General features: G+C 42.4%; 1 long non-coding RNA gene across 1 annotated transcript; it reads right to left on the reverse strand.

The window, feature by feature from the left end:
• Positions 1–8,098: 8,098 nt before the first annotated feature.
• Positions 8,099–44,472, reverse strand: LOC120927099. Its single transcript, XR_005747031.1, has 4 exons — positions 43,733–44,472; positions 40,177–40,227; positions 26,927–27,012; positions 8,099–8,350 (listed from the first exon to the last, which is right to left on the reverse strand). It is a non-coding gene; the product is annotated as an uncharacterized LOC120927099 (long non-coding RNA).
• Positions 44,473–72,089: the final 27,617 nt, after the last annotated feature.

Below are 72,089 nucleotides of genomic sequence, written 5' to 3' on the forward strand. Positions count from 1 at the left end.
GGGCGAATGGTACGACGTCACCCCCTTTCCCGATTTCTAACGGGACCAGGCAGGGATGTCCGCTGTCGCCTCTGCTCTTTGCCTTGACTCTTGAACCCTTCCTACGACATGTCAGACTGAATCCCGGCATTACGGGAGTAGCTATAGGCAACGGTCAATACAAAGTCTCAGCCTACGCTGACGACATGATGTTCTCCCTGACAAACCCAACAACCTCATTACCAAACCTTATGCGGGAGTTCGATTTGTATGGTAGACTCTCGAAACTGAAGATTAATATGACCAAATCGGAAGCGATGGGGGTGGGAATCCCTCAGAATGGGTTGCAGACCCTAAAACAAAATTTTAAACTGAAATGGACAAGCACGGCCCTGACATATCTTGGGACCCGTATACCGCCAAGAATCTCAGATATCTTTAAGCTTAACTTCCCTCCATTGCTCCAAACGGTACAGAAACTACTGGATCAATGGACCACAGGTCTACACTCGTGGTTTGGGAGATGTAGCATCCTTAAGATGACTGTCCTACCCAAATTCACATACCTTTTGCAGGCACTACCCATACGTATTCCGACAGCTTACTTTGGACGGGTGCAGTCGATGTTCGGGACATTCTTGTGGGCAAGCAAACACCCCAGACTCAGTAGATCGATACTCTCCTTGCCTAAAAACTGCGGGGGCCTCGCGGCACCCAATGTGAAGATGTATTACTACGCGGCGCAGTTGAACCGATTGGTGGACTGGTGCCGCCATGGACGGACTAAACTGTGGCCACAGATAGAGCAGGCACAGTGTGACGTACTGTTAAGGGCCGCCCCTTGGAGCCAAACAATGAGACCAAAAGACGTAAAGAATCACCCCCTAATTGGTAACACCATAGAGGTATGCACAAAACTACTCTCGTGGTTCCGCTTGGCATCAGCAGCCTCTCCCTTGCGCCCGATTTTGGGCAACCCATCCTTTACGCCGGGCCTTACAGATGCCAGGTTCTGCGCACTGCGGGACTCAGGTATATTTCAGGCCTCACATTTTGGCGACGCTGGTAGATGGAGAACGGCGACTGAGCTGATGGACCCATTGGGTCAATACGGCCTTGATTTCATGAGAACCAATCAGCTGAGACATTTTTTGAGAACACTCGACCCCCCCTCCGGAGTGGGGCGAAGCTCACGACTTTGGAGGAGGTGTGTATGGAGTCGGAGCCACTGCCGCATGCCCTGTCATTGATGCACACAGTTTTGATCACACCACCGGAAGACTACCAGATCCCAGGCCTAGGTAAATGGGAGAGGGATCTGGAATGTCATTTCACGCCCGCTCAGACAAGACATATACTTAGATTCACGCACAGGTCATCGATTTGTGCAAAGATACAGGAGACTAACTTTAAGCTACTAACGAGATGGTACAGGACCCCGGACCTACTACACCGACTGTTCCCGTCGCTGTCAGACCTCTGCTGGAGATGCCAGGCAGACAGGGGCACACTACTACATATATTCTGGTCCTGCCCACGCCTACAGACATACTGGGGGGAAATCAGGCGCATAACGCAAATGTTTTCGGACCGTACAGTCCGTACAGTCCCGAATAACCCGGCATATTTCCTTCTACACGTAAACGCCACCCCAGCGCGAATATACAAGAAGTCGGTCGTGCGCCACCTGCTGGACGCAGCAAAGGCCTGTGTGCCGCAGTGCTGGAGATCCCCAAACCCACCGACAGTAGCCATGTGGCTGCAGAAAGTGGACGACATCAATGCAATGGAAGACCTGATTCTGACAAAACACGACAGGACCGAACTTTATACCAAGACATGGAGGTTGTGGAACCAATTTAAGTATTCGATGGAGGGTCAGGCCCTCAGGGGTAACCCCTGAATAGTGACAAACAGACACGGTTATCAATGACACCAGGGCGCGGACTACAGGTGAGATCTCCTGGAGTGGATCACCAATACCCGGCTGTTGCCCGAGCTCGCGAACTCCAAGCCCGCGACTTTTTTTTTCTGTTTCCTCTCTATCTGCTAACACTTAGAAAAAAGGAAAATGGAAGGAACTGTGTCCACTGTCCCTCATTGATTTGTTGCACCTCATTAGCCCCGAACCCTAGACAAGAGCCGAGAGGGGATTGTACTGCTGAGGGCGAGGAGCTGGGGCGTTGAAGGGATACACCTTGATATACCTGCTTCCTTATTTGTGACAAATAATGTCCTCGAAATGATGTCTTCCCCTGAATGCATGTTTTTGACGATGTAATCAGTATAATGTACATGTCATGGTTCATGTGGACCGGTTTCTTGCTGTGTATAAATAAACATTTAAAAAAAAAAAAAAAAAAAGTCTAATCCGTGAAGAAATATATGGCAAAGGTGATAAAAGCACAGCACCTTTGCACTATAAAAACTTTTATTGTTATGCTTTGTCATTTGTTATAGCAGACATGGTTGATTATATGGTAGATATTGTAGACTTTTTTTTATGATTCTATATATTTTACTGAGCACAGACAGCACAGGAACTTCCCATACTAATTCTTAGGCCGGGTACTAACGAGCAAACATGTACGGTGAAACCGGTCCGTCGGACCGTTTTCACCGTACATGCCTGCCAGAGGGCTTCTGTACGATGGTTGTACTAACCATCGTACAGAAGTCCGCGCGTAAACATTATGCGGGGCGTGTCCGCGTCGTCGCCGCGATGATGACGCGGCGATGACGCGGCGACGTGGGCGGGCCTGCCATTTAAAGGCTTCCACGCATGCGTCGAAGTCATTCGACGCATGCGAGGGACGGCGGGCGCTCGGACATGTACGGTAGGTCTGTACTGACGACCGTACATGTCCGAGCGGGCAGGATTCCAGCGGACGGTTTTAAAACACGTCCAGGAATATTTGTCTGCTGGGAAAAGGCCCGGCGGGCAAATGTTTGCTGGAATTCGGCCCGCTCGCGCCTACACATTGACCGAACATGTATGCTGAAACTGGACCAGTTTCAGCATACATGTTTGGTCGTGTGTACGGGGCCTAAGTGGAGAAAACTGCTTTTGCAGCTTCTCCAAGTTTAGGTATACCTGGATGGGGCTCTGTAGTTTGGAGATTCCATAGTGCAGGGGTGCCCAACCTTTTGAAGAGCGAGGGCCACTTAAGCGACTTGGTAATCGGTCGGAGCCCACTCTACTCTTTTTTTTTTTTTTACGGATCGGATTGGAGGTAGGTATTTGTTAATGAGCACAAGCCCATTTCCATTTGCTACTCCTTAGAGGTGAATGGAGGGTCCAATTGGGTCGGACTGACTGTGTGAAAGGGGCCTAAGGCTGCTTTTACACTGATGCACTGTCGTTTTTCAGCACCGTGGGTGCAGCACAGTTCACCTGTGGCTTTCCTGCAGGTTAGCTGCACTTTGCCATAGACTTCTATTATATCCTGTATATGTAGTGAACTTTCAGAAAGTGCACCAAACTCGCAGGTAATAGAAGCCTATGGCTCAGTTCAGCTAACCCGCACTGCTCTGCACCTGCGGATCAGTTTGAAAGCCCAGTAACCACTGCAGAACAGAAATGCCCATATATACACTGTAATTTTAGTAATAAACTTACCTTTAATAAGAGTATTCTATTCCATTCCATCCTAGAGCAGGAGGTTGTGGGCCACAACAGAGGGCTCCGTGGGCCACATGTGGCCCCCGGGCTACTGGTTGGGCACCCCTGCCATATGTCTTGTGTAGGACAGGATCTCCAACCTTGTGTCCGGGTTTTGTGCAGGACCAGCAGGGTGTGTGCTCAGGTGTACACAGCCCTTATAATGAAGGTTTAGGAATACTTCAGGGCTCAAAGTTATAGATGGCTCCAACCAAGAGAGACAGGAGGTCTCCAGGAGTCAGAGAGGCTGCAGGAGGCAGTCAGAACATGTTTGTCAGCAAGAAACATTAAACAGGCCTGAGGACTGGGGCTGTGTACTCTGCGTGAAACTCTCTGCTTTGAATAGCCTATTGTCTGTGTGACCAGTGGAAAGAGCAGAGGTACTCCTAAAGAGAGTAGCCAGGTGGGCTAGCATTTTCGTGTGTATTTTTACTGGAGAAGAACCCCTGTGTGGGAAGCATTATGTTATGAACTTTCCATGTGACTTTTAATAAAAGTGGGCTGCCATGCCCTAAAATTGAAGTGCTGATTGACGTGAATCACTTGAAAATGCATCTATCACTGAGCTAATGATCCTCCATGTTACAATAGGTTATAGCACCTAGTGCATAAGCAGTCACTGTCACACTGAACCTGTTATAGAATAAAGCACACATTAAGCTGCTGGCAATCACTGACCTGCACACAAGGCAGGCTGCTGCTCCATACATTCTGAAGAAAAAAAAAACAATTGTATGGATCCTGGGAGTGTTGTGAAAATTTGCCTATACCCAATTAAATGAGGGGAGGTGCTTCCAAAATATACATGCCAAAAAAAAAAAAAAAAACACCAAAGGAAAAAACGCTACCGATTTCAAAACAAAATTGTATTTATTGTACACACATGTAACAAGCAACCATGGCAAAGATGGCAAACCCCTTCCACATATACCCCTCCTCCATGGGTGTCCGCTCCATAGGGCAAGGGGGGGCAATTGACCCCCCCTCGAAAATTGAGAAGGTGTTGAAGAGTCTCGCAGCCTCGGGCTGTCTGAGCAGTCCCGGGCCGGATGCCACACAGGCACCGCGAGCAGAGTGAAGCCGCCTCCCCCTCCAGTGTTTATGTGTACACAGCGGAGGAGAGGGAACCTGCTGCCTGTGCTGTGCTGATGGCTGATCTGAGGTACTGAATGGGATGGGGGAGGGGGGGCCTGTTTGTGCTGAAGGGGGTCTGTACTGAAGGGGGGGTATGTGCTGAAGGGGGGTCTGTGCTTAAAGGGGGTCCGTCTGTGCTGAAGGGGGAGTCTGTACTGAAGGGGGGGTATGTGCTGAAGGGGGGTCTGTGCTTAAAGCGGGTCCATCTGTGCTGAAGGGGGTCTGTGCTTAAAGGGGATCCATCTGTGCTGAATGGGGGGGTCTGTGCAGAATGGGGGGTTGAGGCAGGTAAGGGGGTTATTTGTTTAGGGTGGCGAGGCGGGAGGGGGGTTATTTGTTTAGAGTGGAGAGGCAGGGAGGGGAAATGCAGGAGGGGAAGGAGGGGCGTACTTGGAAACCCTACAGCTGCCAATCACTGCCCTGCACTACAACACCCAGCAGACATACCCTCCCCCCTTTAAAAAGTCATGCAGCAGCTGGTGACTAGGAGTCGAACACCCCCCCCAGTTCGGTTTTGCAGCAGAACACGCGAACAGGAAAACAATTTGTTCGAACACGCGAACACCGTTAAAGTCTATGGAGCACGAACATGAAAAATCAAATATGCTAATTTTAAAGGTTAATATGCAAGTTATTGTCAGAAAAAGTGTTTGGGGACCCGGGTGCTGCCCCAGAGGACATGTATCAATGCAATAAAAAGTAACAAATAATGCTTAAAGTGAAACAATAAAAGTGAAATATTCCTTTAAATTTCCTGTAAAGTAGTGCATATTTCCCATGCTTAGAAAAGTCCCTGCACAAAATGACATTTCTAAAGGAAACCCACCCTCGGTTATAAGGCTTCATTTCCACTGGCGTTTTTACAGCCACTTTTCTGAGCGTTTTTTACAGCTTAAAAACGCCTGTCCATGTTATTCTATGGCATCATACCCACATAGGCGTTTTTGAGCTGCAAATGGCATAGGCGTTTTTGAGCTGTAAAAAAACGCAGGGCCAGGGCGTTCTGAAGCTCCAGAGTAGAGCTGTAAAAACGCCAGACGTTAAAAGACACTCAAAAACACTCAAAATCGCGCGAAAACGCTCAAAAACGCTACCGCGGCATTTTTAAAGCTGCAGCTCACAAAAAAAAAAATTTTTTTTCTTTACAAAATAAACATGGACAGGCGTTTTTAAGCTGTAAAAAAGGCTAACAACAGTGGCTGTTAAAACGCCAGTGGAAATGAAGCCTAAAAGAACTGTAAAACAGCTTACGCGTCATTAAGCCGGGTGCCTCCGGTGCGGGAGGATCGTGCGTTGTTTCTTACTGGAGCGAAAAGCATCGCTGGAGAATGGATCATCACTGGGCATCGAGAATGGATTACAACGCTGGACAGACTGGATTACATCGCTGGAATGGTTTATTTTTTTATTTTTTATTTTTTTTAATAAAGGACTTGTCCCAAGTCGTCTCCTGTCATTTTATTTACATTTTCACACTTTTTCTTTGTGAAATGGAAGGGGTTACCAATTCACATGGGGGGACCGGGATCTGGGAGTCCCCTTTGTTAAAGGGGGCTTCCAGATTCCGAAAAGCCCCCCGCCCGCAGACCCCCACAACCACCGGGCAAGGGTTGTGGGGATGAGGCCCTTGTCCCCATCAACATGGGAACATCCACCCCATGTTGAGGGCATGCGGCCTGGTACAGTTGCGTGCTCCGATAAGGGTCTGGTATGGATTTTTGGTGGGGAACCCCACGCCATTTTTTTTTTATTTTGGTGTGGGCTTCCCCTTAAAATCCATACCAGACCTGAAGGGTCTGGTATGGATTTTTGGGGTGAACCCCACGCCATTTTTTTAAATGGCGCAGGGTTCCTTTTAATATCCATACCAGACCTGATATGGAATTTTGAGGGGACCCCCACGCTTTTTTTTATTTTGGTTCGGGGTTCCGTTTAATATTCATACCAGACCCAAAGGGCCTGGTAATGGGCTAAGGGGGAACCCATGCTGTTTTTTTCAATGACTTTGATCTGTATTGCCAGGACCAGACAATTCATTATAGCCGCGAGTAGTTTTAAATGACTTTTTTTCCTTTTAGAAATATCATTTTGTGCAGGCACTGTTATAAACACAGAAAACATGCGCTAGTTTACAGGCATTACTATAGACACCTCCCAGGTACGAAATTTAAAGGAATACTTCACTTTTATCGTTTCACTTTAAGCATTATTAAAATCACTGCTTCCGAAAAAACAGCAGTTTTTAAAACTTTTTTGCATTGATACATGTCCCTTGGGGCAGGACCCAGGTCCCCAAACACTTTTTATGACAATAACTTGCATATTAACCATTCAAATTAGCACTTTAGATTTCTTCCATAGACTTTTAAAGGGTGTTCCGTGGCTTTTCGAATTTCCCGCGAACACCCCAAATTGTTCGCTGTTCGGCGAACAGGCAATGTTCAAGTCGAACTCATGTTCGACACGAACATATAGCCCATCCCTACTGGTGACACCTAGGAAAAGTCATTATAGGTGGGGGGGGGGGTCTGGCTCAGGGCAGGACATACTACTCACCAGACAGAGCAGTCACCCAGTAGCCATCCGCAGTGGAGCCTGGGGAGAGGAAGCACATCCAAGTGAGCTAAGAGGGAGGGTCGGTGGCAGCGTGGGAGGGGATGGGGCCAGTTGAGGGGAGACAGTATGCGGTACCTGGGACACTTAACCTGTGACACAGCTGTAGCAAATGATATGTATCAACCCTGGATGCAGTGTATGTCAGAGCACAGTCCCCCCCCCCCCCCCTTTGGCGCCCATGTTCAGTGAACACGTTGCACCCATGGATGATACGCCACTGCCATTGTGTCCCTATAGAAAAACATAACACCAGTGCAGCACCCATGTGAATGAGCTCTTAATATCTAACAAGCATTTGCTCATCTGTTTTAAAATGTGTACTATCATGGTGCTGCTCTGCCTTTTTTCAATTCAAATTTGATTTGAAAGGTTTCAAGTTAAAATCAATTAAACAAGTTGTTATAAAAATGCAATTGGCTTAGACTCCAGGGATGGAACCACAAAGGTCTTTATTTTTGAAAAGTTTTACAATTGTATTCATGCTTACATATGGGTGACAATTTGCTGCATGTAAATAAAATGATATTTATAGGAGTGCATAGGTAAAAAAGATACTATCTTCCAAACCAAGAATAACGTTTTTTGTTTATATATTTACTGTATTTATTAGTGTATAACACTCACCTTTTTACCCTGAAAATAGAGGGTAAACTGTGCATGTGTGTTATACGCAGGGGGCTGTGGAAAGTTTTTTTCTTGAAACTTCTCTCTTAAAGTTAGGGTGCGTGTTATACGCCTGTGCGTGATATACACCGATAAATACGGTATATATTATTTTTTGTATACTTGCCATCAGGTTTTTTGCTGTGCTTCTAAAAGATGTGGGTCTTACTCCTAAAACACTGATTTCAAATGGTGCTAGATACATTCATTATTAAATCTAAGTCACCACAAGAAACCAGCTTCTGGGAATAGACTTAATTCTCAGCTTTTCTGATGAGACTGAAGAATTCTGTAAGCCTGTATGAAAAAGAAGGATACATCGTTAGGAATCAGCTATACTTGTATAGTATGTTGGCTTGAAAAAACGATTTTACTTTACAATACTTAGACCATGACAAACAATGCATGAACTTGAATTATCCTTACATTACAAATCATGAAACATACATTTTTTAAAGCAGAACCCCAGGAACTGCAGCACTATTTTAAAACATGCTGGCTTATAAGGAGTTAAAGCTGCACTGCGAGAATACAGCCACCTTCTAATATGTTCTGGTTTACTATGGGTTAAGATCAACCAGGTTCATGCTACCTTGTGGACTTATCGCTTTTATTTACAATTGAACTAACAGTTTTACTGAGAGCTGGGTGTACAGCTATCATTATACTGCAAGTGGTCTGACAGGAGAGACGCTGCTTTCTTACACACCCCTCCTTGTCCATTCACATAAGGTTTTATATTTTGTAAATGGGTTCACATAATACAAAGGGCTCTGCTAAATAGGAACAATTAAACAAAGTCAGGACTAAGCAAACTTTTTGTGATCAAAGAAAATATAAAAATGCAGCGTTATAAAAAAGTATATAAGATATCAATGTGTAAAGTTCATAAATTAGATTTCATAATTCCTAAACTGTGCCAAATCTTCAAACTTTTCAAATAGCTGACCCACTTACCTAAAGTCTGAGCTGCCCAATGAATTGACCATGCATGTAAAACTCCCTTAAATGTATCAGATCTCCTCTGGATAACTGGAACTCTGGGTATAACAGGAAAGAAAGAAGACCATATAGTGTGATATCTGCAATGAGTACCACGCCCATGTGTACAATGCCACACTCCAAGTGAAAAGCATGAAAACCATGACCACCAAAGCCCCAGCCTCCACCCACATGTAATGCGCACTCTCCTCCGCATATGCTGCCAGGTGACTGTGCAGCAACAGAGCTTGTGTGGATAGAAATCAATGATGTCCTTCTAAAATCCTCCAGGGGGCAACACTCGAGTTTAAAGTCCGTCACATAAACAATAAACAGAAAGGTTCCATTAGGTGTAGTATTTATTGTAAAACAAAGGTGCACGGATAAAACAAGAACATCATTTAAAAGCATGAATAAAACAAACCGCCAGCACTCCATTTAACCCCGCCACTGGGACCTCCAATATGGCAGCTTGACGTCATGCGTCTAGCTCCACCCAATTAATTTTGCACTAGAGTGCAAACTTGTGGGTCTCTAGTGACTGGGCTAGTGAGCATGGTTATGTAGCCTACCACTGACAAAATGGCGTCAGTGTAATTTTCGATCCTGCACCATTTTGTTGGCGACACCTTATGCCTTCCTGTCTAACGCCATTTTGTTGGTGACTGGATGACCAAATGTAAATAATAGACGTCACGGCTGTATAAGGGCCAGAAATACAAAAGAACAGTGTTCATCTACAAATATTCTGCCATTCACAACTTCACATGCGTGATGCAAGGGACGCCAACGGCCTCCATTAAGTTGTAGCCTGTGAGCAGAAGTTTATACAGTGGATATATCTAATAATAAAAAAAACATTAGTAATATGGATTATAAAAATAAAAATTTGAAAATAAAGTATGATCTAAATCAAAAATCAAGGCACCAACAAAATAAAGATAAATCTAACGTAAGGACGCAATGACAAATCAGTGGTAAGCTGAAAAACCTTTACAGATAATGCATCGTATAAATTAACCATATATAATACAAGTATATCTGTCCCCCTAAAGGTTAACTATTAACTCACATGTAAAGTGCATTATGTAAAGTTAAAAAGTTAAAGTTATAAAATATTTAAAAAAAAAATGTACATAGTTACCCCCTAGAAAGAATATTACAAAATAAAATTGAATTAAAAAAACCCTATATGTACAGGATACATAGAGGGAAACAAGATATATACAGTATATGCTTGTATAAAAAAGAAGAATATTGATATTGATGAAAAGAATACGATAGCTAGTTGGTGTCAATGAAACAATTGACATCCCAGTCAATGCTATGACCATATGGGGAATATGATTTCAATTAATATAGCCAATACATTTCTATTTGAGAAATTTCTCTGGTGGGATTGCACCCTCTCCAGTGTGGAGGTAATTTGGCTATGCCTGTAAATTTAAAACAGCTTGGATCTCGGTTGTGGAATTTATGGAAATGCATAGAGAGGCTATGTTTGGTGTATCCTATTCTGATATTGTACAAATGTTCCTTGAGACGGTCATGCAGTCTTCTGGTTGTCCAGCCCATATATTGCATTTGGCACGAACATTACAGAAGATAAATTACGTGTTTCGTCTCACAAGAAAAACAACAATTAATTGGGTATTCCTTTCCTGTTTTTTGTGATGAGAAAGACTGAATCTTCCTTAAATGTTGTCTACCAACCTTGCAGTTACAGCAGTTACAAGGGTAAAAATCTTTTATATTATCAAAAAAAGTGGCACGTAGGCGGGGATTAATTACATTTGGTGCCAAACGGTCATGTAAATTGGAAGTTTTTCTAAAAATAATTTCAGGATTTTCTGGTAATGATTTATTAAGGACTGGATCTGCTCTCAGTATATCCCATCTATTTTTAATAATTTGTTTGACATGGCAAAATTGTGAGGAAAAATAAGTAATAAAAGGGCAAAACTTTTTCTTCTCATCAGTTAAACTCTTTGAAGCCAATAGCAACTTTCTGTCCAGTTTCCTTACAAGTTCAATCGTATTATCGATAATAGGCTGTCAGGTCTGGGCTTTCAGCCCTTCATTTTCTGTGCTCATGTTGTTCAGCTGTTGGTTAATTGCCAGTACTCATCGTTCCATATTGGCTCACCTGTTTATTATATCCTGCTCATCAGTCAGGCCCACAGCCAGCCCTTTCTGCCTATTTAAACTGCCTGGTTCTATTCTTCAATGCCTTCACCTTGGTCAACATATCTAGAGAATTTCTGCTGTGTTCCTGTTCTGGTTCCTGATCCTGTCTGCTGCCTCTGACTATGCTGATCTTTGGCTTCCTGATTTTCTGGCTTGTTCTGATTACCCGATTTGGCTACCGAACTCTGGCTATGTTTTGACTACGTTTACTAGTTGTACCATATTTACCATTTTATTAAAAGGTGTGATTTTTACTGCATTTTCTGTCTCTGTCTGTTTCATTGTTCCTGACATCTACATTTTAGGACTATTGATTGTTCCATGTAATCTACCTCTGTGTTGCAATTCTGCTTCATCCTTGGCCTTTTAGAATATTATTAAACCATGCGGGATGGTGGCAACTAGTAAATGGAATATAACTATTCCTATCAGTGGGCTTGAAATAGGCTTTATAAAAAATGTGCCTGTCTTAAACCATCAATGTTGTATCTGATATGTTTACTTCCATTTTACATAAAGGTTAGTTGTATATTTTGATCATTCAAATTGATTATAGACATGAATTCTCTGTTTTATCCCCCTTCCATATAAACAGAATATAGTCTATACAGCGCTTATAAAACGCCAAATTGTCTCACCGATTACCGTATATAACTTTCAATTCCCATCTGAAAGACCCTGCATGTCTCCTCTGTATTTCACTGAATGTTTTGCATTGCAGATCGCATTGCAAAACATCTTACACTGGAAAATCGAGCCAGGGACACCGAGAACGTGACCAGGGTCACTGCAAGGAGGGGAGGAGAGCAGATGTGTATCCGCTCTTCTCCTTCCCCCTACAAACCGGCACCTGCCATGACTGTTTCCCGGGCCCACAGATGGGCAAGCGGAGCCTGGTAAGAATGGCGGGAGTGGATTTAAAAAAAAAAAAAAGTAGAGGAGGTTGGGAGTATAAATACACAAGATAATTCAGTAATAGAAAAAAATAAAGTTTTATTTGACTGCCTTAGGCAGTATTATCTAAAATTACAAAACTATTTAAAACAAAGTACAGTTTCTTATTTTAAAGTCGGGGTTGCCTACGCATTTCGCAGACAATTACGCTTTGTCAGGGCCTTAAGGATAGCACAAGAAAACATCATATAGCATTATTAATAATAAGATTTAAATTGATTTAAATCTTATTATTTATAATGCTATATGATGTTTTTTTGTGTTATCCTTAAGGTCCCTGACAAAGCGGAATTGCACACCCCGAAGTTAAAATAAGAAACTGTCCTCTATTTTTAATTGTTTTGTAATTTTAGATAGTACTGCCTAAGGCAGTCAAACATTATTTGTTTTCTATTTTTCTATTACTGTAGTATCTTGTGTATTTATAGTCCACTGAGGCACAATCAAAGTCCCACCCTACCCTTTTTTTTAAATCCACTTACATATCTTTTGGGGATGGTGCCTCTGTAGGAGTTCAATTATTTCACGCTCACCCCAAACCCTACACACAAGCATGGCGGGAGTGCACGAGCGGAAGGTGCCAGTACCAGGGGTAAGCCACCTGAATGCTCTCACCTGACAGGCAGGAGTCTGTCAGTTGTTTCATTGACACCAGCTAGATGTATTATTTCATCAATATACTTCTTTGTCAAACAAACATATATATCTTGTTTTCCTCTAGGTATCCTGTACATATAGAGAGTTTTTAATGAAATTTTATTACATTTCTTATTTTTCTTTCCGGGGGGGGGGGGGGGGGGGGGGGGGTTAAGTACATGATAAGATTTTTTTGTAATATTTTATAACATCATTTTTTCCTTTATATAATGCACTTTACATGTGAGGTCATAGCTTGCCCTTAGGGGAGAGAGAGATACTTGTATCATATATGGTCAATTTATACGATGCATTATATATAAAGGTTTTGCAGCTCACCACTGAGTTATCATTGTGTCCTTACATTCGATTTATCTTAATTTTTGGCGCCTTGATTGTTGATTCAGATCATACCTTTTTATTTTATAATTTTTATTTTTATAATCCATATTACTAATGGGTTATTTATTATTACATATATTCGCTGTATAAAGTTCTCTTCATAGGCTTCAACTTAATCCCTTGCATCATGAAGTGAACGCCAGAATATTTGTAGACGAACACTGTGTTTTGTATTTCTGGCCCTTATACATACAGCCATGATGTCTATTATATACTTTTGGTCATCCAGTAACCAACATAAAGGCACTGGACTGGAAGTCATAAGGTGTCGCTACATAACCATGATCACTAGAGGTCCCTGAGGATGCACTCTAGGGCAAATCGTGTTGGGTTGAGCAAGTGCTGGCAGTTTGTTTTGTATTCATGATTTTAAATGATGCTCTGGTTTTATCCGTGCACCTTTGCTTTACAATATATAATATACTATATGCATCTTTTAAGTTTTTTGTTTATGGTGTGAGATGAACTTTAAACTTGAGTGTTGCTCCCTGGAGGATCTTAGAAGGACATCATTGATACCTGCATTTCTAGCCACACAGGCTCTATTGCTGCACAGTCACCTGGCAGCATATACAGCGATAAGTGTGCATTAAATGTTGGGTGGAGGCTGGTGCTTTGGTGGTCATGGTTTTCACACTTTTTACTTGGAGTGGCATTGTACACACAGCTGTGGTACTCATTGCAGATTTGTAGAAATGTCACACTATATGAGTGTAGCTTTTGGTTAGGATTAGGTAAATTTGGGCAGGCATGGCTAGTCGCCAGGCCTGTTTGCTTTGATTGGGTCTGGGCTAGGAGTGGCTCAGAGTAGCAGCTGGCGATTTACAGGCAGCATCACTGAGACCTCCCACTTCTTTCCGGTCTGGGGGGTGATCTTGGGCCGGGGGTCGGGTGCAGTTGGGACTATTTCCAAGAACACATGGAGAGGACCTGGACCGGAAGCACAAGAGAGAGAAAGGAGAGGACAGCGGGAGAGAGCACTTTGTGCTAACTGTGCCCGGAAAATTAGAGAGGAAGCAATGTGCTGAAGGAGAAAGACCTGCAGATTAGAGAGGAAGCAATGTGCAGGAGGAGAAATGGAGTGTATATACTGGAGTGTATATAGTCGTCCCAAGCAAGTTCTAACAATTATCCTGGGCATCCCATATTTTCTTACCCCATTCAAGTTCAATCAGGGTGACAGACTATCCAACATTTCAGCAGCCTCTACAGTTATTCCAGATCTGATGCACTTAAGTGAGCAGCCCGGCGACTGAGTTATTCTTCTTTTTATAGCGCTGCAAGTGGGAGCTGATACCAGAAGGTCCAGCATCAGAACTTTAGCAATAGCTGTATTCCTGGCTCGCAATAAAAATGTTATTGTAAACTTAGGAGATAAGTCCACAAGGTGCCAACCACATCCTAGGACTTAACATACAGTAATCCAGCACATTTTAGAAAGTGTCTTAAATCAGGGAGTTCAGTGTATGTCACTATTGATGAGTCGAACACCCCCTGATTCGGTTCGCATCCAGAACATGCGAACAGACCGAAAGTTTGCGCGAACATTCGAACACCGTTAAAGTCTATGGGACTCGAATGTGAGAAATCAAAAGTGCAAATTTTAAAGGCTAATATGCAAGTTATTGTCCTAAAAAGAGTTTGAGGCCCCCGGGTCCTGCCTCAGGGGACATGTATCAATGCAAAAAAAAATAAAAATTTAGTTTTTCGGGAGCAGTGATGCTTAAAGTGAAAAAATAAAAGTGAAATATTTCTTTAAATATCGTACCTGGGGGTGTCTATAGTATGCCTGTAAAGTGGCGCGTGTTTCCTGTGTTTAGAACAGTCCCTGCACAAAATTACATTTCTAAAGGAATAAAAGTCATTTAAAACTACTTGCAGCAATAATGTCGGGTCCTGGCAATATGGATGAAAACAACGGCATGGGTAACCCCCCAACCCATTACCAGGCCCTTTGAGTCTTGTGTGGATATTAGGCCTCATGCACACTGGACGTTTTTAGACGTTTTTACAGCAGCTGTTTTTGGCAGTAGACGTTTTTTTCTACAGTCAATAAACTCTCCATCATGTTATCTTATGTGTCCATGCACACATAGGCTGTTATTAGCAGTTTTGGGAAGTGGCGTTTTTGAGCAGTAAAAAAAAAAACTAGTGGGTAAAAACGCTCAAACGCTGAAAAACGCTATTGAAAAAACATTTAAAAAAGCTGAAAAACTCACTGCAAAGCTACTGGTGTTTTTTATTACGTTATTTTAATGTCCAGTGTGCATGAGGCCTTAAGGTGAGCCCTGCACCCAAATTATAAAAAGAAAAGGCGTGGGGCCCCCAGACCCTATATACTCTGAGCAGCAGTATACAGGCGGTCCAAATAAGACAGGGACTGTAGGTTTGTTCTTAAGAATCTGTTTGTAATTTGAAACAGGTACATTTTGTAAGTGTGGCTCCAGCCGATTTTTAAGCTTTTTGGATAACATAGGGAAGGGTAATCATCACCCCTGTAACATTTGTTTTGCTGTCTGTGACCCTGTTCAGAAGATTTCACCTCACTTTCTGTCCCAATGACAATTGGATTTAGAAAATTTGGGGTTTTTAGGGAAACAGGGATTGGTGATAAAGCATATTAACTCTTACAGTAGAGAATTTCCCTTCCTAGGGGTATATTTCCTCTCACTTCCTGTTGTCTCCCTCCGTTTGTAAGTAGGAATCATTTGTAAGTCGGATGTTTGAAAGTAGGGGACCGCCTGTCCTATATACTCTACAGAAATTTGGGTCTTAGGTGTTGGTGGTACCAGAATACTGTAAGCCCTCACAGTTACTCTTGGTGGGCGCTGGAACGGACCCTTCTGTGAAATATTATATCAAGAATTGTAATTTCATGCCCCTGTTGAACAGGGGTAGAAAAATTGGGCCTTTGGTGGTGGTGCCACAACACTGTAAGACCTCACAGTTACTCTTGGTGGGGCGCAGGAACGAGCCCTGCTGCAAAATATTACAGCAAAAATTGCAATTACTCACCCCTGTTGAACAGTGGCAGAAAAATATATATATATTAAATGCACTGCAGCTCACTGAGTCACCTGCCTGCCTGAAGTATATTAGAAACAGTACACCAGGAACGGTCTGCAGTAAGATCTAGCTAAACTGGATACAGTGTGTATATATATATATATATATATATATATATATATATATATATATATATACACATATATATATATATATATATATATATATATATATATAAATATATATATATATATACACACACACACACACACAAAGCCTGGATGTATATATATATATATATATTTATATATATATATATATATTAAATACACTGCAGCTGAGCTAACTGAATCGCTTGCCTGCTCAAACTAAATGAAACTCTCTCTGTCTCTCTCTCTCAACAACGCCACCAACACACTACACACGGCCAACGTGCAGGCGGCCTTACATGTGGGGTGTGGACTTAACCCCCTGAGCCATAATTGGTTTAAAGGCACCCTGCCTTTGGCCAATTATGGCTCTCTTTGCTGACTACGCTGTGATTGGCCAAAGCATGCAGGTGATAGTGCATGCTTGGACAATCATCAGCCAGCAAGATAGATGCAGATAGATGCAATTAATGAGGGAAACAAACTTAGAAACTGGTGGCCGGTAGAAATGCTGTATCCTGGCCTAGGCCAACAAGGCCCAGGCCTAGGGCAGCACTTTGCAGGGGGGCAGCACAGAAAGTGTCCCCGCTGGCTTGTGCTACACTGTTGGTGTAACGTAAGCTGTTTCTAATTTTGACTGTCCTATCATCCTGGACCACAAACCTTCCTCACTGTGCTATATGTTTTCTGCTGTACAATTGGCATGGTTATATCTTCTTAGTCCTCTCTTTTTTTGGAGAGATTTTCCTTCACTTTCTGCCCCATAGCTAAACAGGAAGTGATAGGAAATCTATGCAAATTAAGGGAATCCATCCCCCCCCCCCCCCCAGGCATTGAGAACTAGTGTCCCCACTCGAAAATGTCAGGGTGGGTTTTAAACAGAAAGGGGTGTAGTTTTGACAGGAAGGGGGTGGGTCATATTTAAATTAGGGGGTGCACGAGTTTAGTCAGGCCAAGGGCACCACAAAACCTAAATACACCACTGGCCGGTAGTTTGGCAGGCTGCCAAACTACTGGCCACCAGTTGCTGAGTTTGTTTTCCTCTTAGGGTGTGGGTACTTTCGGTGTGGGATTTACATCCTTCACTTCAGTTCTGGTTCCTTGCGGCTTCCCACTGGTTTCTATCTCCCCGCGCTTACACCGCTCCCGGGGGGAAGTCTGGTGGCATAGTTGGCACTTTATGCATTTATTCATCTACTTTTATGGACATTCTATTTTGAAGTATCTTTTATAAATTCAGAGTAACATACTCACCTATATATATTTATCTTTTGACTAATTTACAAAAAGTCATCTATACCATGCTAATAGGCCAGGAGTCTTTCATTAATTGCATCTATCTGTGCTTCTCCCGAAATAGCGAGACTCCTCTTGCAAAATGCGTTGAGACCTAGCACAGCTATCCCAGACTACTGACAGTCATTTCTATGACATATCCAGGTCTCATGGAAAGGTTCATTACATGAATGTAAACCAGGCCCCTTTTTGCGATTCGGTACTGCGTCGCTTTAAATGACAATTGCGCGGTCGTGCGACGTGGCTCCCAAACAAAATTGGCGACCTTTTTTTCCCACAAATAGAGCTTTCTTTTGGTGGTATTTGATCACCCCTGCGGTTTTTATTTTTTTGAAAAAAATTATATATTTTTTACTTTTTGCTATAATAAATATCCCCCGAAAATATATAAAAAAAAACTTTTTTTTCCCTCAGTTTAGGCCGATACGTATTCTTCTACCAATTATTGGTAAAAAAAAAATCGCAATAAGCGTTTATCGATTGGTTTGCGCAAAATTTATAGCGTTTACAAAATAGGGGATAGTTTTATTGCATTTTTATTAATCATTTTTTTTTTACTACTAATGGCAGACGATCAGGGAACAGACGATCAATGACACTGCCACAACGAAGAACAGGGAAGTTGTGTTTACACACACCTCTCCCCGTTCTTCAGCTCCGGTGACCGATCGCAGGACACCTGCGGCGATCGGGTCCGCGGGTCCCACGGGCCCGATCACGGATCTTCGGACCGGGTCGCGAGCGCCCACGGCTGGGCTTAAGGAATCACGTATGGGTACGGGTACGGGTACGTGATTGTGCCCAGCCGTGCCATTCTGCCGACGTATATCGACGTGAAGTGGTCCTTAAGTGGTTAAATTAATTATTTATACATTTAACCTGAGGTGTGCTCTTTATTTATACATTTTACCTGAGGTGTGCTCCCATGGGCAATTTTGTTTTTTGTTGTGTGCATACTATTGGGGACTGGGTATCACCTCCACCCATCTCATACCAGCTCTATTCTCTTTGTTCTGTTACACAATAGCCACTCTGACTGCCCCTCCCCCTGCTGTCCAATGACAGAATCCTTTTTATTTTGTAAATGGGTTCACATAATACAAAGCCTTCCATAATTGGGCAAGAGGAGATAAGGAGCAGGCAGCAGTTGCAACTGATTCTGCAGCCGCTGTATCAGAAACACTAAGGTCCAGTGTCAGAGCATGGAAAAAGAGACAAGTTTGCGAAGTGGCACTTCATTGGACTTAACCTCTTATAATGTAAATCAGTAGATAGAATTGCTGCAAATTCCTGGAGTTCTGCTTTAAAGTTGAACCAAAACACACACATCGATGCAGCTCCGTATTCATTTTTTTTAATGCAACCAGTGTTAGTACCTAAATGTGACCTGGTATAAGCCTCTTGACGTCTACAGAATAGCAGTAAGGGTAAGGAAGAAACAGCACAAGAGCCAATTGGGTATTCTGCAGTGCAAGTAGTATGCTAATAGGAGAAGAAAGCATTGTGACACAAACAGGAGCTCATCAGTGGCTGGTAATGCCTGGGTGCGGTGACATCACTCATAGGCTCCTATGGCCCATCAGTTGTGGGCACTCACTCCTCACCCCTGCAGCTGCTGCTGGCTGATGAAAGAGAGCCGGATCACATAACCAGAGCGGAGTGGCCTGAAAATAGGCAAGTATACAAATCTTTCTTACACAGGGTAGTCAGAATAGGTGTCAAGAAGCAGGAGGAAGCATTTTTAAAAGTTCTACATTAAATTCAATTTTGAAATTATTAGCATCTCTTACTTTGCTGAACTTTTTTAAATTGAAACTAAGGCTACATTCACATTAACCTACTGTGTTTGGTTTATTTAAATGTAGGAAATTATTTGAGAAGTATAAACACACGTTTGGACTTACCAGCTCAAAGGAGTTGTTTTTTCGAATTCGGATTTTCAAATTTTCAAATTTCAAATTTTTGAATTTCCGAATTTTCTAACTTTGAATTTTGGAATTTCCGATTTTCATTTTTTGGAATTTCCGAATTCTCGGATTTTGGAATTTCAGAATTTCGAATTTCAGAATTTTTGGATTTTGGTATTTACAATTTTCTAACTTCAAATTTCGGATTTTGGAATTTTCAAATTTTGAATTTTCAAATTTCAGAATTTCAAATTTCTCGGGCCAGGACCCGAGAAGAGGAGGACCTGGGCTGCAGAAGAGGAGGATCCAGGCTGCTCTGCGCAAATCCATTACACAGAGCAGGTAAATATAACATGTTTTTTATTTTTATTGAAAAAAACAAGACTTTACAATCACTTTAAGTTCTCATGCACATGCATTCACATGCATTTACGTGCTCTTGGATGTGTTGAGATGTGTTTAGAGTATATATGTTGTGAACTTCCTTGAAAGCATAGAATATTTTTTTCTTTAAAAACAACTAAACTGAATGGCCCAGATTCACGTAGGGCGGCGTAACTTTAATCGGGCGTAGCGTATCGTATTTACACTACGCCGCCACAACTTAGAGAGGCAAGTGCAGTATTCACAAAGCACTTGCGTCCTAAGTTACGGCGGCGTGGCGTAAATGTGCCGGCGTAAGCGTGCCTAAATCAAATGAGGAAGAGGTGGGCGTGTTTTATGTAAACTAATCATGACCCCGCGTAAATGACGCTTTTTACGAGTGGCGCGTGCGAGCGCATGCTCAGTATCACGTAAAATTTTCAAAGTAGATTGCGCCCGCTCAATGCTTAGTTGACGTGAACGTAACCTACGCCCAGCCCCATTCACGGACGACTTACGCAAACAACGTAAAATACGACGCTGTTCGTACGTTTCCGACGTCCATACCTAACATGACTTACCCCTGCTTTATGAGGGGTAACTTTACGCCGGCGTATGTCTTACGTAAACAACGTATCTTGATACGCCGGGCGCACGTACGTTCGTGAATCGGCGTTCCAAATTCAAAAATTGGAAAAACGTAAATTCAAATTCAAATTTAAAAAACTCAAAATTCGAAAATCCGAAAATTTGGAAATGACAAAATTCGAAAATCGGAAATTCCAAAATTTGTTAGAAAATTCGGAAATTCCAAAATTTGTTAGAAGATTCGGAAATTCAAAAATTTGAAATTCGGAAATTCAAAAATTTGAAATTCGGAAATTCAAAAATTTGAAATTCGGAAATTCCAAAATTTGAAATTCGGAAATTCCAAAATTTGAAATTCAAAAATTCCGAAATTCGAAGTTAGAACATTTGAAATTCCAAAATCCGAAAATTCAGAAATTCGGAAACTCGAACGTACATTCGTGAATCGGCATATCTAGCTAATTTGCATATTCTACGCGAAAATCTATGGAAGCGCCACCTAGCGGCTAGCGTAAATATGCACCCTAAGATACGACGGTATAGGAGACTTACGCCGCTCGTATCTAGGCAACTGTGAGGCGTATCTGATTCTATGAATCAGGCGCCGAGTTGCGACGGCCCGCATTCGGAGTTACGACGGCGTATCTGGAGATACGCCGTCGTAACTCCTTTGTGAATCTGGGCCAATGTGTCTAAATACAGGTAAACACACAATATAAATGATATATTTTAAAATCGATACATGCATTTATATGGATCACATGCACTCATATAAACACATATAAATGCATGTATGTCATTGCCAGGTTGAATGAGGCCTAAGATGAGGTAATTTATACCATGGATTTGCGAGCCTGTATGGGTAGTGTATATTGGTTAAAATAAGTTGACGTGTATTTTTGTTAACCTTGCTAACTATGGGCCAGATCCACAAAGAGCCGCCGTAACTTAAATATTCTGATTTAAGTTACACTGCCGCAAAATTTCTACCTAAGTGCCCGATCCACAAAGCACTTACCTAGAAATTTTCGGCTGTGTAACTTAAATCCGTCCGGCGCAAGGCGTTCCTATTTTCATGGGGTGAGTCCCATTTAAATTAGGCGCGCTCCCGCGCCGGACGTACTGCGCATGCTCACGACGTCATTTTCCCAACGTGCATAGCGCGATTTTACGTTACGCCGAGTTTTGTGAATCGTGCCGGGCAAAAAAAGTTGCGTCGAAAAAAATAAAATACGGAAAAAAAAAAAAAAAAAATAACAGCGTCGCGGGTAAGAAGGGTCTACTTTTACAAGGTGTAAACAGTTTACGCTTTGTAAAAGCAGCCCTAATTTTACACATGCAACTTAATACTTACGGAGAAAAAACGAAGCGTAAAAGCTTTGTGGATCTCCGTAAGTGCTAATTTGCATACCCGAAGCGGCATTTCGACTCGAAATGCCCCCAGCGGCGGATGCGGTACTGCATCCTAAGATCCGGCAGTGTAAGTCCCTTACACATGTCGGATCTTCTGCCTATCTTTTGGAAACTGATTCTGTGGATCAGTTCCAAAGATAGAAACAGGGATACGACGGCGTATCAGTAGATACGCCGGCATATCCCTTTTGAGGATCTGGCCCTATGTCTATCCATAGTTGGCCTTTTCAGCTAGATTGAAAATTCCCTGAAGGGTTCAATGAATGAAGTATACATGTGCAATTCGATTAGTTCCAAATTCCCTTTTTTAATGAATTTTGACAAATTCATTACGAAATTTACAAATTTCGGATTTAGAAATTTTGGAAATTCGAAATTTTGGAAGTTCGAAATTTAGAAAATTCTGAAATTCTAAGTTTCGGGAATTCGTAAATTCCAAAATGGGGAAATTCAAAATTTCGGAAGTTCCAAATTAAAAAATTAGAAAAACGTAAATTCAAATTCAAATTGAAAAAACTCAAAATTCGAAAATCCGAAAATTTGGAATCGACAAAATTCGAAAATCGGAAATTCCAAAATTTGTTAGAAATTTTGGAAATTCAAAAATTTGAAATTCAAAAATTTGAAATTCAAAAATTTGAAATTCAAAAATTTGAAATTCGGAAATTCAAAAATTTGAAATTCGGAAATTCAAAAATTTGAAATTCGGAAATTCAAAGATTTGAAATTCGGAAATTCAAAGATTTGAAATTCGGAAATTCAAAGATTTGAAATTCGGAAATTCAAAGATTTGAAATTCGGAAATTCAAAGATTTGAAATTCGGAAATTCAAAAATTTGAAATTCAAAAATTCCGAAATTCGAAGTTAGAAAATTTGAGATTCCAAAATCCGAAAATTCCGAAATTCGGAAACTCGAAAAATTTGAAGTTAGACAATTTGAAATTCCAAAATCTGAAAATTCCAAAATCAAAAAAACGGAAATGAGAAAATTTGGATATTTGGAAATTCTAAAATCCTTAAGTAAAAATGAAAATCTGAAATAACTAACTAATAATAAGATAACTATTACTAACTATTAATTAATAGGTATTGGAATTTCCTTTCAAATTCGGCTGTGAACATAACGAATAAGAATTTATCCGAAGTTCCGAATTATCCAAAATAACGAATGCCACATCTAAACAAATGGAACGTAACGATATAATAAAAATAATCAATTATAATAATTTAAAAAAATGTATTATTATTATTTATTATTCATTTTTTCCATTCCCATTTGTTCAGATGCGGCATTCATTATTTCAGATAATTGCTAACTTCAGATAAATTTGCATTTGGTACATTCACTAACAGCCAAATTTGAAAGAAAATTCCAATACCTATAATTTCATAGTTATTATTTGTTAGTTATTGTTTCGAATTTTACAGATTTTCTTTCTTTTTGTTCAAATTTTCGAATATATGAAAATTCAAAAATTGGAAATTCGAAAACAGAAATTTGAAAATCGGAAATTCGAAATTCCAAAATCTGAAAATTTGGATTTTCACATTTCCGATTTTCCGAATTTCGAAAAAAAAAAAGAATGAAACGAAAACAAACACATTTTTTGGTATTGCACATGTACAGAATGGAGTAATATAACTGTAGCAATAAGTTGCATAGTTTATAATTTATTTACTTTATTGCCAGTGGACAGCAGAAGCAACAAAGCAAGAACTGCCATGAAAATTCACTGGAGCAGTTCCCATAGTCCCTGGAAAGGTGTGGTAGTAGCCATAAGTAGGATTGCTGGAGTGGCAGGGATGTGAGGATGCCATGTGCCAAGCTTGCTGAAATACTGTGGGGAGTGTGAAAACATACACTTGAGAAGCTGTTGGTGTGTGAGTACATAGGGGCTGCAGTGTGAGTGTTATATCGGGATCCGCTGTTAAAGAGTACTGAAGGAAAACTGAGTACTGAGAGGGTGCTGTGAGGACTGAGGGGCATCACTGGTACTAAGTGAGCACTGTGAGTACTGATGGGGCCCTGTGAATAATGAGAGGGTACTTAGAAACACTGAGGGGGAACTGTAAGTTCTGAGTAGGCACTGTGAGGACTAAGGGGCCACTATGATGACTGAAAGCATTGTGAGTACTAAGGGGGAATTGTGAGTACTTAGGATCACTGTGAGTACTGAGGGGGAATTGTGGGTACTTAGGATCACTATAAGTACTGATGGCACCATGAGTACTGAGAAGCCCTGTGCTTACTGGAGGGGCATTGTGAGTACTGAGGAGTACTGTGAGTACGAAGTGGGAACTGTGAGTACTGAGGAGCACTATGATTACTGGGGGAGCATTATGAGTATGGAGGGAGCCCTATGAGGACTGAGGTAACTGTGAGTACTGAGCAGCACTGTGATTATGGAAGGGGCACTATGAGTAATGAGGACCACTGTGAGGACTGAAGAGTGCTGTGCATACTGAGGGAGCACTGTGAGTAGTAAGAAGCACTGTGATTACTGAAGGGGCACTGTCAGTACTGAGGAGCAAAGTGAGTACTGAGAGAGACATTGTGAATACTGAGAGGGTCACCATGAGTGTTATGAGGGGCACTATGAGTACTGAGGGAGGCACTGTGAGAAATCAAGGGGCACATTCCCAAACATTTTTACAGCAAACATATACACAAAAAATCAAATCAAATACAATAACCTTTTAAAATAAAAACATTTGCTTCACCACATTACATCAGGGTATAATATGTCCTATGGGAGTGTTAAGGTGACCTGATGCACATTCTGTACGTGTTCCTTGAACAACCATTCAAGAGCAAATACTATTGTGTGAGATGTGATCAAGTATTTAGTTTTGATGACCAGATTCTGGACCTAAAGAAGTAGCTGGCAACACTGTGAAGCTTCAACAACCTGGGAAAAAGTTTAAACCTTATCCTTTGCTGGAGCCAGAAAAGAGAAAGGTGGCGTTATGGAGGTGCAGGTGCCAGAGGTGGGTAGCTTTGTTGGAGTCAGAAGACAAGGTAGAGGGAAATGTTTTAAAAAAGCAGGAACAAAGATTGTCTCTGGACAGCCGCACTCTAAAAAAATTGTAGCCTTTATTAAAAAAAGGACAGCACTACAAATCACGGCAACATAAAATAAAACCCGACTGCTGACGCGTTTCGCACTGAAACTAGTGCTTAGTCATAGCTGAGGGAAATGTTTTACAGAGGCTAATCCTCAGTCGACACATCCCAATAAACATACCCCTTTTCATTATGTTGAGGATATCAGTTTACGAGTAGCATTGCTGGAGCAGAATACCTCCCCTAGCTGCAAGGGGGAATGACTACTCCAGTAAGGATGAGGGCAGGGGTATAAGCAAAGATACACCGATAATGGTAATAGGATACTCGATCTTTAGAAAGGCAAATAGGGCAATCTGTCACACAGACCGTGATTGCCGAACAGCATGTTGTTTAATGGGTGCCCAGGCTTTTCACATTGCAGATCAAATTGATAGATTGTTGGGTGGGGCTACGAAAGACCCAATTGTCATGGTACAAATGACTAGTTAGAGGAAGAAGGAGCATCTTTAAAAATGATTTCAGGGACTTAAGTGCCAAGTTAAATTAAGGAGCAGGGGCTTTAAGAGCTAAATAGGTGGTCGAGAAACTGGTGTAAGAAGGGTTTTGTGTTTATGGAGAACTGGTCCTACATTTTGGTTGGTTACCGGCTCTACAACAAAGACAGACTGTACCTAAACAGGGAGCATGCAGCTCTGTTGGGAAGAGGGTGGTCAGAAGGTTGGAGGAACTTTTAGACTAAGATGTGGCGGGGCGGAATCAGCAGGAAATATACCATGCAGTGAACAAGGGCCAAAGTGCACTGAATGGTAAGAAGGCATAGTAGTGAGAAAAAGCTGTCCTTTAGTGCCAATTTATACCAGAGCGTGGTGTGGAAAACCATCTATTTAACCACTTCCCGCCCAGCCTATAGCAGAATGACGGCCAGGCGGTGGTTCAGTTATCCTGACTGGACATGCATCGCAACAATCGGTGGTGCGGTGTGTCAGCCTGATGGAGGCTCTTTACCACGTGATCAGCTGTGTCCAATCATGGCTGATCACGATGTAAACAGGAAGAGCTGTTGATCTGCTTTTCCTCACTCGCGTCTGATAGACGCGAGTAGAGGAGAGCCGATCAGCTGCTCTCCTGATGGGGGGGTCTGTGCTGATTGTTTATCAGCACAGCCCCCCCTCGGATTCCTGCCCAGGACCACCAGGATGTCACCAGGACCACCAGGGATGGGCACCCACACTTGACCACCAGGTATGCCACCCTAGACCACCAGGGATATGCCAATCAGTGCCCAGGCAGCTGCCAATCAATGCCCAAGCAGATGCCAATCTGTGCCTATCCACAATGCTTGCCAATGCCAGTGCCACCAGGGATGCCTATCGGTGCCACGTATCAGTGCCCATCAGTGCCACGTATCAGTGCCCAGCAGTGCCGCATATCAGTGCCCAGAAGTACCGCCTATCAGTGCCACCCATAAGTATCCATCAGTGCAGCCTTTCAGTGCCCATCAGTGTTGCCTATCAATGCCCATCAGTGCCACCCATCAGTGCCGCCTACCAGTGTCGATCAGTGCCCATCGTCAGTGCCACCTCATTGGTGCCACCTTATTAGTGCCTGTCAGTGCCACCTTATCAGTGCCCAACATTTTATAACAGAAAGAAACAAAAGAAAAACTTTTATTTTTTTTTACATTTTCGTTTTTTTTTTTTGTTTAGCAAAAATTAAAAACCACAGAGGTGATCAAATATAACCAAAAGAAAAGCTCTATTTGTGGGGGAAAAATTATAAAAAATTCTGTTTGGGTACAGTTTAGCATGACCGCGTAATTGTCATTTAAACAGCGCCAGCGCTGAAAATTGGCCTGGGCAGGGGTGTAAGTGCCTGGTATTGAAGTGGTTAAGGATATGTGTACAGTATAAATGACATACATACTTGAACCACTGTGACCAATATCTTCACATGCAGACACAATTCTTGATGGTGATGACCTGGAGATTTTTCCTTTTTATTACATGTTCCTAAAAAGAGAAAATCAATAAACAAATGTAGAACAGTTCATTACAGACAGTTGAGTTATAATGGTGAAAATTCACTTTAAAAAAAAAATACTCAATTACATGCAAAGACAACAAAAAAAAATATTTTGCTTGCACATGATTGGATGATGGAAGTCCGCAGAGCATTTTCTCATTCACTAAGCTAAAGGAAAATTCCCTTGCAAGTGAATAGCCTTTTTGTCTTTAGTAAATCTAACCCAGTATCTACATACAAAGTACATACACTATGTCTATTACCAAAAGTTTTGGGACACCTGCCTTTACGCGCACATGAACTTCAATGCTGGAGGAAGAAGTGTTCTGAGGTAAAGTCGGTCAAGCAGTGTGCTGGAGGAAGAAGTGTTCTGAGGTAAAGTCGGTCAAGCAGTGTGCTGGAGGAAGAAGTGTTCTGAGGTAAAGTCGGTCAAGCAGTGTGCTGGAGGAAGAAGTGTTCTGAGGTAAGACTGTCAAGTTTAGGGTCAGTCATTTTGTTCTTTCTGAGAAGTGTGACGCAGTTACTACATTCTTCAAAGTACTAATTTGTTCTATGGGCATCCCATGTCCCTTTCCCCAAACAAGATCAATCCCCTAATAAAATAACAAAAACAAGCAAGAGACTGTTCATTGACTAAAGGAGTGTGTCTAATGGATGTCTGGCAGCAGGGTGGAATGTGTGTATGTTGTCATTTCTAGCAACCAACCTCTACATTTCAAATTATATTGAATATCCTTAATGTTACCAGCTCTAGAATGGATACACTTTTGTTAGTTCAACTAAAGGAAATCTTCTCAGTCCTCATATTTGTTCTGCCCATTATTAGTACTGATTTAATTTTGTGATTACTATTGTGATGTATAGAGGAACATATGGGGATATCAGCTACTTTAAATATACCACTGGTAAAACAAGTGTCCCTGAAAATATTTTTCAAATGTTGCCAACTATGCACAGTAGTAAACTTCTCTAACATTACAATTTTTTTAGAGGTCCTGAGGTTGGTTATGCCATAGTGCATACCTCCCAACCGTCCCGTAAGTAAGTCCCGCAGTCCCGCGATCTGGGCTGAAGTCCCGCAGCCCAGAGCTGGAACAAGTTCCAGCCCTGGGCTCCACTCAGTAGGTTTATCCTCAATGGGTGCAATCAATGTGTGCTCTCACACCCAGCACCAATTGAGGATTTCTGATAGAAAATCTGGCCGCAATTTCTGCTCCCCCCCCCCCCCAATGCAGTCACCAGTTGTTAGGACCGCCGGCGTCCTAGCAACTGATGACATCATTTGCAGGCCTCTCAGCTCCGCCCCATCTCCGGCTCCCGATCCTGCCTATTAGCGGCATGCCAGCAGCCTCCATCGGCTCTCATCGGCCTCGATCCCGGCTCTCAGCGTCTTGTGCAAGGTAAGTGGAATTATGGTGTTGCTATGGGGCAGGGGGTGCAGGTGGCACTGGGTGATGCCATTCCGAGGTCCCGGAGGCAGGGCTTTTTTTTTTCATCCGGCGCTAGCCCTGTGTCTTCCTCTCACTGCTGTCACTTCTAATACAGAAGTTCGGCTTTTGTATTTAGAAGTTACCGCGCAGTTCTCCGGGTAGGACTCATTCACTGAATTCTCCTGGGTTTAGCAGCGCTCCTGTTATGTGAGGGGGGAAGGCCAATGACATTCCTGGTGCCAGGGGCAGGCATCCATCCAGACCCGCTGCTGCCATGTTGACTGCTGCAATAGTGCGATTGCCGGCACCCACAGCATCTTCCCTGCAGCTATCCTATCCACATGGCGATTCCAGAAACAGGTCAGTTTCAAATTGATGACATTGTCTGCAGTGCAGGAACAGATCCCATCCTCCCCAGATCCCCCATACCATTGTCTGCTATCACCAGATAACAACTCCAACCAGTCCAGCTAGCTATTCCCCTCTCTGCCCCCCATGGTGAGCCCTCTGACTTGGATCTGTCCAGACATGACAGATGAGAATGTATTGGAGGGATTTATGCGAGGCGGGGAGATTGGGGGGATTTGTGCTAGATGGGGGGATTTGTGCTAGGAGGGGGGATTGATGCAAGAAGGGGGGATTTGTGCAAGAATGGCTGATTGGGGGATGTCTGCGAGGAGGGGGGATTTGTACTAAATAGGGATTTGTGCAAGGAGGGGGGATTTATGCGAGAAGGGGGGTTTGTGCGAGAAGGGGATTGAAAGAATTTGTGCGAGGAGGGGGGATTGGGTGGATTCGTGCAAGAAGGGAGGGTTTTTGCTATAAGGGGAGATTAGGGGATTTATGCTAGGAGGGGGGATTTGTGCTAGGAAGGAGGATTGGGTGGGATTGATGCGAGAAGAGGGGATTTGTGAAAGAATGACCGATTGGGGGATTTGTGCGAGGAGGAGGGATTGGAAGGATTTGTGCAAGGAGGGGGGATTTGTGCGAGAAGGGGGTTTGTGCAAGGAGGGGGGGATTTGTGCAACGAGGGGGGATTGGGGGGATTTGTGCTTGGAGAGAGGGTTGGGGGGGTTTATGCAAGGAGGGGGGATTTGGGTGATTTATGCAAGGAGAGGAGATTTGTGCTAGGAGAGGGGATTGGCGGGATTTGTGCTAGGAGGGGGGATTTATGCAAGGAGGGAGGATTAATGTGAGGAGGGGGGATTTGTGCTAGGAGAGGGGATTGGGAGGATTTGTGCTAGGAGGGGGGATTTATACAAGGAGGGGGGATTGGTGCTAGAAGGGGGGATTGGGGGATTAATGTGAGGAGGGGGGATTTGTGCAAGAAGGGAGATTATGCCAGGAGAGGGGATTGGGGGGATTTATGCAAGGAGGGGGGATTTGTGCTAGGAGGTGGGATTTATGCAAGGAGGGGAGATTGGGGGATTAATGTGAAGAGGGGGGTTAGTGCAAGAAGGGGGATTGTGCTAGGAGAGGGGATTGGGGGACTTGTGCGAGGAGGGGGGATTTGGGGGATTTGTGCTAGGAGAGGGGATTGGGGGGATTATTGCAAGGAGGGGGGATTTGTGCTAGGAGGGGGGATTGGGGAATTAATGTGAAGAGGGGGGATTTTTGCAAGAAGGGGGATTGTGCTAGGAGAGGGGATTGGGGGACTTGTGCGAGGAGGGGGGATTTTGGGCATTTGTGCTAGGAGGGGGGATTGGGGGGATTAATGCAAGGAGGGGGGATTTATGCAAGGATGGGAGATTGGGGGATTAATGTAAAGAGGGGGGATTTGTGCAAGAAGGGGGATTGTGCTAGGAGAGGGGATTGGGGGATTTATGCGAGGAGGGGGATTTGGAGGGGAATTTGTGCTAGGAGCAGCGACAGGACAACATGGTATCACCCCCCTGGGGGAGGAAGGGTAGACACCATATTTTACCACACAAGGTGACACCAACCCTATTGACGCCACTGAGCGGAACTTCACACAGAAGCACTCCACCTGCTTCTGTGTGTTTGCACCAGGCACCCAGGGGGGACATGCTCACATTTGCTGGTGGGTGCCCTGGGTCCCGGTGCAACAACTGCCCACATTGGGAATGCCGGAGGTGTCTTTCCCGACCTGTCAGGACTGTTAGTAATTAGTAATAGAGGAGGGTGAAATTGGTGGGAGAGCTGGGGGGCATTAGTAATAGAGGAGGGTGGAATTGGGGGGGCATTAGTAATAGAGGAGGGTGGAATTGGTGGGAGAGCTGGGGGGGGCATTTGTAACAGAGGTGGGGATTGGTGAGAGAGCTGGGGGCATTAGTAACAGAGGGGGGATTGGTGAGAGAGCTAGGGGGGATTGGTGAGAGAGCTGGGGGGCATAAGTAACAGAGGGGGGGATTGGTGGGAGAGCTGGGGGGGCATTAGTAAACGGGGGGATTGGTGGGTGAGCATTAGTAACAGAGGGGGGATTGGTGGGAGAGCTGGGGGGGCATAAGTAACAGAGGGGGGATTGGTGGGAGAGCTGGGGGGGCATTAGTAACAGAGGGGGGATTGGTGGGAGAGCTAGGGGGCATTAGTAACAGAGGGGGGATTGGTGAGAGAGCTGGGGGGGATTGGTGAGAGAGTTGGGGGGCATAAGTAACAGAGGGGGGGATTGGTGGGAGAGCTGGGGGGGCATTAGTAAACAGGGGGATTGGTGGGTGAGCTGGGGGGGCATTAGTAACAGAGGGGGGATTGGTGGGAGAGCTGGGGGGCATAAGTAACAGAGGGGAGATTGGTGGGAGAGCTGGGGGGGCATTAGTAACAGAGGGGGGGATTGGTGGGAGAGCTAGGGGGCATTAGTAACAGAGGGGGGGATTGGTGGGAGAGCTGGGGGGGCATTAGTAACAGAGGGGGGGATTGGTGGGAGAGCTGGGGGGGCATTAGTAACAGAGGGGGGGATTGGTGGGAGAGCTAGGGGGCATTAGTAACAGAGGGGGGGATTGGTGGGAGAGCTGGGGGGGCATTAGTAACAGAGGGGGATTTTGTAAGAGAGTCAGGGGAAATTGCTGAGAAAGCTAGGATTGGTGAGAGAGCTGGGTTTTGTTTAATCACACCCGTTAAGACCCTCCATCCATTAAGATTTTGGCAACACCCACATTTTGCTGTTACGCGCGCCGCAGCTCCCTTACTCCCTCATTTGTCCCTCATTCTGAAGTTCAAATGTTGGGAGGTATGCATAGTGTACACATATTGACAGCATATTAGCAAAATAGGGTACATTTACCTGTCAGACTGAGCCCTCCAGCGCTGCGCTGTGATCAATCTGGAGGGTTCTGGGTGCTTCCATCATCATACGGTCTTCCTTCCGGGTTCTGTGCCTTCGGTCACTTGCCTTGGCTGCGCTGCGTTGATGTTACTCCCACGCATGCTCATGTGCATCCTTTCTCTCTCTCATACTCCCTTCCTTACCCCTCAGCCCTCTCTCATCCCCGTTCTCTCTCTCTCTCTCATCCTCCCTCTCTCTATTTCATTACATTTTTTTTTTTAACAAAAAATTGTTTGCATTTTTATGTATTTATTTATAAAAAGCCCCACCAAAATCCTAAGCACCAGGCCCATGATGTTCTTAATCGAGCCTTGGGAGGGGGGGGGGGGGAAGCCTATAAGCAGAAGTTCCACTTTTTTTCTGCCATTTGTAAACTTAGCAGAAAAACTTTTCTCTGCTTTGGCTATGATAGGCAAGCCTGTGATGTGAGTTGAACTTCCTACTTATACTAAAGTGCATTGTTAGCATATTTCTATAGAGAATCTACTTCAGGGCTGATACTACTATATGCACACAAAGGAACAACCTTTACTGGACCCAGAAAATCAATATAATGCAAACCTCTAGCCTACCAAAAATGACTGATATTTCATATATTGGAACGGCAAGCATCTGCATTCTATATATACTGTATATATTTCAAAATGCTTTTTAAAAATCTTTCAAACTAAAAAAAAAGAGAGCGCATACAAAGAAAATCAAGTCAAAGAGGACAACCACCAGCCAAGGTGTCACAGAAAATCACCCAAATATATAAGCAGTGGCAACAGATACATCTCAAAGCATCATCAGCAGATTGACAAAAAGGTGGGTGTGATACAGTAGGTCTCAAAAACAAAAGACATCATAATTTAAAAAAAAACATAAAACAATAGCATAACCATGTTGAATCCCATTTGTGAACAGAGGAAAATGAGATTGTTACATTGACCAACAATCGCATGGTATAATCATCACTCCATGGTACACATATAGAAAAGTAAGTGTGTGCCCAGCCATTTTTTTCTCCTTTTTGAATAAAGGGGGGGGGGGTTACAACCCCTACCAGGTTTTTATTGATATCCAGGGACCTATTAGACAGATTTGCTTTTGTTCCCTTACCTGCTGACAACATTTTACCAGATAGGAAGGTTAGTCTCCAATGGAAAGAGGTGTGAGATGCTGGGAGTAGAAGGAAATCTGAGAACATGTGAGATGGTAGAAGTGGAAAGAGAACTGTGAAATGTGGGAAGGTAATAGTAACAGGAGAGCTGAGGCTCAGAAGATGTGATACAGTGGCAGTGTGGGGAAGAGTACAGATGTGGCTATATGTAGTTCTCCAGATTGGCCACTAGATGCTCCCATAGCTCGAGAGTGAGATTGAGCCTGGGAACTGCTTGGGTTAAACTGCTAGCCCTGCTAGGAGAAGGGCATCCTGGGTAAGGCTATATTAGGAAGGCAAGGAAATGGCTGAGTTAGTTTATCCATGGAGGGAGTAAAGGTTTTCTCTATGGGTGCACAAGCACAGAAAAGCTTGTAGTCTATATTATGTGTACCTTAGGGGAGCAAACAGGGCAAAGCCTTGAGCTGAAGGACTTTATGCATTTCCTAGGACTACTCACCCCCCCTGGTGAATGAGCTACTGGATTTTGGGACACCCCTTCTGTGAGTAACAGGTCTGCCTTCTCATGCCACATCTTTCTGAACTATGCTGGAATGTTTGTAACTTAAAGCACACGTCCTCACACACAAGGGAGAACAGGTTAGTTCCCCTGGGCCGCGTCGTGTTCATGGTACGCTGCTAAGATCATTACCCCAGGGTCTGGGCAAAAACAGGTAAAGAGCACAACAGCAGTACGTAGCAAGAGAGCTGTAACCCTTTCTGTTTTACTGTATTGATTCGTTTCTTATATAATAGACTAGAACTAAGCAGAAAATAAAAAATGAAAAAAATATGATGCAGTCTGTCACTAGTATTAACACAGTATTTTTTTTTTTTTTTTTTTTTGTTCTTCTATAACATAGAATTAACTGTGTGATGTCAGAAGCTTGTCACTTTTGGGTCTTTTTTTAGTAACTCAGCCGAACAGACCGATCGGTATCAGATCGGCTGCATTTGAGGCCAGAGGAGATCTGGGGTTTAATAGACCGCAGAGCTCTCTATAAATAGGACCTGTCATGGCCCATGCTAGAACGAGGGATGTTGTTCATCTCTTGTAATAGCAATAAAAGTTAATTAAAAAACAAAATTAAAAGGTTGTGTTAAAAAATAAATATAAGAATAAAATAAAAATGTATTCCCTGCTCACGTGCAAAAGTTAACGCGCATATGTAAACGCTGATCGCACCACATATGTGCAGTATCGTCGCAAACATCAGAGAAAGAGCAATTTTAGCATCAGACCTCCTGTGTAACTAAACGTGTAACATGTAAAGGCTTTTAAAGCGTTGCCTATAGAGATTTTTAGGTACCGTAATTTGGCACCGTTCCACAGGCGAACACGATTTAAAAAGATGACATGTTGAGTATCTATTTACTCAGCATAACATCACCTTTTATATATTACTATTGGGTATTCTATTGTAGTTTGTGTGCATTAAAATTCAGTAAAGTGTATTCCCTCCAAAAAATGTGTGCTTAAAACCACATTTGCAATGCCCACTACTTTATTTTTTACATGTAGAAAAACAATGCCAGAATTGGCCTAGACTGGAAGTGGTTAAAGGATAAGTTCACCTTTGGGAACATGTTACATGTTCCACCCATTTTTAAGCTGGTTACACACTATTTACAATTTTCTTGTACAACTTTTCTTTAGATTTACCAAAAACATCTTTCAAATTTTATGCAATCAGGCAGGCCCTTGCACTACATAGTTGAAGGTAAATCTAAAGTAAATGAAACAACAAAAATTGTATAATGTGTATCCAGCTGTAACATGTTTCCACTCCTGCATTGTCTCCCCGATCTAGTGACAGCAAGTGGGGGATGTCCCATGCGGCCTTTGCAGCTGTCGGCTTGTAGATCTCATGGAAGTACCAGGATACTATTGAGCACTCTAGGTAGTTCATTGTCTTAGACATTTGTTGTCACATGCTTATTTTCTCTTGATGAGACCCCCTTATCAAATTCTGCCCACCCATATCCAAAACAGAGAGAAAATATTCTACACATCGCTCCTCTATCTCAAGCAGATTCCAGGTATTTGATTTTTTTTGGAGTATTACAGGGTTCCCTCTAGGGCTGCAACTAACGATTATTTTCATAATCGATTAGTTGGCCGATTATTGTTTCGATTAATCGGATAATAGCCTTAAATTTTTTTAAAAATTAGCATTTTTACATTTTTTTGGGCCAATTTGTTGTTGGGCAGATTACAAAACACAAATTGCCGCAAAAACACATTACATGCTTTTCTGCAGCTTCTCCATTGGAGTATATTGAACAAAAAAAAACAAAATAGCACCGTTTTGCGTTAAAAAGTCCTTGCCCTTTCCAAATACGCAGCAGCTGAAAAAAAATCATGGATGTGAACGTGTACTGTGGAAATGACAGTTGCAGTTTGGGAGTTAACCACAAGGGGGCGCTGAAGGGGTTATGTGTCACCTAATGTGTGTTTACAACTGTAGGGGGGTGTGGCTGTAGGTGTGATGTCATCGATTGTGGATTCCTATAAACGAGATCACACGATCGATGACACCGCCACAGTTTTCACGCGGCTCTCCCCGTTCTTCAGCTCCGAGGACCGATCGCGGGACTCCAGCGGCGATTGGGTCCGCACGGAGCTTCGGACCGGGTCGCGGGAGTGCGCCTGCGACCCACGGCTGGGCTAAAAGATCAACGTACATATACATTGATGTGCCCAGCGGTGCCATTCTGCCGACGTATATGTGCAGGAGGCGGTCCTTAAGTGTTTAATAAATATGAGGCAGACAGACTGTGGGAGAGATTTTCTAATACTGTAGCACTCAGAATCTGGTGCAGCTGTGCATGGAGCCAATCACTTTCTAACTTCAGCTTGTTCAATCAAAGGATAAGTTCACCTTCTGTAACATGTTACATCCTTATTCAGGGTGTAACTTGTTAGAAATGTACTTGCCCCCGCACTCTAATTCCCCCATTTTAGCGAGCTGGAGAAGAATATCCCACAATCTAAAGACGCAGCCATGTGGGGCTCTGTCCACCCTGCAATGTCATTCATTCACAGTGTTCTGTGAATGAATAGACTACAACTACTGACAGTCCTGGCGGCTGTCGGCTTGTAGTTCTCAATGAACTACCACGGCGCGGTTGAGCGCTGTGGTTGTTCGTTGATTCTTCCTGTCAGTGTGAAACTGCCTGCCCGTATGATGTAGGGGCAGACAGCTTACACTGGCAGTCTGCATGAGACCTGCATGGCATCAGCAATTTGCTAATCACTGATGCAATGCTTTCCAGGCTCCTAAAAAAAAAAAAAAAAAAAATGTAAATTCACTTTTTTATTTTACCTGCAAATAATGTGCATTTATTATTTTCTTTAAAAGGTGAATTTATCCTTTAACCACTTCCCGATCACCGCGTGCCGATGTACGTCGGCAGAATGGCACGGGTGCACAAAAGGGCGTACCCGTACGTCCCTTTGTAATCCTGGGCTAGCGGGTGCGCTGCAGGAGCGTGCCTGCGGGTCCCGCGGACTCGTTGTCCACCGGTGGCCCACGATTGCAACAAGGAGAGGCAGAACAGAGAAATGCTCTTCCCTGCCAGTGACATTTACACAGTAATCAGTGGCTATTTTTAGCTCTGATAGCTGTTAGGATTGTGCAATTCGTTCCGTAACAAATCGAAATTCGGACGAATTTAGCAACTTTCGGAGGTTCGGAAGCATTTGAATTTTCGAACAAATCAATTACGAATAAAACCGAATCCGAAATATATTATATCGCAAATGGCGAATGCCCGAATACCTTTGTCATAATTCGTTGTTGCGTTAATGCGGCCTAATTCAACAGCAAGTCGACTTGTTGTGATCCCAACCACACATCCAACAATAACACTCTCTGCTCTGCTCTCTGCTCCTCCCTCACCGTGCTGAACTCCCTCTCAAAATGGTGTACAGGGGTGGAGGCTATAGCCGCATGTCAAAAACGAAAGTAAAATACGAGATTTTGAATTGTCACAAATAACCGCAATGTATTTAGAAAAGTTCAAACCCATTCAAAGCACGTTAGGCAGCGCCATTGTAAGAAAGACGCGGAAAATTACGAATCAACGAACCAAAAAAAGTTACGAATCAACGAAAAACAATGTACTCTACCGAAAGTACCAATCAACTAAAAATAAGGCTTACATCAATATGAATCATTCCGATTCAATGAAAATAGACGATTGCGAAAAAACGAATTAGTCCGAACACGAAAAATCACGTTTAGCAAAATTACGAATGATTATGAATCAACAGGACGGAAAAGAAACAAAACTAAACAAATTTTTCCGTTGTGCACAAGTCTAATGGCTGTACAAATGTCATTGGTCCCAAAATAATATCAAAAGTGTCCGATCTGTCGCAATGCCGATAAAAATCGCAGATTACCACCATTACTAAAAAAAATAATAATAATAATGCCATAAATCTATCCCCTATAACTTTTGCGCAAACCAATCAATATACACTTATTGTGATTTATTTACCAAAAATATGTAGAATACATATCGCCCTAAACTGAGAAATACATTTTTATATTTTTTTATATTTTTGGGGTATATTTATTATAGCAAAAAGTAAAAAATATTGCTTTTTATTTCAATATTGTTCGTTTTTTAGTTTATAGCACAAAACATAAAAACCGAAGAAGTGATCAAATACTACCAACATAAATCTCTATTTGTGGGAAAAAAAGGACGTCAATTCTGTTTGGGTACAACGTTGCACGACCGCGCAATTGTCAGTTAAAGCAGCGCAGTACCGAATCGCAAAGCATGCTCAGGTCATTAAGGGGGTAAAATCTTCCGGGGGTGAAGTGGTTAAGCTTTGTCAAGTAAACCTAGAAGCTGATTGGTTTCTGTGCAGAGCTGCACCAGATGTTGTACTCTCCAGTTTTAGTAAATCCCACCCCAACAACCCCCCTCTCCCCTCCCCCCTGTATGTCTGTAACATTCTACTCATGCCTAGATAATATTTTTTGTTATGTTGATATAACAATAATCATACTGTCATCTCCATCCATGTTTGTGACATAACATCTGTGTTTTACACAAATCAAGAATGTACAAAATAAATAAATAAATACACTGTTATTAGTTGCTGTGGTGTGTGTGTGTGTGTGTATATATATTCTGCACAAAAAAAACATACTGTACCTAAGCTTCCATGGTAAAAATAATAATTTCTCAGTAAGGGGACATTTATATATTCAAACAATAAATTAAATCCCTTACTTTTATATACACATAAAAAAATAATAATAAAAAAATGTATAAAAAAAAAAACATAACCACAATACTGAATATTATTATAAAACAATCTCTATTGTAAATGTAACGTATTTTAAACCCTAAAATGTTAGTTAAAAATACCATAAATACTGTATATAAATCATATATACATGACACAGTTGTGGATATAAAAGCATTAGGCAGAAATCATTTTTTGATATAGTATACTGTAGCCATAGTAAATGTAATAGATGCTCGGTAAATCATAACTATATAAAAAAAAGCATCTTGCTGACATATATATTGTAACACACCCCCTGCAGGCAGGCAGTGCAATTGCTGCATCGTAGTGAGCATGAGTCAGCAAAGGAAGTACGCAGCAAGGTTACACAAGCTGAGGTTCATTTTTAAAGCAACATCTCCTGCTAATACAACAGAGGAGAATAGAAATTGCATATTTACATCTTCTTTACAGGAAATATTACCTGGGTAATCACTATCTTGCTTCATTCTATATGTGATGAAAAGTATACTAGTGGACCATGCATTCAACTGTTTCTTTCTATAAAAAGACTCCTTATACATTAGTCTTTAACGATTTAACTAGGTTTCCCATTAGAATGGGGTGAAACCCTTATTACGCTACACATGACCAAGCAACTTTAACTAAACACTATCTAAAAATAATAGTAATCATACCAGGACTTGATCTAAATGACTGATTTCAGTGATTTATATATGAAACTGAAGTTAAAGAACCACTATTAATAAATCATATTCTGATGCTGTATTTACTTACCATTTACTATTCAGAGATTGGATAAAAAAGTTAGTGCAGTACACCTTTGATTAAATAGCATATTTATTTTTATTAGTCTAAAAGTCTATGAGTTAAAAGATGTGACATAAGAAATAGATGTACAGGGGCATTTGGGGCAGTTATCCTCACTAATGCCCCGTACACACGACCGGGTTTTCCAACGGGAAAACTGCGATTTGGGCGGGAATCCTGGCCGTGTGTAAGCTCCCTTGCAGTTATTCCTATGGGAAAACTGCCAAGCCCGCCGGACAAAAAAAAGAGAACCGACTGACTTTTTCCCTGTCAGAAAACCTGGCCGTGTGTAGCAGAAACCGGCCATTTTTGGCAGTTTTCCTGTGGGGGTAAAACTCAGATGGAGCATAAACCTGGTCGGGATTGCCGAGGAAAAGCTCTCACCAAAGTTTTCCCGACGGGAAAACCGATCGTCTGTAGAGGGGAAAAGTAGAGAGCAGGTTCTCGGTTTTCTCCTCAGGATTTCCGACGGACCTTTTCCCGTCGGGAATCCCGGTCGTGTGTACTAGGCATTAGGCAGCCCTTTATAGCCCACCTAACTGCAAAGGCATTTAGTGGAGTATATGATTTGAGTGCATGGTTACCTAATTCCTGATAATTAAACCTAATGTTAAAAACAGCACAACCCATAAAAGAAAATCCAAGAAAATAGGAGGGCGAAAAAAACAATAATCAAAGTAGATTACTGCTATATAAATCGGCTTAGGCCTCGTACACACGACCGAGGAACTCGACAGGCGAAACACATCGTTTTGCTCGTCGAGTTCCTTGTGAGGCTGTCGAGGAACTCGGCAAGCCAATTTTCTCCATTCCTGTCGAGGAAAAAGAGAACATGCTCTTTTTGGCTCGACGAGTTCCTTGACAGTTTCCTCGTCGAAAAATGTACACACGACCGGTTTCCTCGGCAAAAAAAAAAACCCAGCAAGTTTCTTGCTGGTTTTTGCCGAGAAACTCGGTCGTGTGTACGAGGCCTCAGGCTATGAGTTCTTGATGTCATTGTCATTATTCAAACTAAATAAGCTACTTGATTTTAGAAAAATAGTAAGCATTCTTGTATAATGTATCTCTCATCCACGTCACTGTATAATGCAATGCCTGGTCTACCTGAGTCAAAGATTATGACAGAGGCACAGGACCTTGCCAGCAAAATTCCCATGGTCAGCATAGCTGCACTCAAACCAATGCACACAGTTTATATAGACATACATGAACTCTTACCTGCCAAAAGATTTGTCATTCTGCTCAGCCATTTTTTGTAGTACAGGTGCTCTGTAAGACAGAACAGACAGGTGCTGGATCTTTTTTGCAGACTACACTACATCTAAGCAATACAAGCCTTGTCTAATGCCGCGTACACATGACCATTTTTAATGGTCTAGAAAAAACTACGTTTTTTTTCAACTCGATTCTTGTCAAGCCTGCCTTGCCTACACACGATCGTGAAAAAAAAATGCTCTAGCAAAACACAGTGACGTACAATACGTACGACGGCACCATATGGATGGCGCCACCCTTGGAGCTGCTTTCGTGTTAGTAAAAGTTTGAGAGACGATTTGCGCTTTTCAGTCTTCGTGCTTTTCAGTCTGTTACAGCGTGACGAATGTGCTATCTCCATTACGAACGTTAGTTTTACGCTCCCATCTCATAACTTGCTTCTGAGCATGCGTGTTTTTTCCACGTCGTTAAAGCCTACACACGACCGTTTTTCACGACGTGAAAAACGACAATGTGAAAAACGCCGCGAAAAAATAGAGCATGTTCTAAATTTTTAATGCCCATTTTTCACGTCATGAAAAATTATCTGGAGCCCACACACGGTCGTTTTTAATGACATTAAAAAAAAAAATATTTTTCACATCATGAAAAACGGTTGTGTGTACGCGGCATAAGACTTGTCACGAGTGTGCCTGGAGAATGTAGAAGCAGAAGCACATTCTCTTTTGAGATGAAGGTTTTTACATAAAGGAATTACGACTGACCATTGTAAGAACCCCTTTCAGTGTTAAAATATAACAGACTTACTGGCTGGATCACCAGGTGAAAAGAAAAAAGCCTACAAAATACCATTAATGCAGTCACCACATTTAAGGATTAAAAAGCAGCAATATATATATATAAAAAAAAAATCTTTTGGTTTTAGATGTACTTTAAAGAGATAGCAAAGTCTGTTTGGTGAATTGTACCTACAGGTAAGCTTATAATAAAGCTTACCTGTAGATAAAATGAATATCTCATAAATGTTTAAGAGATATTTGCGTGTTTTGCAGCACGTGACATCACTGGCGCATGTGCATTGCACTCTGATTTGAGGGAATGTGTCGTCAATCTGTGCCGCAGCCAAGACTCCTGCATGCATGCGCTGGAGTGATGTAATAACGGCTAAGCCATTCAAAGGGTCGAAACCCACAAACCCGTTTGGAAGACTGGGGTAAAGATAGAAGCCATATCAGCGGTGCCATTACGCCACTGGAGGGCTTTGTCTTACAGGTAGGTCTTTCATAATGTGCTAGTATGCAATGCATTATGCCATTAAGTTGCAGGGGAAACAGATTTTTTTGTGTCATTTTTATTTTTCCAAGTGTTGCAGTTTAAAGTCAAACAGAGAAATTGAAAAAGGCGCATAATCTACATATAGCATATACAATGAAAATTTCTCAATTAAAGTGGATGTAAACCCACTTTCATCCTTTCTAAACTACTGTCATAGTGCTGATCTATAAGGCTATACATGCCTCCTGCATGTATCCTTACCTGTCAAATATCTCCCCTCTGTCTGTTATAAGAACTGAAAAACTGCAGATTCTGTGGGTGAATCTGTTGTCTGGAGCTCTGTGGGTGGAGTTGTGATGTCAGTAGACTCTCCGCCCTCCTCTACACTCCTCTTGTGCATTTTTTCCTCTGTATTCCTTACACTAAATTCTGCTATGATCACTAACATCCAGTCAAAATCCAGAAAAGTAACCACATGACTTCAGAAAAGGAGTGGGGGTGGGAATTGAAAAATAATGTCTGTCTCCAGGCTAGTGCATGTGATTTGTAAATAACCTGTCATTCATAGCAAGGGGGGCGGAACGTACTAAGGTTTTTCCCTGTAAGTCCGTTTTTTTCACTGAACAATAAAATAGGATTGCTCAGAGCTGGATTAACTCTGTATGGCAAGACTGGGCACAGATGATAGGAAGTCGTATACTCTACATTGTGACATAATAAAAAAAAAAATAAGGTTTACATCCACTTTAAGTTTGCACGCTACCCGACCTAGCAAAAACACAGTAGAAATGGTCAGGTAAAACAGATCAAGTATGACGGTGGCCTACAGTTGTTCATACATGTGCAACAAATAAAATAGTGATGTGAGAAACCAAGAGCGAAAAGTCTTATGCCCCGTACACACGACGTTGTTAATGATGAGAAAAATGCAATTTTTTTAATTGGTCGTTAAAAACGGTCTTGTGTAGGCTCCAGAGCATTTTTCTCATTGAGAAAAATGGGCATTAAAAATTTAGAACATGCTCTATTTTTTTTCACGTCGTTTTTATCGTCGTGAAAAACGGTCTTATTAGCAGCAACCTTTATCACTAGGATTCATTTATACAATTTGTTACAAAAGAAAACTTAGTCAGTAACAACTGTTTTTTAGTTTTGGCTTCCACTTCACATGTACTGGACTTTGCAAAATACATATGTAATCTGATGAACCAATACAAGTAGCAGCTTCACTTTTCTTTGCTTACATTTTTGGAAACTGTTCATCTCTGTATGTGATGTAATAGAGACAAGATACAAGCCATATAATGTTTTAAAAGAAAGCAATGTCCAGAAAGCATTACCTTTTTAATGTTGCCACAACAAAAAGTCACAAATCTGGTTAGAAATCTTAATATAATTTATTTGTGTATGAGATACTGTGTGTGTGTGTATATGTGTATGTGTATGTATGTATGTATGTATGTATGTATGTATGTATGTATGTATGTATGTATGTATGTATATATATATATATATATATATATATATATATATATATATATATATATATATATATATATACACACACATATAGTACATACATACACTCGCATCCTTTTTCTATATTTTTTATTACTAGGAAAACTGAAAATTGTTTGTATACATCTTAAACAACAACAACACAAAAAAAAAAACCTAAGTTGAAAAACAGTCACTATCATTACATAGAACAATGTCTTCCACCAGAAACAAATATTTCACCTTCCAGTGTCTCTATCCACCAATAAGATAAGCTGGTGCTGGATACTCACCCCCCATCCAATCCTGTTTTGAGATCGTTCTCTAAACAGAAGCAGAAGCATAGTAAAGGATGTCATATGGAGGCTGTAATATTGTCTAGTGATTTGTAATGGTACAAAAGAAACAGACAGGTAAATATGTTCTCAAGGCTGTATAAATAAAATTTGGTTCATTAATGCTAACCTGTACTGTTTATTTGTCTGCCTTCAAATAACCCATGTGATGCTGCATGGAAACATAAACAACTTATAATACTGTGGAGCTTTAAATGTCCTGAACTTTTTCAGCGACATGCCTTTTATTGACATTGTTAACACAGTTCCCCGCAGGATTCTGGAGCAATTAACTGCTGCTCCGTCATACTTAAAGAAATATAATATAAACTGCAAAAATAAACAGCAATAAAATACAATATAACAAAAGCAGTTATAACAAGAGAATACAAATGAGCAGCAAAGTGTCACAAACCATTCTAGAAAGATAAGATTAATTATATACATCTTACGTGATTTGAGCTTCTCCGGTGTCCGGGATGAGAATAAAACTATGCAGCTTGGCTCTTAAACCGTCTGTATTGCAAAAAAAAAAACAACGTAGTTCACCAGTATGTTCCATAGAAAAAAGTGAAGTTAAGTTTTTAGGGAAAGGATTTACCCTTATAACATCTGCGTCGTCACAGTAGAAGTGACGCAGTTTTCAATACCTCCGAGGTTCTAGTAACACGTCTCTAAAAGCAGCCAGACTCTCTAAATATATCGCTTACCCCCAATCGCTGCTGCGTAGGTTTGGGTAATCGTGTGACCTCCATGTATGGGTGGAAGATTCCAGAATCGTAGTTAACCCATTTCTAAACCCTATTCCCAATTCCGAATATTGACGTTCAATGCCCCCACTCCAAACACATCGCCATGTCGGATAAACATCACCCTGTCGGATAAACAAATTCATGATTTTCCAGCTGATCACAGCTAAAAGCATAGAAATTTGAAGATGAGGTATTGGTTTTTGAAAAGATGCAATGGTTATAGGAAAGCCCAGCCTACGATACTTCCATAGCTCTTTCCTGCTGTAGCAGCAGCAGTAGCTGGTTTTCAGAGACCTGTCGCCAGACAGTTTCTTCTCTATCTGTTCTGTGACGCAGCTGAAAATTCTCAGCTCTGCTCCCAGCGTCTCTTAACGGAACTGCATCTTGGGAGAATTGCTTTCATAACACTGCAACGACAGGATGACGAGGGTTCTGCAAAAATTAAACAGCCTAGATTATTTTCTTGTAGTTACAAGGTATAGAAATCTGTAAATTGACAGAAAACAGCAAAAAAACCAAGCTATTTTTCAAAACACAAATTCAAATCGTCTTTTAGTGCCATAAAGATGTATTTTAAATATCATAACTTTATCTAAACACAAGAGGCACAATGCTCTCCCCCAAATGTGTATTTGTAGTGAATGCTTTGTATTTGTATTTGAAATGCATTCTCAGAAATGTCAACCCAGGTAAAAGCTTACAAGGATAATATTAGTCGCAAACAAAGCACCATTGTAAAATGGTTTGCAACATTTTTTACAAATATGTGAAAAGTGTGGCGTGCATTTGCATTCATCCCCCTTCACTCTGATGTAACTCTGATACCCCTAACTAAAATCTAGTGGAACCAATTGCCTTCGGAAGTCACCTAATTAGTAACTTCACTTGTGTGAAATGTTATCTGAGTATAAATACAGATGTTCTGCGAAGCCCTCAGAGGTTTGTTAGAGAACCTTTAGTGAACAAACCGCATCATAAAGACCAATGAACTCACCAGACAGGTCAGACATAAAGTTGTGGAGAAGTTTAAAGCAGGTTTAGGTTATAAAGAAAATATCCCAATCGTCTCACGAAGCACTGTTCAATTCATCATCCAAAAATGGAAGGAGTTTGGCACAACTGCAAACCTACCAAGACATTGTTGTCCACTTAAACTGACAGGTCAGGCAAGGAGAGCATTAATCAGAGAAGCAGCCAAGAGGCCCATGGTAACTCTGGAGGAGCTGAAGGGATCCACAGCTCCGGTGGGAGAATCTGTCCACAGGAAAACAATTAGTCATGTACTCCACAATGCTGGCGTTTATGAAAGAGTAGCAAGAAGAAAGCCATTGTTGAAAGAAAGCCATAAGAAGTCCCATTTGCACTTGCAAAAAGTAATATGGGGGACACAGCAAACATGAGGAAGAAGGTGCTCTAGTCAGATGAGTGAACTTTTTGGCTTAAAAGCAAAACGCTATGCATGGCGGAAAGCTAACACTGCACATCACCCTGATGATACTAACCCCATTGTGAAACATGGTGGTGGCAGCATCATGTTGTGGGGATGCTATTCTTTAGCAGGGAAGCTGGTCAGAACTGATGGGAAGATGGATGATGCCAAATACAGGGCAATGTTAAAAGAAAACCTGTTAGGTTTACCTTCTGGCAAGACACCAACCCTAAACATACAGCCGGAGCTACAATGAAATGGTTTAGATCAAAGCATATTCATGTGTTAGAATGGACCAGTCAAAGTCCAGACCTAAAATTAATTGGGAATCTGTTGCGAGACTTGAAAATTGCTCTTCACAGATGCTTTCCATTCAATCTGACAGAGCTTGAGCTATTTCGCACAGCAGAATGGACAAAAAAATGGCACACTCCTAGATGTGCAAAGCTGGACATACCCAAAAAGACTTGCAGCTGTAACTGCAGTGAAAGGTGGTTCTACAAAGTATTGACTGAATACAAATGCACACCGCACTTTTCACATATTTATTTGTAAAAAATGTGGAAAACCATTTTCCTTCAACTTCACAATTATGTGCCACTTTGTGTTGATCTTTTACATAAAATCCCAATAAAATACATTTACGTTTTTGGTTGTAACATGACAAAATTTGGAAAATTTCAGGGGGTATGAATACTTTTTCAAGGCACTTTAAGAACTGCAGAGGGCCTAACCCTTCCTCACACCTAAAACTTTTGTAGAACAATTAATCACTTACAGACCAGGCCATTTTTTGCGATACGGCACTGTATCACTAATTGACAATTGCACCGTCGTGCGACGTTGTACCTAAACAAAAAAAAAAATTCCCCGGGGCGCATGCGCGGCGCGAAGCGGGACGGATGCAGAGCGTGTGAGCTCCGTCTTCCCGATTTGAGCCAGGCACAGATCCCGGGGCCATCGAACGGCGAAATTCGCCTTAAAACCCTCCAGCACCCCCGCGGAACACTGTGGATGCCCTCTGGCAACAAAAGGCCAAAATCGCCGCTCTCCTCACAACTTCACCAGCTTCTTGCTGGAACAGGAGAGGAAGATGTCCCAAGATGGCGCCGGCAGACATGCGGCCTCCTCCAGCTCCTCTCAGGCTCCTGCCTCACTCCCTCCTAACAGTGAGTACTCCCAGCCCTTATCAAAGGCTGATCTGGATGCTAGTTTGACTGCGGTCTATGAGAAGCTGGTAGGCAAATTTGAGCAAGAAATACACAAATCTACCAGCGCTCTCTCACAGGAGATTGCTAATCTAGGAGGCCGCACAGACATACTTGAAACCAAGCATGACGAACTAGCTCTTGCACACAATGATCTTAGGAAGGACTATGAACTTCTGGCTGACAGTTTCTCATTTTTGCAGGCACACATAGAAGATTTGGACAATAGGAACAGACGCAATAATATTAGAGTTCGCGGCATCCCTGAATCGATCACTGATCTTAACCAAGCCGTCAACAAACTCTTCCATGGTTTACTACCATGTTTCCACGAAAATAAGACCGGGTCTTATATTAATTCTGTCTACAAAAAACACACTAGGGCTTATTTTCAGGGGATGTCTTATTTATTTATGGTATGTACAAAAAAGTTTCTCCCCCCTGTCAGCTCTGGAGTCAGCATTGTGAAATTCTGTAATCCCAAAAATAAACCTTTGTTTAAAGACCTTATAAAATGATGTAATCTGTTCTGTAAAAAGATGATGTCATGTGCAGTGTGTCTCCTTGTGTAACATTATTGTGGAAAATACCTTATTTACAGTGGCGCTTACGTGACCCGCTGGAGCTCTTCTTCCCTACTCCAAATACTGCAGAGGGAGGGGCCAAGATCCTCAATGACGTCAGCCCCACTCTGAGTACTGCAGTGGGTAGGGGCTTAATAAAGTTTTATTGAAAAAAAAAAACAGCTGACATCAGCCGGGAGGAGAGAAGAGCTCCGGCAGGTCACATGAGCGCCCAGCAGTGCTGTAAATAAGGTATTTTCCACAATAAAGTCACAAAAGGGAGACACACTGCACATTATATAATCTTTTTACAGAACGGATTATATGTTTTTACAATGACTTTAACTAGGGCTTATTTTTGGGGTAGGGCTTATATTGCAGCCATCCCAGAAACTCACGCTAGGTCTTATTTTCGGGGTAGGGCTTATTTTTGGAGAAACAGGGTACCAGAGAAACCATTGTCTGCATTTGCGATTGCATAGAGCATTACGCCCTAAGCCAACTCCTGATAAACCTCCCAGGGATGTGATAATGTGCCTTAAAGACTACCTCACTAAAGAAGAAATCATGAGAGCCTCCAGGAACACCCCAAACATACATTTAGACGGAGTCAGACTACAAATATATCCGGACATCTCCCCTGCAACATTAGATTGCAGACGCAGGATGAAAGAGGTCACAATCAGCCAGAATTAAATACAGGTGGGGCTTCCCATTCAAACTCTCCATAATACACAATGGCACTACGTACACAGTGTACAATGTCATAGAAGGGAAAGATCTGCTGATCAAACTAGGTCTATTAGACCAGGAACCCCAACAACGTTTCCCTGCGACCCCAAGATCATCCCCCATCTGGTCAACTCCTTCCTCGAGACGCAACCACAGAGATCAGAGAAGATGGATGCAACACCCTATCCATGACCAGGCTGTATAGTCTGGTCAAAAAGCTCCTGTTATGCTCGCTCTTACAGTTTCTGCTGAACCTTGATCTTCCCAAGCCTATAAGTAGGCCAGGATGCTGCAAAAAAGCACTTCTCCCCTCTTCTCCTCCCCTTTGTTTTTTCTTTATCACTTTTTATTTTTTTATATAGGTTCTTCTACCTCGTGGGTAATCTCCCAGATTGACTCTCTATGGGGACTCCCCCTGCCGACCGGATCCTAGAAAAGAAAGACCCAGAGTCTACTTACAGACTGAGAACTTGTTCTACATATCGGCTGGGAGTCTCCTCTACACCCCTCAAGCCCACCCCGGACCATCATGTGAGTCACTCTACACTGCTAATTTGCCCTCTACGCCATGAATGGCTTCCTCACCCTTTCTCTGTTGCCCCCCCCCCGCTGGCTCCTCACCTATCCCAACAGGAGTTTCCCTCTGATCCCCCTCTGAGCCACCGGGGCACCTCCCACATGGTGGTCCCGCCAAGGTACTTTCCTAACCTCCCTTCCTGGCCCCTACCCTGAGTCCCCTCCAGAGTCATTACCCCCAGGGCTTCAATTACAGCCGGGCTCTCCCTCCCTTGGTTTTTCATTGTTATGCACAATTGTGCTCCTCCGCATACATTATGACTCTTTTTGTTCCTTAATTCAATAATGTGTTATTAGCTAAGTTTTATATAAGTTAGGCTGTTACAGTTATTGTCAGATGTCAGATTAATTACACTCACCCTAAAACGCCTGGCTCTTCCGCCGTCGTTGGTTTGTCCCCCGATCCGCCTGTGCGGTTTGTGGTCTGGTCTAACTATGGGCCTGTCCGCCGACCCCACTGGTGGATTTTGGACATGTTTGTCCATTGTTCTTTTTTTGATTGTACTAAGGGTCCCCTCTTCCCTTGGTCCCTTTTTCTGGCACCTTTTAGTAGCCAGCTTTAATGCCTTAATGGCACATATTCTTAAAAAAATTTTTTTAGGAAGACTCTTTTTTTTCTTTCATTTCAGTTACAGTGTAATGTCCCCTCTAATGGGTAAATTGTTGCTTATGATGTTTCTTTCTTCAGTATACTGCCTTCACACTAAAACTCATTTGAATGTTTTGATCATTTACAATCGGATTATTGTTTTTGCATATATGCTTAGATGTGTCCATGATTTCTCTCCCCAGGTCCTAGCTAACACCACTTTATGCCTACAACCCCCCCCCCCCTCCAACATAATGGGTCTTAAGATCTTTTCCCACAACGTCCAGGGTTTTAATTCCCCTAATAAGCGCAAGAAGGCCTTTAGACATTACAAAAGGTTGGACGCGGATATTATCCTTATGCAAGAAACCCACTTCGCAACTAATAACCACCCACAATACTTCGACAAAACATATAATCAACTACACTACACCACATTCTCCAATAAATCACGCGGTGTTGCAATTTTTATTAAGAACACTGTAATTTTTGAAATACATTCTGTTTTTAAAGATGTAGAGAGCAGGTTTATTATCTTAAAGGGTAGCATTAACCGTCGCAATATAACCATTGCTTCTATATACGCCCCCAATGAAGCCCAAACCACTTTCTTTACAAAATTTTTTGATACACTTGAACTCTATACCTCCCCACACATGATTGTGGGCGGGGACTTTAACCTTGCAGCCCATCCTACCCTTGACAGAAACAGAACATCCCCCTCCTCAAAAGCCTTTACGTAATCTATCAACAGGATTCTAAACAAATCCCAGTTAATTGACACATGGAGAGCCCATAACACTGGAATCAGAGGTTACACACATTACTCCTTCCCTCATGACTGCTTTGCCAGACTGGATTATGTCTTCTGTACCCCCATTCTTTTGGCTAACTCCTCTAAAGCCTCTATCCACCCCTGCCCATGGTCTGATCACAACATAGCATCCTTTGAGACCTCCCATATTGGACTTGCTCCAACCACTTTCAACTGGCGCCTAAATGACTCCTTATTATCTGACCCAAATACATACCAACAGATTAGAACCCACATAGAAAACTACTTTAAAGAAAATATCCCGGGGAATGCTCTCCCATCATCCATCTGGGCTGCCCACAAAGCGGTCCTGAGAGGTCACATAATCAGTATAGCAGCAGCGAAACATAGATCTAAACTCGCCGATATAAAATGTCTCACCAGAGAACTAAATGATCTATATAACAAAATTAACTCTTCCCCATCCCAATCTTTGACTGATCTTATTTACTCTAAACGCCAGACCCTCAACACCCTTCTCTCCGAGGACACGGAAAAATCCATCAGATTTTCTAAAGCAAAATTTTTGTTGCATGGTAACTCTGCATCTGCAATGTTCGCTCGCAAACTAAATCATGATGCTAAACCCCCACATGTTTACAAATTAAGAAACTCAAATGGGAACATGGTCACTCACCCTCAGGATGTCCTACAGACCTTCACTACCTTTTACAAAAACCTTCTCTCTGGCCCCCAATCCCATCCAAAGGCCTCGGCCCTGGACTGGCTAAACTCTATGCATCTCCCTAAATTAAATGAAGCACAATCCTCCTCACTAAACGAACCTTGTTCAGAAACTGAAATAGCAGATCTAATAAAATCTATAAAAACTTCAAAGGCCCCGGGCCCGGACGGCTTTTCTGCCTCCTATTACAAAAAATATGCCCCCTTACTTGTACCCAGTTGTCATGGACCTTGGAGTAATGGAGTGGTTACTGAGCTATATTGAGACATTTCCATTATGTGATAAGCCTGTTTAAAGCCTTTGTGATTATCAGGTGTGGGTGTCTTCTGTCGGAGACAGCCCGTCTGAAGATGTAAGTGTTTATGCTAAGTGCCTTTGTACTGTTCTAAAGGTCAGAAGCCTCCTGTCAGGAGCATTGAATTAGCATTCTATTGTCTAAAGCAATGTAACCTCTCAGAGGTAGTAATTAAGTAGACCGGGTTATTGTGTACATTGATTACCCCCTGGGGCTTCTGTCTCAATACACAAGTCTTTCTATCCAAGCTATTGGACCAATCCCTGTTGACTATTTCAAGTCCTCATTTGCATGGTCAAGGAGGACTTGAGTGAAGACTGGATACTTTACAATTGACCAATAGGAAAGCGGTTGTTGGGAGTGGGATGTTCCAAATTCTGTATAAAAGTGTGCTGTGTATTTGAAAATAAAGAGTCCTGCTTGAACTTACATACAGCCTGCCTGGTGTTTGTTCTTAATGGGTCTGAATGGCACATAGCTGTAGTTCGGACCCCGGAACCTTGGATGACTGGACCATCAAACGCTGCAATCTGAAAGCTGACTCACTGGTAGCAGAGGAGTGTCGGGAGAGCAGGACCTGGGCGAGGAAGGATCTCGTCACATTGGTGGCAGCAGTGGGACTTGCTCTCCAGTTACTGGGACAACTCCAAACCACCACCATGAATGACCAGCTATGCAGCCTGGAGGAGAACCATGCTAAAAGACTTGCTTGAGAGCCGTGGAGGGACCGGTGGGAAGAACAAGGCCACCCTGATCATTGCGCTAGCCGAGATGGATCAGAGGGATGGTGATGCAGGACCCCGGTCAGTTGAAGACTTGTTCCAGCAGCGAGTTCAACAGCGGTTGGCATTATATGGTGCGAACCCATCAGAGACCGCCATACAGAATACCATTAGAGACCTCCAGCGGCAGGATGAGAGAGAACGAGAGTGGCAACAGAGAGCACGAGAGCGGCAACAGAGAGAACGAGAGCGGCAAGAGGAGCTGGAGACCGCCTACAGACAGCTGCTAGACTCTGCTCAGCAGCAGGGTGGGGCTCCCGTTGCCTGGGACTGTCTGGGAGAAATAGCAGACAGTCAAAAAGATGAGGAGCAAATGGGGCCAGGGGTGACCCTACGTTTTCCCGTTCTAACCGCACTGGAAGAAGCAGCGATGATACAGAGGGCACTGCGAGCGCTAGAATGCAAGAACGCACCGGAGGTCCCCCAGGCAGCGAGACAAGCTAATAGCATGAAGGTCTCAGAAAGGGGAGTTGAGACAGGCGCTGGAAGGCTGGGAAATGATGATCAGCAGCAAGTCCAGAGTATCTCATCGGTTGCCCCAGCAGAAGCGCTGGCTACAGGGCAGAATGCCTCTGGCATCTGCCCAGCATCAGAAAAAGAGGGGGATCCGGAGAGTCTGAGAGAGGATCTGCGTGAGCTGTTGTCCCAACAGCAGATATCCCCACCGGGAGTAGAGGAAGCAATTCTCCCTCCCCAGCAATTGGACACTACCCCAATGTTCATCCCCCCAGCAGAAGTGCTGGCAACAGGGCAGAGTGCTAGCCATCTCTGCCCAGCACCGGGACCAACTGTGGAGTTCCAGGGAGCCGGGGCGGTTGGCCCCCCTCCCCAGCAACAAGCTGAGGTAGTGAAGCTGTTACTCCCAGCTGAATCACTGGCAGCAGGGCAGGATGCTACTGGCTGCTGCACACCACTACAGCTTGAGCAGATATCGGTGGATGGGACTGTGGTCCCCACTCACAGCAACCCAGCGGAAGAGCTGGCAACAGAGCAGAGTGCCCCGGGCCTCTGCTCTCAACTAACAGAAGAGGGGGTTCCGGTGGTAGTGGATGGGACTCCGATCTCCACGGACACAACCCCAGAACATGGTGCGGCACTGAGACAGGAGGATGTCGGCTTTGCTTTGCAAGCACCGGGGGATTTTTACCTAGCCTCAGTGGATGGGACTGCAGTCTCCACTGGTATACCCCAGGAATGGTGGCCAGTTGGCCCAGATTCCCAACGACATGATGAACTGAGCCCAGCCACCCTGTCTTCTCTCCAGCGGCTGAAAGGACTCCAGGGAGAAGGGCCAGTCCAGGCCTCTCCCCAGCGGCAGGCGTGTTCTCTGAGAGAGGCAGAGATTGGCTGGGTGAGTAATGCTCTGTTTGGGACAAGTTATCTGGGGTACTGGGTGGGTACCGGAATTGGGGTCTCTCCCAGTGTTAGTCTCCTGCAAAAGGGGGAGATGTGTGACAGACCTAGCCGGGACAGGGGCTTTTGGAGAGGACTGAATGTGAGCCTCTTGCCATCCGATTATGGGCCAGGACCTCAAAACAGGAAGGCAGATGGGTCATCCCAGCGGACAGTCCTGGAACCTTAAGACTACTTTTCCAACATCCTCGAGTTGACCCGTTTGGGTCCCACTGCGGCTGTTGGACTGTTTCCCAGGGGAAGTAATGTCATGGACCTTGGAGTAATGGAGTGGTTACTGAGCTATATTGAGACATTTCCATTATGTGATAAGCCTGTTTAAAGCCTTTGTGATTATCAGGTGTGGGTGTCTTCTGTCGGAGACAGCCCGTCTGAAGATGTAAGTGTTTATGCTAAGTGCCTTTGTACTGTTCTAAAGGTCAGAAGCCTCCTGTCAGGAGCATTGAATTAGCATTCTATTGTCTAAAGCAATGTAACCTCTCAGAGGTAGTAATTAAGTAGACCGGGTTATTGTGTACATTGATTACCCCCTGGGGCTTCTGTCTCAATACACAAGTCTTTCTATCCAAGCTATTGGACCAATCCCTGTTGACTATTTCAAGTCCTCATTTGCATGGTCAAGGAGGACTTGAGTGAAGACTGGATACTTTACAATTGACCAATAGGAAAGCGGTTGTTGGGAGTGGGATGTTCCAAATTCTGTATAAAAGTGTGCTGTGTATTTGAAAATAAAGAGTCCTGCTTGAACTTACATACAGCCTGCCTGGTGTTTGTTCTTAATGGGTCTGAATGGCACATAGCTGTAGTTCGGACCCCGGAACCTTGGATGACTGGACCATCAAACGCTGCAATCTGAAAGCTGACTCACTGGTAGCAGAGGAGTGTCGGGAGAGCAGGACTTTTCAACCATGTCCTTCAGGGAGGTTACTTCCCAGAGGAGATGCTGTTGGCAAACTTATCCCTGATTCCCAAACCTCAAAAAGACCATTCACTGCCCCAAAACTACCGCCCGATCTCAGTTCTTAATAATGATATTAAACTATTTGGTAGACTACTCGCTAATAGACTCTCCTCAGTAATCACCTCTCTCATACATGTAGATCAAACGGGTTTCATCCCGGGAAGACAAATCGTCGACAACATTAGATTAGTCACTAACATTATACAAGATGCTAATCTCCGCTCACATCCTTTATGCCTACTTAGTCTTGATATCCACAAGGCCTTTGATAGCGTCAACTGGTCTTACCTTAACCACCTCCTCCCTAAATTTGGTATTTCACAAAAATGTATCCATGGTTTCAACGCCCTTTATCACCTTCCCAAAACCAGAATAAAAATCCCTGGCAATAATTCAGACTTCTTTTCCCTTAGTAGAGGTACCAGACAGGGATGCCCCCTATCCCCCCTCCTCTTTGCCCTCGCCATAGAGCCACTCGCTCACGCTTTCAGGTCCAACCCAGATATCCAAGGTTATATGAAAAATTCTCACCAATACAAACTTAGTCTATATGCAGACGATGCCCTAGTTTTCTTAACAAACCCACACACCTCTATCCCTAACCTCCTCTCCGTTCTCCACAAATTCCACGATCTCTCTGGCTTATCGATTAGTACCAACAAATGTTCCATTCTCCCTATTAACTGCCCTCCAGATCAATCAAACCTACTGAAACAAAACTTTAACTTTATTTGGTCCCCCATATCATTTAAATACCTCGGAGTTAATATTACAGCCACACACAATCAACTTTACAAATCCAACTATCTCCCTTTGTTTTCCCAGATCAGTACTTTACTTAAAGTCTGGTCCTCTTATCACATTTCTTATCTAGGTAGGATATGTGCTTTTAAGATGACGATTCTTCCCAAGCTTTTATACTTTTTTAGAGCATTGCCAATTAATGTCCCCAAAACTCGTTTGGAAGCGCTGCAGAGAGAAATTAATAAATTCATATGGTGCAATAAAAAGCCGAGATGCAGCTACTCTCTCATGCATCGCTCTTAAACTAGAGGCGGCCTCGGTTTACCAAACTTATGGTACTATTACCTAGCAGCTAAATTAGTACAACTGGCCCAATGGTTTTCCCCTGACACAAATATCCCATGGCTCCGTTTTGAATCATCCTCAGTGCAACCCCTTTATCTTAAAGGGATCCTATGGACTAGCATAATACATTACCATACTCTCTCCAAAAAAAATATAATTGTCGCTCAGATGCTACAGATATGGCGAAAAATTGGGAAGAAACTACCCCTCTCTTCCCCCACCCCTCCCCTTGCATCTTATCTAGGTGACCCCAGATTTTTATCCTCCATCACAGATTTTTCTGTATTCAATGAATGGTCTGCTAGAGGACTCAACACCCTAAAATCACTCTCCTCTAATTCCTCTTTCCTCCCTTTCTCTGCACTACAGGCCAAACATGATTTCTCTCCTTCTGCCATATCTCAATACACCCAAATCCATGATTTCTACGCGACACACTTTTCCACGCACATTTCCCCCCCCCAGCACCTTATTTGAACATGTCTGTCTATCTAACCCCAGAGACAAAGGCCTAATATCTAGTTTCTACAATTTCCTCAACTCAGTACACCAGCCAGATAAATCTGGCCCCATGGAACGCTGGGAACTTGAACTTAACTGTTCCTTCCAGGTGGACCAGTGGTCGGACATGATCGACAACCTGAGAAAAAGTAACAGGGCTGCAGCCTTCAGGGAGACTCCCTTAAATATATTCACCAGGTGGTACATGACCCCTGCTAAAATACACTCCTTCTACCCCAATGTCTCCCCAAACTGCTTTAGAGGCTGCCCGGATGCTGGCAACTACTTCCACATTTTCTGGGAATGCGAAAAATTGCAACCTATTTGGTCTGCAGTTCTGGATAGGCTAGAGATCACCCTTAAGAAAAGAATCACCCTCACCCCTCAGATTTGTCTATTATTTGCCACGGTCCCTGATGTACCTCCCCCCTTGTAACAGATTGGTCCACTCCCTTATCAGTGCCGTACAATGGATGATTGCATGCAACTGGAAATCACAGACTCTCCCATGGCCCCAAGTCATTTCTAGAATGGAATCTATCAAACTCTCTGAACGAATTCACCACACATTATTTGACAGTATGCATATATTTTCTAACAAATGGCTCTATTGGTCTATGCAACCTGTATGATCACCCTTAAACGTCTCACTCCCATATATCATAACCATAATTGGTATATCCGCCCTTACTCCTCGATACACCGGTTTGAAGTAGATTGTACTGATTTGCCTTGTTTTTCAATTTTGTATATTGATCTACACTATATTTCTGTATACTAATATTCATCACTCCGCCTAATATGTTCCCTATGCCTCATCCCCTTGATCATTGTCTTCCTCTTGTGAAACCCTAAACTCCTGTCCCATAACACACTGTACTGAACTGTAATGTTTTATTTCTTGTCTTCCAAATAAAACCTTTTTGAAAACAAAAAACAAAAAAAAATTCCCCACAAATAGAGCTTTCTTTTGGTGGTATTTGATCACCCCCGCAGTTTTTATTTTTTGCAATATTTTTTTACTTTTTGCTGTAATAAATATCCCCAAAAATGTTTTTAAAGAGCACATTTCTTCATCAGTTTAGGCAGATATGTATTCTTTTACATACAAGCAAAGTGTCCTGTTGTAAAGAGTAAAAAATGTAGGTGATAGCATAAATATAATTTGGTGAATCCCACAGATAAAGTGCAAGTGATATTAACAAAAAATAGTGTCCACTGCAGCTGATGTTGGTTAGGTATAATATCAAGGAAAAACTTTATCCAACAATATCATCCAAAAGATTTTCAGCCGTCGATAAACATTCAGACAGAGGTGCCGCTTACCAGATCCGATGGTCCTATCCCTGTTGATGCCTTGTGAGGAGAAACGCATCGTCGGGCGGAGCAACAATACCTGACGTCACCACGCCCCAGATGATCGGCTGAAGCTGCTGCTGGAAGTTTTTATCTGCTTTTTAACTGTTCTGTGGAATAAGATTTTACCTGATGTCAGTAAAACCTGCTTTGTCAATAAAGGTTTTTTTTTTTGATTACCCAAATCATACTGCACCATGAAGCTTTTTTTGCTCTTCCTCTAACATACCCGCACACCATGCCAATCCATTGGAAGTTGAGATCATCAGCAATAAGATCCATCACAGCTCTGTGAAGCTGGAAGCAAGAAGGATACGCTACTATACCGATGCCTAGCCAACGCGGATCCCAGTGAGTGACCCCTGGTTTGATGAGCCCATAAGACTCCGTAATAGAGGTCCATCGGATCTGGTAAGCGGCACCTCTGTCTGAATGTTTATCAACGGCTGAAAATCTTTTGGATGATATTGTTGGATAACGTTTTTTCCTTGTGATTATACCTAACCAACATCAGCTGCAGTGGACACTATTTTTTGTTAATATCACTTGCACTTTATCTGTGGGATTCACCAAATTATATTTATGCTATCACCTACATTTTTTACTCTTAACAACAGGACACTTTGCTTGTCTGTCTATTTTGGTTGCACATTTTTTTACCTACTTTTTGACATGTTTGTTTAGCTGTGTATTCCAGATTTTTTGTATTATTGCAGAACCAGTAATTTTTTCTGTTTGTAACACCATTTTCCCTCTCGTTAGGTTGGGAAACTTTTATTAGTACATAACCATTGTGTGGTGGGATATATTAGTCTTGAGTGATATATTTAGATCCCACTTGTATCAATTAACACAGGTTGCACTGATTATTGTTTAGGAGGGGGAAGCGCAGATTGTCCACGCTTCACATTCTTTTACATACGCAATAAGCGTATATTGATTGTTTTGCATCTACAAACTATGGGAAAGATTTATGGCATTATTATTTTTTTACTATTGGCGGTGATCTGCGACTTTTAGCAGTACTGCGACATTGTGGTGGACAGATCGGACACTTTTGACACATTTTTGGAACCATTGACATTTATACAGCGATCAGAGCTAAAAATATACGGATTACTGTGTAAATGTCACTGGCAGGAAAGGGGTTAACACTAGGAGGCGATCAAGGGGTTAAATGTGTTCCCTAGTTAGTGTTTCTAACTGTATGGGGATAGGATTGACTGGAGGAGGAGACATATCATTGTTCCTACTTACTAAGAACAAACGATATGTCTCCTTTTCCCTGACAGAACAGGGATTTGTGTGTTTACACACACAAATTCCCATTTTAGCTCCCGTTCCCACGATCGCCACCAGCCACCTGGGTTCCTCGCCCCACCGCGGGCGTGCGCACGGGTCTTAAAGGGAAAGACATACCCGTTCGGCGATTTGCAGGAATGTGACACTTTGCTGGCGTATATCGGCGTGAACTGGTCGGCAAGTGGTAAATGTAAACAATAACTTTTGCAGTGCACCCCCTAAGGAGCCGCAAGTAGAATGGTATCCCCGACCCTGCACAGCCAGGCATACCACATTTTCACAGTCAAGTCAGAGTCAGAAAACAGTCCAATGCTTTGTCTCTTTTTTTGTTTATTGAAGGATTTAAACTTGGATGGGCATTGGGAATTATGGCATGCCCACTTGACTTCAAAACAACTTCAGGGACAACTTTTTCTATATACACATGAGCATGAGGATATTGAAAGTGTGAAACATGGCATGTAGACAGTGCAAGGACTCGAGAGGAGTAATATGGACACTTTTACTAGACCCTGTCAGGATTCTGACTGCAGAATTGTGGACATACTGTAGTCTGTGTAGTATCGGTGTAGGTACCCTAGCAAGTATAGCATTGCAGTAGCATTGCTGAATGTTGTGTGCCTGCTATTGTGACCCCAGCCCAGCAGAGGTCACAATACCTTACCCACCAGACTTCTGATGTGTCAAGGGAGGGTTCGAGCCAGTTGAATAGGGGTGAGCCAAACCAAAGAGAGTAGATCCCAAATCAACCAACGGCTCCTTCAGGGGTAGCGCTACACGTGGGGGCTCGTCCGGGATTCTACTTCTCAAACCATCAAATATCCCCTCATACTGAACCTCGCCCTTGCATAGATCAGCCATGGATGCAGTCGCTGCAACTAAGTGGTGCATAGAAGAGAATGTTCCAGTAGATAAAGGCCTAGTGGTAGAAGCTTGGAGTGAAGAGGAAGTTGTGGCAGGTGCAGCACTATAAAGTGCCTCTGGCGCTGTGGCATTAGAAGAATTGTGATATCTCTGACTTTTCAGTCTAACAAGACTGTCTATTACTCTGAAAATTCCTCTATTGCCGTTCTCCGGAAGCAGTAAGGTTTAAAGAGCACACCAAATGCTTAAATAACTTCTTTATTAACTTCACTTTTCTTCATAGATAACACTGCTGCTTTGCAGCAGACAGTCCATGGACAAACACGTGTTGAATAAGTATCAATCTTGTCATTCAACATAAAATGGTGGATATATTTCTTTCTTCAGTATTTATACTCTTTCTCTCTCTCTGTAAGTTATCAAAGCCTTCTCGGATTTCTCTGAAAGGTATAACTGTGGTTTGCAACTTGGTTTGCAGTGTTGCTTTAGTTCAGTAAATGAGCTTGTTAGAGTGGCTAGATGGATGTGACTTAGTTCGAATGACTGAATGTGGCTTAGTTCGGATGACTGAATGCAGTTAGGGCGGTTAGATGACTTTTTTTGAATGACTGAATGGACTTAGTTTGATGGCTTAGTTCGAGTGCAGTTAGATGACTTTGTTTGGTGGAACTACAAGTGAACACACAACTAGATCAGTATTCAATTCTGATCACACTATTTACAATAAGAACATATATATAACTTGTGTAACGTACCTATTAAGGCCCTTGCTTCCATAAAACTGAACTCTGTATGTCTGCTCTGCTCTCTTTCTCCATGTGGAATGAATTTGCAGCACATGTACAGTATTAGGAACCTCCCAGACAGAATGGATGCAAAGGTGGCTGTGATAGGTCAAGACTCTGCTCAATGTGAGATTAGCTGTGATTGGGCAAGGCTACTGATGAGTCACAAAAGCTTAACTCTATGCTTTCTGGTATGAATTCTACTGTGTAGTAAGCTTCACTGTCATATAAATAAACGATTCTTAAAGGCATAATTTTTCTTTTGGCTCTGTGAACACAACATACAACTGTTATATGACATTCAAGCATAAAATCACAGTGAATAACTTTGCTTTGTCTCTCACATATAAACATGTGCATTACATTTAGGTTCTTAGCAGGTTTAGCTGTATATACATGTAGCTTATATTAGCTACCTAGAACAGGTTCTAGCTGGCCAGCTACACTCCCACCAAAATTACTTATAATTCTTGTTCTCTATAGTAGGATGTGAACATGAATTTGGGGAATTTTCCATCAGGTTCTCAACTTCCAAGTGTCTTTTATTACTCTCAAGTAGAACAACTAACTTCTGTATAGGACGTTGCAACTCGAGTGGAGTAGTGAGACGTCTTCCCTTTTTGTCAAGTTTTGAGTCTCCTATTTGTACCAACGCTCTTCTTACTAGTTTGTCTTCATCCTTTTGAACTTCTAGAACTTTGGCCAATTTCCATTGACTTTTAGGTAAATCTTCTTCTTTCACTAATACTATGTCACCAACTTGGACATTTCTCCTGGGTGTTTGCCATTTACTTCTCAGCGTAAGATTGGCTAAGTACTCTTTCCTCCATCTATTCCAAAACTGTTCTGATAGATATTGAACTCTTCGCCATCTCTTTTTGGCATATAAATCCTCTTTGGTGAATTTGCCAGGCGGTATTTGTGTGCAATCAGACTTAAGGTGAAGTAGATGGTTAGGAGTTAAAGGTTCCAAACTTGTTGGATCATTGATGTTGTCAACTGTAAGTGGACGACTGTTAACAATAGACATTACTTCATAGAATAGAGTCCTGAGTGAAGCATCATCCATTCTTCCGGAGTTCTTTTTCAACATTGAACTTAACACATTTCTTACAGTTCTGATTTGTCTTTCCCAAACTCCTCCTGTGTGGCTTGCATGTGGAGCATTCATATGAAAGTCACATTGATTCTGTGACAAGTACTCAGTTACCTTTTCTTTATCGATCTCCTTTAGAGCTTTCTTCAATTAATTTTCTGCTTCAACAAAATTAGATCCTTGGTCAGATCTAAGCTCTCTGACAGTACCTCTAATGGCTATGAAACATCTCAAGGCGTTGACGAATGCGTCAGTTGACATATCTTCTAACATTACCAGGTGAATTGCTCTGGAGCTCAGACATGTGAATATTAGTCCATATCTCTTGTATTCCTTGCGGTTTTGCTTGGTGATGAATGGGCCAAAGCAATCCATTCCACTATAAAGAAATGGTGCTGATGGATTCACACGATCTACTGGTAAATCTGCCATTCTTTGTTCTTCGGTAGGTCTACGTGCCTTTTTACAGTTTACGCATTTATTTATATACTTTGCTATAACTTTGCTTCCTTTCACTATCCAGTAACCACCTTCTCTCAAACAGTTCTGGGTAAAGCTTCTTCCTTGATGCAAGGATTTGTTGTGGCAGTGATCAATAATCAAAAAACAAAATAATACGGCGCTAATAAACCTGTGAAAAATATATGTGAAATATATCTCAAAAAATTGAATAAACACAATAAAAATGAATGTGAAATATATACCCAAAAAAATATATATAACCAAAAAATTAAGATTGGTGAATTAACAATATGATAATCAATGTAACAAATCCGTCCAAATGAATAAATAAAGTGAAATAAAGATAGTCCATAAAAAATCAGTGCAATTGAGTCCAATTAAGGTGAGCAGCTGTAATTAATCAAGAAAGGATCCTCCACCAGAAAGGTCACCCAATATGTGGGAAATGAAATCTCCTTACCAGAGAAAAAGACCGGGCTTTCAACGGTCTAATTCAGCATAAGGATGTTTAAAGTCTTCCTTGAAAAGACTATTCCGGACACTGCTATGAATCACCAGTATGGATAACTCCAATAGATAGGATCCTAATCAAATCCGCTCCAGTTTAACATTGGTGTTCCTCATTGCAGTGCAGTTTTCATTTCCTGCTTGTTCGTTTTTGCTCTGATTGAGAGTTCTGTCTTGTCATTTCTCTCCACTTCCTGGTTGTGTAGATAAGAAAATGATCACAGAGCGAGGAGTTCTCAGTGTGGTCAGTAACGTGCTCGCTCCCTCTGCTTAGACTACAGGTCTGCGTGAGAACGCTGTGCACGTCTGTGTAGACTAGAAGGAGCTGTGAGATCGTGAGCACCCACGATCTCACAGCTCCTTCTAGTCTACACAGACGTGCACAGCGTTCTCACGCAGACCTGTAGTCTAAGCAGAGGGAGCGAGCACGTTACTGACCACACTGAGAACTCCTCGCTCTGTGATCATTTTCTTATCTACACAACCAGGAAGTGGAGAGAAATGACAAGACAGAACTCTCAATCAGAGCAAAAACGAACAAGCAGGAAATGAAAACTGCACTGCAATGAGGAACACCAATGTTAAACTGGAGCGGATTTGATTAGGATCCTATCTATTGGAGTTATCCATACTGGTGATTCATAGCAGTGTCCGGAATAGTCTTTTCAAGGAAGACTTTAAACATCCTTATGCTGAATTAGACCGTTGAAAGCCCGGTCTTTTTCTCTGGTAAGGAGATTTCATTTCCCACATATTGGGTGACCTTTCTGGTGGAGGATCCTTTCTTGATTAATTACAGCTGCTCACCTTAATTGGACTCAATTGCACTGATTTTTTATGGACTATCTTTATTTCACTTTATTTATTCATTTGGACGGATTTGTTACATTGATTATCATATTGTTAATTCACCAATCTTAATTTTTTGGTTATATATATTTTTTTGGGTATATATTTCACATTCATTTTTATTGTGTTTATTCAATTTTTTGAGATATATTTCACATATATTTTTCACAGGTTTATTAGCGCCGTATTATTTTGTTTTTTGTTTCTTTGTTTACTATGGTATTTTAGTAATTAATACTGGCAGCTTTTCACATTTATTTTATTTATTACATTTTTCACTGTTATTTAATTTACACGTTAGCGCAGTGTTTTTTTCTGTTTATACAGAGAAATCCCTTTCCATATTTAGTGATCAATAATCAATCTTGTAAAAGTAGAATTTTTGGGTAGAATTGCTGGATGCTTCACTCTGCTGGGTAGTAACAATGCATTTTCCAGTCTCCCTCCCACCTTCAGTATACCATCCTGTAGAACAAGATTGAGCTTGTACAGTGGGTGGTTGTTGGGAATCCTTTTAGGTTCTTGACTAAGTCTCTTGCACTCTTCACTATAGAATCTCTGTTGAATGAGTCTTACGACTGTTTCTTCAGCTTCTCTTTCCTCTACATTCAATGATTCCTTCTTTTTGATTCCCCTTGCCAAACGTTGAATTCGAGCTACTACGTTTATGACTGTATTCCATTTTGAACATCTGGCTAGTCTTTCAAGTATGTCATCTTGACACTTGGCAGAAGTGCTCAATGTTTGTACAACCTTTACTTCTGGATCACCCATAGACAATTCTGTGTAACCTTCACTGGGCACGATCTCCTTTTCCCAAAGGAACTCTGGACCGGTGAACCAATTTGAATGTTTCAATTCTGTTACATTCAGACCTCTTGAAGCATGATCTGCCGGGTTATGCTTTGTATCAACGTGATGCCAATGTTCCGGATTTGTAATTTCCCAAATTTTCTGAACTCTGTTGGCGACAAAGATATGGAATCTTCGAGCTTCGTTGTTTATGTATCCTAGGACAACTTGTGAGTCCGTCCAGAAATATTCTTCATCTATTTTTAACTCTAATTGTTCTCTTAGAAACTTGCTTACTGATGCTGAAACAACAGCTGCTGTCAGTTCAAGTCTTGGTATTGTCTGAATACTGGTAGGTGCAACTCTGGTTTTTCCCATAACCAGGGCACAATGTATTTTTCCTTCTCCTATCACTCTGATGTAGGAGCACTGACCATAGCCATAACTATTGGCATCTGAGAAGTGATGAAGTTCTATTCTCTTGTACTCTCCGAAGTCATGAGGTACAAAACATCTGGGTATCTGAACTTCTTTCAAATTTTGCAAGTCTCTTATCCAAGTCTCCCACCTTGGCCTCAAATCTTCAGGTATGGGTTCATCCCATCCCAACTTCCGTCTGCATAACTCTTGTAGTAATTATTTTGCTTTGAGGATTACTGGGGCCAAGAATCCCAGTGGATCATATATAGAAGCCACTGAAGAGAGAATGGTACGTCTGGTTGCAACTTTCTCTTCAAAGGATACTTCAAAGAAGAACTCAGGTTAGGATGAAGGAAAAAAGCTGGGACAGCCGCACTCCAAAAAAACTCCTCCTTTAATTAAAAATCACAAAATACATGCCACAGCAAAAAACAGCACAACAAAAGAAAAGCTGACGTTTCGCACTATGCCTTAGTGCTTCTTCACTTCTTATGAAGAAGCACTAAGGCATAGTGCGAAACGTCAGCTTTTCTTTTGTTGTGCTGTTTTTTGCTGTGGCATGTATTTTGTGATTTTTAATTAAAGGAGGAGTTTTTTTGGAGTGCGGCTGTCCCAGCTTTTTCCCTTCATCCTAACCTGCATTTTGATTGCACTGCCTGCACCCTTGGCTCGGACCACAGGAATCAGATTACCTGGTTCTCTTTGAGCGGTTACCCACTCTCTCATTTCATTTCAAAGAAGAACTCGTCGTTCTCTACATTCCATCCCAAGCCAAGTACATTCTGAACTGGAAGATGATCATAATTGAGATCTACATTCTTCATTGTTGATGCACGTTCAGAGTTTCTGATGGATTCCAGTACTTCTCTGTTTGAGATGAATTTGTGAAGGCGCAGGTTTCCTCTTGCGCATAATTCTTGGCTTTCCTTTACTAATTTAATTGCAGATTCTGTGGATTCTAGACTTATAAGACCATCATCTACATAAAAGTTTTTCTTAAAAAAATTTGCTGCTGATGGACAATCCTTTTAATTTTTATCAGCCAAGTACTTCATACCATAATTGGCGCAACCTGGAGACGATGCTGCTCCAAATAAATATACTTTCATTCTGTATTCTGCTGGCTCTGTATCTGTATCTCCGTCCTCCCACCATAGGAACCTCAGGAAGTCTCTATCTTCATTCTTCACATGGAACTGGTGAAACATGTTTTCAACGTCACACATGACCGCTATGGGATACTTTCTGAATCTACAGAGTACTCCAGGCAGAGTGTTTGTAAGATCTGGTCCTTTCAGTAGATGATCATTCAATGCAACACCATCATACTTTGCTGAGCAATCAAATACTACTCTAATTTTATCTGGTTTCTTTGGGTGGTAAACACCTTGATGTGGGATGTACCACACTTCTCCTTCTTTAGGTTGGTTCTTCACCTTCTCTGCATGTCCTTCTTCGAGGATGCCTTCCATGAATTTCAAATAATCCTGCTTGAATTTGAGATCCCTTCCCATCTTTTTCTTCAAGCATTTCAATCTTGCTAGGGCAAGGTTTCTGTTATTTGGCAGACGAGGTCGTTCTCTGAAGGGTAAGGGCATTTCAAGATAACCTTGTTGATTCTGTTGAATACTCTTTTTTCTAGAGTGTGTACGAAACTTTATGTCTTCTTGGGATACACTCTTTTCTTCAGAACTTATGTCTGCAAAGTCAGATTCAAGGATCTTGATTACCTTTGCTGAACTTACAGTTGGTAGTTCTTGGACAGATATTCGATGACACAATCCTGTCACCTGTCTTGAGTTCGCAATCTGCTGTTTTCCGCCAACACCCCATCCTAGATCAGTTCGAACAGCGTAGGGTTCACCCTTTCCTCCTGTGATTACCTCTGGTGGTACCAAAGCTTCGGGACAATCGTAGCCTATCAACAGTCCGACACCAAATTCCTTCAGCGGGGACATCTCATATGATAGATAGGTCCTCCCATTTATTGGCTGTTTCACAGGTAGGTATGCGATCTCGATCTAGAGGTATATCGTCTTTCGTATAAGATGGAGGCAGATTTAATTTGAGGTTTGAATGAAGTCCTCTAACTTTCAGTCCTTTTAACCTTTTGACTGTTCACTAATGTGTCTCTCCCCGTCATTGTGGTGAGCTTGAGCTTCACTGGTTCTGTAGCCACTTGTAATTTCTTGATCAATGAAGGTGACGTCACTTTGGGCATCCAGTAGTGCATAGGCGTATACCTTCTTGTTCCTCTTTTTAGGATTTGAAATGCACACTGGTACAACCATTGATGTGCCGTTGCTTTCGCCTTCCCTTACTCTGCAAGAGAATACTGATACTTTCTTTTCTTCCTCAGCTTCTTTAGGTATTGAGGATTCATCCTCTTTGGACGTTCGTGTAGTGGCGTAGGATGGCGTCCTTTGCAGACGCTGCATGTAGCCTTTTTCTTACACTCCTTAGTAACATTGCCTTTTCTTAAGCATCCAAAACACAGTTGGTTATCAAGTACAAATTTTTTCTTTTCACTTGATGACTTCTCTTTTAATTGTTGGCACTTGTGTATGGAGTGGTTCTCTCCACAGAACATACACTTAAAGGTAGTCTGAGGATTTGTCAGTTCTGTCTCTTTACTGAACCCAGTAGTGACTTTAAACTTGCTTTCACAGGTATCTAGACCTTTAGCTGCTGAGTTGATTGCAAAGCTAGTTGCTCTTGCACGTCTTGTATCTCTTGCAGGCCTTTCTTCTAAGGATTTTAAGGTGTAAGATGCCGTTACTGGATTACATGCTAATCGTGCTTCCCTATTAACGAACTCAGAGAACTTTTCAAAACTTGGGAAGTCCTTATTTAGACCTAAGGCCGCGTACACACAGTCGATCCAAACCGATGAGAATGGTCCGACGGACCGTTTTCATCGGTTCACCGCTAAAGTGGTCTGATGTGCGTACACACCATCAGTTCAAAAACCGATCGGGTCAGAACTCGGTGACGTAAAACACACGACGTGCTGAAAAAAACGAAGTTCAATGCTTCCAAGCATGCGTCAACTTGATTCTGAGCATGCGTGGGTTTTGAACCGATGCTTTTGTGTACTAACCATTGGTTTGGACCTATCGGCCAGCCGTCCATCGGTTCGATTTTAAAGCAAGTTCTAAAAATTTTGACCGAAGGACAACAGATCGATGGGCCATACACACGGTCGGTTTGGACCGATGAAACTGGACTTCAGGCCGTTTTCAACGGTTTGGACCGACCGTGTGTACGCGGCCTAACTGTTCAGTCACATAGCGATTCCATCTAGAAGCCACTTATTCAGGTAGCTTAGCTAGCATCCTGTGATTTTCTAGATGGTCGTTCAGTACTTCAAGTCCTCGTACATGTGGGATGGCATTGCAGGAAATCACCATACTCTTGGAGTTTGAAGTGTTCCTTGGGACCTATTTTAGGCCAGTTATTCAATTTCTGCCTAAAAGCTCTTTGTACTAAGAAAGGATGACCATATCTCGCATTTAACTTTTCTCAAGCTTGCTTGTAGGCTTCCTCGTCTGTTCTATAGAAGTTACCTTCAAGAGCTTTCTTTGCTTCACCACCAACATATCTCTGAAGGTAGAATAACTTGTCAACTGATCTGGAACTCAATGCTCAATGATCAATGCTCATTGATCATTTCAAAACTTGCCTTCCACTCTATGAACTTCAGTATGTCTCCTGAAAATACAGTAGGTTCTGGAATGGGAAGTCTTGCTGGGACTGTTCTCTGCCATCCTGCTGGGACAATAGTCGCAACATTCTCCTGCTCATTGCAGTGACATCTAGGAGTAGAATTATCCTGTTTTATTTTCTCACTTAGTTCTAAATTAAGTGAGTCTCTCTTTTCATCTTTCTGAGCAGGGATGGAATGGCAATGACTTTTTTCTTCACTACATACTGAAGATTTTCTTTCATTTTCCTGGATGTATGAAGGCAAGTAGGAGTCTGCTTCATCACTTGGACAGATTTGGACCTATGACTACCATTCATGTCCTCTTCGTGTACTCTTAGTCTGGCTTCTATAATCTTAACTTCTTTCAGCCTTTCCAGACTTTTCAGTTGACGGCGCTGTGCTTCAATGGCAGGTTCCATCTCGATTTCTGCTTTCTTGACAGCAAGTTGTTCAACAAGTTCCTTTCTTTTGGCTAGAGTACTTGAGGACTCTGATGTGTAACTGGCACTTCTGCTAGTGAAGGAAGTCCCACTTGAGATTGTGGTTCCCCCTAAGGACCTAGCATAGTCTCTCGTGAAGAGCTCGTTCATTCTCTTCCTCGCCTTAACTTCATCATAGTTAGCTTCAGATGATAATTCTCTCATGAGCTTTACTAAATCTTTAGTGACTGCAGTACATGTGTCCATGTTCCTCACAATATCCTGGGAAGGTGTCGTGGATGACCGCTCAAGTTTTCCTTTATACTATCTTGCTTTAGCTTTCTACGAGCATCTTTAATGTATAATTTCCACTTATCATATATTCTGGTGAACCTTTTTCCTTTTAATGCTGCTTCTTGCTCCAAATTTTCCAGCATTTTTGGGGTCGGTTTTCTGATACGTTCTGAGCATCTTGGCTCACTTGTTTGGGGCAAGGCTAATGCTGCATTAGACTCTTCTACCTCAGACAGGTTCACTTGCTTTACACCCTCTATCCTATCTATCTTTGTATCCTCTAACAGTGGCATGGTAATATTAGGCTTAGACATTTTACTTTAAAATGCTATAACAATAGATGCAGGCAATAAATGACTTTCACTTAAAATGCAATAGCAATAGATGCAGACAATAAATGACTTTCACTTTAAATACTTTAGAGTCCATATACTACAAACCGTCCTTTGTTTTACTTTACAGTCTTTTATTCCTGAACACAAAAATGTCTCTTTATGCCAAAGCCTATGTGCAATGATAAGTAATAAAAGGATAGCTCTGACCTTATTCTGAAGAGCAGGATACTGTGATCTGTAGGTTGCTGGAACAAATGTCAGTCTTAGAGGAGACTTTTCTTGATGCGATGCTTGCGCTGACTTGCGATGCTCTGTGATGAGTTGCGATGCTCTGTGATGAGTTGCGATGCTCTGTGATGAGTTGCGATGCTCTGAGATGAGTCGCCATGCTCTGGGATGAGTCACGATGCTCTGTGATGACTTGCGATGCTCTGGGATGAGTCGCAATGCTCTGCTGCAGGCTTTGGGCCTGGTGGCGGGAAAACTAGCTGGCTGCAGTACTTGGCCTCTTCGTGGGTGGAGGTGCAGGCACTCTAGGTCTGGACTTTGGTCTCCCACCATGCGTCTTTTTCTCTCTCTAGGGGTCGCAGAAGGGTTGGCGCTTTTTCCGTGACTGTCTTGCCTTTGCCGTTCTGCCACTTTAAGAGTCGGCTGCAGTTTGAGTAAACGTGCTTCTATGACCTCTATGGTAGCTCCGCTGAGGTGTCTTTACTTGCTCACTCAGGGATCGGTTGCTGCGCGGCAGTATATGCTGGCGCTCCGCTGCTCAAATGCGCTCTTTACTGTGCAAGTTGAGGAGCGCTATCGCTTTTCCCTCAAAGGGAATAATCGTTCCACTGTGGCAGGCGCAGCACTATAAAGTGGCTCACGCGCTGTGGCATTAGAAGAATTGTGATATCTCTGACTTTTCAGTCCAACAAGACTGTCTATTAGGCCTCGTACACACGGCCGAGGAACTCGACGTGCCAAACACATCGAGTTCCTCGGCCAGTTCAGCCCTGAAGCCGCCGAGGAGCTCGGCGGGCCGAGAGCTCCCATAGAACAACGAGAAAATAGAGAACATGTTCTCTATTTTCTCGACGAGTTCCTCGGCGGCTCCATCGGGCCGAAAGTGTACACACGACAGAGTTTCTCGGCAGAATCCGGCTCTGACCGAGTTTCTCGCCGAATTCTGCCGAGAAACTCTGTCGTGTGTACGAGGCCTCACTCTGAAAATTCCTCTATTGCCGTTCTATGGAAGCAGTACGGTTTAAAGAGCACACCAAATGCTTAAATAACTTCTTTATTAACTTCACTTTTCTTCATAGATAACACTGCTGCTTTGCAGATAGTCTATGTACAAACACGTGTTGAATAAGTATCACAAAATGGCGGTTCAAATATTCAATCTTGTCATTCAACATAAAGTGGTGGATATATTTCTTTCTTCAGTATTTATACTCTCTTTCTTTCTCTCTCTCTGTAAGTTATCAAAGCATTCTCGGATTTCTCTGAAAGGTATAACTGTGGTTTGCAACTTGGTTTGCAGTGTTGCTTAAGTTCGGTAATGAGCTTGTTAGAGTGGATAGATGGATGTGACTTAGTTCGAATGACTGAATGTGGCTTAGTTCGGATGACTGAATGCAGTTAGGGCGGTTAGATGACTTTGTTTGAATGGACTTAGTTCGATGGCTTAGTTCGAGTGCAGTTAGGGCGGTTAGATGACTTTGTTTGGTGGAACTACAAGTGAACACACAACTAGATCAGTATTCAATTCTGATCACACTATTTACAATAAGAACATATATATAACTTGTGTAACGTACCTATTTAGGCCCTTGCTTCCATAAAACTGAACTCTGTATGTCTGCTCTGCTCTATTTCTCCATGTGGAATGAATTTGCAGCACATGTACAGTATTAGGAACCTCCCAGACAGAATGGATGCAAAGGTGGCTGTGATAGGTCAAGACTCTGCTCAATGTGAGATTAGCTGTGATTGGGCAAGGCTACTGATGAGTCACAAAAGCTTAACTCTATGCTTTCTGGTATGAATTCTACTGTGAAATAAGCTTATCTTCACTGTCATATAAATAAACGATTCTTAAAGGCATATTTTTTCTTTTGCCTCTGTGAACACAACATACAACTGTTATATGACATTCAAGCATAAAATCACAGTGAATAACGTTGCTTTGTCTCTCACATATAAACATGTGCATTACATTTAGGTTCTTAGCAGGTTTAGCTGTATATACATGTAGGTTATATTAGCTACCTAGGACAAGTTCTAGCTGGCCAGCTACAGAAGTACTCTCAGTCCTAAAAACTTTGTCCTCAGATCAGAGGGTCTGGGTGACGAACTCGAGGGTGGACAATAAAAACCCACACACCTATGCTCTATGTGAATGGAAATATGGAGTTCCAGACTGTTTTAAAGAACCTAGTGTATGGTACAAAACTTTTCCTGTTACTACCTGAACCAGAGTCAGCTATTCCCTCTTCCTCTAGTGCAACCCCTTGTACTTCTTCTAGCACCTGTTGGGGCTTCAGGACAAACAGTGAAGGGGTCTATCAAAGCACCACTTAAGGACTTTAACCCCGAGTTATGTGCTGTCCTGGAGGAGATTGTAGCCCAGTGCAAGAATGATTCTCCAGATTGTTTGACCACAGGGTATAGGAAGCTAAGAACTTTCTCTGGAAGACACCCTGTGCCCTCTTCGGAAGATGGCTTTGAGGAATGGATGGATCATGCCGTCCAAGCTCTAGAAGAGTGGGGGATCCCAGAGAAGAATAAGAAGCAGAGGATTATGGAAAGCCTCAGAGGACCAGCCTTAGAGGCCATACGCAACCTCAAGCATAGTAAAGATGATTGCACTGCCCAAGATTATTTAGATGTTCTACAGAATGTGTTCGGAAGGACTGAAGACATTAGTGCGCTCCGCTGCCAGTTGGAGCACTGCTTCCAAAAGAAGGGAGAAAAACTGTCTGAGTTTGTCAGCCGCCTGGATAAGATCCTGCACCGGATGCTGGTAAAGAAAGGGCTAGATTCAAAACAAATAGATAAAACACGCTTTCAACAAGTGATAAGGGGAGCCCAGCCCATGGACCCCATTGTCTTTCAGTTAAAAACCCAAAAGGGAAGCGGGGTGTTGAAGTATCCTGATCTGATCCGGATCATCCGACAGGAGGAGGACCTCCTAGATCAGAAGAACAAATACCAAGCCACAGAGACTCCTGCACGAGTGCGTGTCG

The sequence above is a fragment of the Rana temporaria genome, chromosome 2, assembly GCF_905171775.1.
Source record: "Rana temporaria chromosome 2, aRanTem1.1, whole genome shotgun sequence".
Lineage (NCBI taxonomy): Eukaryota > Metazoa > Chordata > Amphibia > Anura > Ranidae > Rana > Rana temporaria.